The sequence below is a fragment of the Lycium barbarum genome, chromosome 3 (assembly GCF_019175385.1).
Source record: "Lycium barbarum isolate Lr01 chromosome 3, ASM1917538v2, whole genome shotgun sequence".
In the NCBI taxonomy this organism is placed as follows: Eukaryota; Viridiplantae; Streptophyta; class Magnoliopsida; order Solanales; family Solanaceae; genus Lycium; species Lycium barbarum.
Window position 1 is genome coordinate 124,529,239 of NC_083339.1, and position 72,089 is coordinate 124,601,327.

Here is a 72,089-nt window from a genome sequence, read left to right on the forward strand (position 1 = left end):
ACGATATTGTCGGAGAAAGCATGTAAACCTTCGAGTATGAAGTTGGGTTGGATATTGTCCTAGGTTGGGCCCTGTTGTGTGATTGGGGTTAGCCATCCCGTTGTGTTGTGACTTATCTTGTTCTATTGTTGTTGGCTTGATGCCACACGGAGATAGTAGATATTGGAGACTATTAATATATCTTGACCATGATATTGTAGTATCTTACTTGTTGACATTTGATACGAGGATAGTGTTTTATTATGGCTTATTATGTAGCCTTTTCTTGATACTGTTGGTGTGCCCATGCGTGGTACTTGTGATATTGATTTGATTATTGACATTGAACTCATACGTTGCATGCATTCTCATCCTTCATGATATACTGTTGATACATTGATGATGCTTGAGGAAACACTGTTATTAGCTGGGCTCAGTTGGATGAGAGTGACGTGAGGACCGATGGTTACCTCAAAATCGAGGATGTGCGTAGTGATTGTCGAGGTTGTTGCCAGAATCGTGAGATAGCGGTTGCCGGAACCGTGAGGTACATGGACTTCGCGGGTCCCCATGGGTTGTGCTACCGAGATGTGATGTTCCATAATCGGAGTACATGTGTACACTGCATATGCATTGCATTCACATTTCATACATTATTGCATTGCATTGAACTATGGCTTCTATTGTGATATTTTTGTGATATACGGATTCAGACTGAGTATTTGAGACTTGGCGCATTTGGGTTTAGATGTTAATTATAGGTGATGTCGTGTACTTGGATTCTCGTTCGTGTTTGACTTATACCTTGTTGATTTATCTGTTTATCTTACTTTATTGCCTTTATATGTGTTAGCTAAACTTAGTCGGCCTATGAAGTACTTGTTGTTTATACTGACCTCCACTTGTTGCATTCTTTTATGAATGCAGAGTTCCATATATGATCGACCTCTGCTTCACGTGGCTGATAGTGGTTCGAGAGTTACTGCTTAGAGTATTATAGAGTGAGCACGAGGACGTCCACCGCCTTAGAGATTCTTCATTTATTTATGTCTTACTTGATATTCTGAGACATATTCAGAGTATTGATGTATCTTATTAATTTCAGACTTGTAGTATCTAGTTATAGGCTCTTGTATGGCTAGACCAGATTTTGGGTGGATTTGATGTATTTCTTTACTTCCGCATATTTCTATATCAGTATAGTCAGACTTACGTGATTTTGATCTCTTTCGCTTGTTTGTTTGTTTATTTTTGATTTTACGATTGTTGGGATAAATTTTTTGCCTACCAACGTGAAAAAGGTAGGTGCTCACGCGACTTAGCTAAATTGGGTAATGACAGAAATCTCCATTCACTTCATCATCATTCTCCATATATATTAGTCCTTCCCACCCTCAACTAATAGTTGCACTGACTTTTATTTATATATTCAAAGAAGGGGAAGGGCAGAAAGTGTAAGAGCAATGACAAAAAATGGATAAAGTTGATTCAGGAACATAGTGGCATGAAATCTCTATCATATCAATTTTATGCATAATCATCTAAAAGTTTATTTATGGCAGCGCTATTTTCTATAAGAGTTGCTTTCTTTATTTATATATTTTAGAAAAAATCACTACAACATGATAACATAAAGTATAAATATCATTATACCAATAATAAAATCACAATTAATAGTAAAAATAATTTTAAAATAATAAAATCAAATTTAACGCTCGGGGTGTAGGCCTTTACGCCCCGGGCTTACGCTTTTGCGCCCGGGGACTTACGCCCCAAATTCTCGGGCGAACGCCCTATGTATCTACGCTTTTCATTTGCGGCCCGATACATTTTTTGTACGCTCCGCCCCGAGGCTCGCCCCAAAAACGCTTTTAAAAACACTGGTTGCTCACTTGCTAATAATTAGTGTCTTTGTGTTGAAAAATAAACGGAAGATGTAACGTCCAATTTTCAATAACTCAGGGGTATTAAAAAATCTAGGGAAAATTATGCTTTATTTACGTCACATAGCTCATATTTCAAGTTTGTTACCTCATTTAGCTTATATTTGTGTATAAATATCTTTTATACACTATAATACACTTTATGCAAGGTTGATATGCTGTGTATAATGCTTTTCGCAAGGTATAATATTGCCGCAATATTATATACTGGGGTATGTGGCATAATAATTTTCAAAGTAGGGATCTAATAGCTTAGTTGATTAGCTACTGAACTTTTACCTTATTGGTGAGGGTTTGAATCCCCACGTTGTAATTCACTTGCCCATTTCCCCTATCCCTACCCCTTTCACCCTATGTAATAATAAATAAGTTTAGAAAAAGAAAAAAAAAAGAAAAAACCGTATATTTTTTGAAAATTTCCCAAAAATTGACTCCACTTGTGTAATGTTAAAAAGTAAAATAAAAAGCATAATCGCTCTAATTCTAATAATTGAGGGGCATTTTGGCCCTTTTCTCAAATTAAAATACAGCAAAGTCCTTTCATTTTTCGTGTTCGTGTTAGTAAAGTACATTATCCATTCGCGCCATAGTACGATGTTGGTCGGAGGAGCAGTAGCAGATTGCCTCTCTAAATGTGGGACTTCGTTTGTTACGAGGTCTTCTTTTTCATCATCATTTTGTGGAATTGGCTTGAGGCTAAATCTGAATTCGAATCTACCAAGGACACTTAGACCACGTCGAGTTGTTAGATTATGTGTTGCTACTTTGATTTCTAATTCCGATTCCTTCGAAGTTGGGAGACTTATCGGTAGCTACGGCTTCATGAATGTCACCAGGTAAGTGGATGTGTGGACTATATAAAAGTTAAAAGAAAAATTTACAGTTATCCACTGCTTTAAAATCCTGATCCGCGCGTCATACTGTACATTTTTGGTTCATGAGTAATTGTGCTATCAGTCGTTAAGGTATTATTTAGCTGTTGTTATTGTTCCCTTGTAGTGTTTTCCTTATTATTTGTCATGACTTCTTTACTTTCTATTTTCTGCTTCCAAAACTGCTTTGAAATGCTTTTCTTTTCTTTATTTGAGCCAAGGGTCTATGAAGCAGCCTCTCTACCTCCACAAGGTAGGCTTAAGGTCTGCGTAAACATTACTCTCCCCAGACCCCACTGGGTTTGTTGTTGTTGTTGTTGAGTTTCATTTATAACTTGTTTGGAAGGCTGTTACTTATTGTATTGTTACTTTAAGCATAAAATTCGTTTTGATTGTTAGTCAAATTTTACTGTATCATATTGTCAAATCCGTTGATATGTGTAATGAGGAAAATTGTCATTTTATGTAAGTGCTGATTTGGTTTGTTACTTTTTTTTTTTTTTTTTTCTCATCTTGCCCGACTTATTATTTAATAATCATGTCTTACCCTTTACCCTATTTTTTATAAATAATAACTCTACCCATTCCTATTTTTTTTTGATAATATTGTCAACTTATTCTTCATATTGTTGGTGTGTGGCATAATGAAAAGACGAGAAACGATACAATCTATTATTCATCAAAACAATACAATGTAATATGATACATTATGAAATGATATTTGATAACCATCCAAAGAAGCTGTTAAATTTCTCAGTTTGGTGTTAAGTTTTTTTTTTTTCCAATTAGCTACTCGGGGCTTCAATCAGGAATGGGGATGGATTATGCGGTATCAGAAGATATAGGGAGCTTTAAAGTACAAGATATTGGAGAAGGAAATGTCACAATCAGGTGCAAATTCCTTTTTGGGATGATATGTTTCCTAAATTGTTGAATTTGGATAGAGTAGTTAATAGTGGTTTGTTGTTACCATTATTCTTGCTGCTGATACTATCATCCGCAGTTATTTTGCAGACTTTATGAAGGAAGAGTAGCCCAAGGTCCACTTAGAGGAACTCGGGTTATTTTTAAGGTGATTGTCTTTGCCATTCTTTTCCATGTTACTTTGATCGTCTGACTTGTTTCACAAATTGGAACTCTTTCTTGAGCTTAATAATGACCCATTGCTTAGCTGAGATTTTACTTGCTTCCAGGTGATGTATCAGTGACATGAATGTTCAGGTTATTTTGTCATGACTACGTTGCTTCTAATTCCTGTAATAGAACTCATGCTCTACCTCTGCTTAGGATAACGGATTTATACAAGTGGATATAACAAACTTGGGAATCTTTCCCGCTGTCGAATGTTTATCGAAAATCTTGTTCTTTGCTTAACTTTGTTTTACTTCTTTACTAGTGAGATTCATTTTCTCTCACGGTTATACTCTTCTACATATCTTACTCCTTACTGCCTTTTCCCAAAGAAAAGAATGGGAATCTAAGTTCTTGCTTTTAATTTTTAAAGTATGCTTATTGCTCATTAGTCATTTCGATGCTTTTGGTGTCAAAGAATTTATCATGTAGGATATTGAGGCAAATATATTATACAGATAGACAAAAAACTTTAATTCAAAGCCTATATCTTTGATGTTAGCTTCCTCTCTAAGCTTCTCCAGCAGCCTCTTTATTGTAAGTCTTCCTTTCCCTTCCTCCCATATAACTTTCATATGATCAAAAGTGTTATATGATGCAGGTATATCCTGGACAACAAGTTGGTGGAGCTGAGGCTGACATGATGGCTGCGAATGAGTTGAATGCTCATGCTTCCCTTCAAGTAATATAATAATTCTTCGGTTGCATCTCTAGCATTTATGGGGTTATCTTTGTTGGATCATTCACGGTTGAATACCTCAAATAAGAATCTTTTCTTTTTAAATATTTCACAGAGCAGCCCCAAAAATGTCTGCCCACATATTCAAGCACTTCTAGGAGGATTTGAGACAAAAACTGGGGAGCAGGTATGTTTCTGCTTTTTGTCAGTTGCAGACAGATAAGATGTGAATTCTTTGCTTTTGACGTATGTTCTGATGACATCCCGGTATCTTTCGGGCTTTCTCAGTGGCTTGCTTTCAGGGATAATGGAAAATATAGTGCTGCAGATTATGCTAAAATTACTAGTGAAAAAATGGCAAAACTGATTGGTGGAGAAGAAAGATTGTGGAACCCATTTGAGTTGGATCAGACCATAAAACGCAGAAGGTATTTCGTTATTAGGCTACTTCATGGGGTTATGAGGGGTCTGTCCTATATGCATGACAACGACAGATTACACCAAAGTCTTGGTCCTGCTTCTGTTGTCCTAAAGTAGGTTTTCTACACCACTTCCATTTTTTTTCTTTCATTTGGTTCTTCTGTTTTTTGGGGCTACGGTGGAGGGTTGTTACTTAAGCCATTAATACCTCTATCTGAATTGTGATTTTGTTGCAAAATACCAGTACAGTCGTTGAGAAAGATGCTCCATATCTAGTTCCTCAACTCCGGGATCTCGCCTTCTCTGTTGATATAAGGTATCCCCGTTGCATAGCTCGCTCACTACAATAGTAATGTCATGAGGCAACAATCAACATATATCTTGAAAGCTGCATGTGATCCCTCTTTCCTCTTTGTTGATTTTGGATGACCTAACTATTCTTGTGATTGACTATCTATGAAGAATATATTATTTGATACTGCAGATTACTTTTTAAATGCTGGAAAAGTTGAATATTCATTTTGTTTCTTTTTTGTTGACTTAATGCTATTAGCTTGTCAATGATTGGTTGATATGTGAAGTATATGCAAAGTAGTTGGTAGCTACTTCTCTTCTGTTTTCTCCTTTTATGTTCTGTTATTCGTACATTTTGAGGTGTTTCTGGCTACTTCCTTAAGGAGGATTTTCCAAGGTCACCAGAGATAAGCAATTCACATAAAACCAACTATAGTTTAATTGATTTCATTACTTGTTTCCCTTATGACCACCATATCGTGACATCTTCTAAGATAATTGAGAGGTGAAGGCATTGAGAGGGGAAAAAATGATAGCTGTATGACCATCAAGATTGACATTTTATAACCATTTTTCTTTACAGGTATTCTCAACTTGAAGATCGTCCTAATATCTTGTCAGAAGGATTTTGGAGACGGGCATCTGTTGCTGGAGCGTCTGGTCCTTTCGAGAAAAGAGCTTTTGGAATAGCAGATGACATGTACATTCCATGAGTACAATAGTTTTTGTTGGATAAAAATTTAGGTTGCTCATATCATTTCTTTTGTTATTTGCAGATATGAAGCTGGACTTCTTTTTGCTTATTTAGCCTTTGTTCCATTTTGTCAAGCAGGAGTCATGGACAGCATATCATTGCGGGTTTGTGTTCCGTTCGTTTATGTAAATGTTTTATCTTCTTCTCTTATATGGATTGGAGCTGATTGTTATCCTCTGTTATTCTTCTGTCATGCCCTTGCAGAGGCTCCTGGAAAATACTTTTCAACTTGATCTTCAAGCTGCAAGGGAGTAAGAGAACTCACTTGGATTCTATGGTTTGAAATAGAACTAAAATGACCAAATTCAGACAGGCTTAAGGCCATAAAACTACTGTGAAGAGAAAGGGGGCATTTATAAGATGCTACATATTGATATTGCATATACATGCAGCTTTTACGTGGTTTACTATGTTTTATTGGTCGACAAAGTTAAGGCCATAGTTAGGAGCTGTAGAGATGTAGGGGATGGAAGGCACCCCTCCACCCCCAAACCCGAGAGAGAGAGAGAGAGAGAGAGGGAGGGAGGGGGGGAGGGGGTGGGGAGGGAGGGAGGGAGTGGGAGAGAGAGATAGAGAGATGAAAAAGAAGTGCAGAAAAACATAACTGCTGTCTAGTGAAATTTTGCTGGTAACCTCTCGAATGATAACCTATCTTTAGCAAGGGTTGTGATGTCAGTTAAGAGATTTTTGATTGACACTGTTTTGACGTCGTGCATTTCTTACCTTCTCAAGTCGATTCTAAACACGCATAAAGCATCAGTTCTTATCAGGACCATTCACATTAGGTATCTTACATTTGACAGGTACTGTTGTGCTGATGATCGCCTGCTAGAAGCAGTCAAGTTTCTTGATCTAGGTGATGGCGCTGGCTGGGAGTTACTACAGGTTGAATTTCTCAAATATTGCAACCAATTTTTTCTTTTTCCTTATTATTTTTTAAGTCTGCAAGAGACATGAACCACCGCGACCATGAGGAAGAATGCCTTAAAGTTTTAGTTTCAAGGCCACTCATTTGTTCCTTTCAAGTTCCTTCATATCAGCACTTAACAAATTGGCCAAAGAAAATTTTGTAGTGGAGGATTCCCGTAGTATTAGTCTCAGGCCACTCACTCACTTGCATTTGCCTAGTCTGTAGGTCCGCTAAGTGTGGGTTTTGGGTTATTTTACTATGTATGCAGGCAATGCTTAATCGTGACTACCGTGGGAGGCCAATTGCAGAAGCTGTAGTAAACCATCGATTCCTGAGTGGTACTTTCCTGTGAGATCACATAGAATTTGAATTGTACATATTGTATGCTGATCTGTATGGAGGCGAGAACCCACAGCACTAAACTATACCAACCATGTATGTTGTAATGTTGTCTCTGATTTTGTAGTTCAAATCGTTTTTTTGATTTATTATCCCAGCTACATGCAATGAAGTCCCAATCCTACTAAATAAAGGTTGTTGTGGGTTTATGGACCGCCCTTAACTTTTATATTGAATTATCAAACTGTTGCATGAACTCTGTAAAATGCTACTACAAGATTTTGCATTATAAATTCGTAGGAATTTCAGTTTCACTGTAACTAGACTCTCTTCCATTCCCTTCTATCTTAGCTGGGAAGACATCTTTTATTTTGTGTAGATTTGTAATAACATAAAAGAGTGATTCTTATTTGTCACTTTCTTTAAGAGGTATCTAGTTGTTTCAAAGCCTTAAACATTCATGTAATTTGTACGTTGCTGCTATTGATATTGACTTCTAATCTGTGTTTTCTTCAATGTCTTGAACTACTACCGAGTATCTGTGAGTTCTTTTGGGGTGACCATTCTCTTGGCATAAAAAATGAACATTTATTACACATTCATTAGTTTAAGGTATTTCACAATTAACATTGTGCATTTCTACTAAAAAACAAACAACAACAACAACAACAACACTTTGAAATCACCCTGACTGAAGAAATATCTATATCTTGACCCTCAAAGTTAATAGGACGTGTGAAGTGAGAGAATATATAATGACAAATGTACATCACATTTGAGAGTGAATTCCCTAAAAGATCGCTCATGTATTTAGAATTACGTACTAATATTACTTTTATTTCTTTTAGGACTAGAACTAGAGTATCACTACTAGAACTAGAGTATCACTCAACTATCACTATTTTTCTCAAAATATACTAAACACAAAACCCTCTTCCTCTTCTAGTTGGTATGGCATGTCACATAAAATTCTATTTTTTTAATAATAAAATTATTTAACTTGTCAAATCCATTTAACCCAACTCAAACCCATTTAACTAACTCTTCATGTCTTATACTCATTTAACTCAGTTAGAAAACATCAAAGAAGCGTCTGAGAACCCATTTCTTTTTTAATGAATAGAGTATTCGTTTTAAATAGATTAAATGTTGGAAAGTAGCTGTGTAGTTGATGAACTGAAGTGGACTTCTAAAGATATTTTAACAAAGCAAAAGACATGTACATTTGTAGACGGTTACATAGGTACACTAGGTAACTAGTTGCACAATACAACTTAATCACAACTCAGTACCTGCACTGTAGTTTTGAGCTACAAACTTTAGTAGATTTCTAGCTACTTGAAGATCTTTGGCAGAAGAGATTTTCAGAATTCTGTTGTTTATTTTTTTTGATAAAGTAATAATGAATTTATTGATATAGCACTAAGTGAATGAGTCCGGCGCTAAAATGACACGTTTTTGGACCTTGAAGATAAAAATGGTATGTCTTCTTTTTTTATACCAAATGTTAACCCCATTTAACATTTTCCGTCAAATGTAAAAAAAAATTGCATTTCGTTACATACCTGGCGAAATACAAATTTTTTTTTATTTTTTTTTTGTATTTCGCTAGGTTACTAGCGAAATGTAATTCATTTTTTTCTTTTTTTTTTTTTAAAAAATCCACTTTTTCGTGTTTTTTTTTTAAGTTTCCTAAAATAAAATTATGAAAATATAAATTTTTTAGGATACAAAAAAATCAATTTTCCTGATTTATTGTTTCAGATCAAACCTATGCGGGTGCATGATTTAGTAAATATTAAGTATATTTTTTTGTGTATAATAAATCTTATTTTTAAAAGACCGCAACATATTCGAAATAAAGTTACGCATTAAAAAATAACACACTTAAGGAGCACTTAGTGTTTTTTTTTCCCATAAAAAGATCGCAACATCTTATTTTAATAATTTTTTTTTTTGGCAACACTTAGTGTTTTTTTTTTTCCATACTTTGACCAACGATTAGTCGTGTGTCAAGATTCCGAAATGTCAATATTTTATATAGAACCTGATATTTTTTTCTGCGTACAATAATGTAAGCTCAATACATCAAGGATACATAGATGTTCAGATCGTCGTTTTAGGGGTTGAAAAGGTGCCCGAAGTAAGTTTTGTTTGGAAACTTTAGGTTTAAGTGTTTTATTTTTTAAGGTTTTGATTCAAGTGTGTTATTTTTTAATCAAGACATAACTTTATTTTGAATATAAATCTAATTCAATTAGATAAAAATATAGTTAAAAAATATAGGAGAAAGAGTAGTTGTAAATTGGTGAAACTTTAAACAGTCATAACTTTGCGCTCGGATATCCGATTTATGCATTTTTTTTTTGATTTTGCATATTTTTCCGAGATCTAGCAGCGTAAACTGCCGTAGCCGGGCCGATTTTCTAGAAAACCTCTTTTTTGCTTTCTAATTTTAATTTTCCCCCAAATTGGCGGGAATTTTTTAGTTTTCTTTACTTATAATATGATGATGCGCAATAGACTTCAACATAAAAATTTCGGAGTAATGTAGCTGTGAATGTCAATTTCACTTATGTGGTTTCAATTTTTGAAAATAAAGCTGACTAATTTTCTCGACATATAAAGTTCTAAAATAACCTTACAAAAATATAACACTTAAACCTAAGGTTTCCAAAATTACTGTAGTAAAATACTGCTTTATACAAAAAATAATCTTTAACGTAGTATTTTACTGTGTTATACGTTCTCTTACATGGAGCATTATGTTTGCATAAGTGGTGTGCTTTTAGTCAACTCCCAAATATTTTGTTAAAAATTTAACAGAAAATGGCAAAAATGCTCCTGAACTATTAGAAAAGGTCTAAAAATACCCTTCATTCATCTATTTTGCTACGAATACCCCTCAATTCAACTTTTTGGCTCATTTATGCCCTTTGACTAACGATCAATACTAAAAAAATATGTAAATTATGGCATTTTATTACTGGCAATTTTTTTTTTTTTTTTAAATCTGGAAAATATTTTTTTTAGAATCAGGAAAAATGAATCTCATTTTTTAAACCTGCTTTTTGAAAAGAAATGAAAAATTGGATTTTTTAATTAATTAAAATATCTGAAAAATAAATCACGAAAATTGATTTTTTTGTGTCCTAAAAAATTTATATTTTAGGAAACTTAAAAAAAAAACACACGAAAAAGTGGATTTAAAAAAAAAAAAGGAAAAAAAATGAATTACATTTCGCTAGTAACCTAGTGAAATACAAAAAAAAATTGTATTTCGCCAGGTATGTAACGAAATGTAATTTTTTTTTATTTTTTTTTTACATTTGACGGAAAATGTTAAATGGGGTTAACATTTCGTTGGATAACCAACGAAAAGCCCCTTTTGGTATAAAAAAAAAAAGACATACCATTTTTGTCTTTAAGGTCCAAAACCGTGTCATTTTGGCGCCGGACTCCCGAGTGAATGCTAAAGAACTTGTAGTTCAATCAATCTTAGCCAAAATGTTCCCTACTTCAAACCATAAACTCACAAGTTTGTGATCTCTTTCATCTTTTCGTCTTGCATCTGTAAAAAATAATAACAAAGGAATGAACGGCCGGCAGGGGTTGCAAATACTGTAGGCTGAATGAACATGTCTGGTCATAAACCTATTAGGCTTTTTTGCCATTACAAAACTTAGTGAAGTTTATCTTTGAATTGATGTGACATGGGTTGGTTGGTTAAATGAGTTTGGGTTGGATTGAGTTAAATGGATTTGATGAGTTAAATAAATTTACTATTAAAAAAATAAAATTTTATATGACATGGCATGCCAACTAGGAGAGAAGGCGGTTTTGTGTGTTTAGTATATTTTGAAAAAAATAGTGATAGTTGGGTGATGTTCTAGAATAAACAAAAGAGATATTAGTAGGCAATTCTTGATACATGAGTGACCTTTAAAAAAATGCTATATCACCTTCAGCACCTTTCTGTATGTTAACTCTATTTCGTGTTTGAAATCTATCTTATAACGGCTCAAACTCAGAAAGTTCCGTTACTCGTCAAATTAGTCCGTAATTTAATATTTGCTTTTTTACTGGGACGACATATCCGTATATATATCTAGAAAGAAATTATAAAAACAATTAGACAAAGCAGGAGGGCGAAGGGGGGCGGGGGGGGGGGGGGGGGGTGTGTGTTTGGGAGGAGAGGGATTGAGGAAATATAAATAAACTCAATAGAAGCAGCTAGGTATTTTTTTTTTTGGGAGGGGAGGGGGGGATGGGGGGTTAAAATAGACTGAGTTAATAAATTGACGGGTCAGTTAATAAATGAGCTGAAATGGTTTGAGCCAAAATGGACTAAACAATGGATCATAGTCTAATCCGTCAAAGACTTACTAAGTTTTAATTTTCTTTGTTTATTTTCTTATAATTTGTTTAACTATCTAATTTTTTCTGATTATAATTTATACATTACATATCAAATAATAATATTATCTTTTCAAAATTATTTTGACATGATTTTTCATGGGCCAAGTTGGCCTACATATTAGCACATATAAAGGGATTGAATTGATCAGATCAAAATTAAATGGGTTGAGTTAATGAATGAAGCAATTTTATAAAAGATATACAAGAGTTAATTATATAAACTACAACTAATTAGATATTACAAATTGTGCAACTAAAAGTCAAATAAGGAGATTATGGTTATGAATAAAAAGCTAAAAAGAAAGGGGGATTCCCTATATTAGTGATAACGAATGCATATCAAACTACAATAATTGCTTACCTAAACAAGATTCAACACAATTTGCTAGCAAGCTAATTGATCGTTAACTAATGAAAAATACCAAATCAAACGAGAATGGTTGATAGTTACTAATCATTCTTACTTCAATTAATCACGAGGAGGGTTCGACCAGAGTTACGGCTAGTAAAACCTTTATTTTAGACCTCCAAAATTTTGATCCCAAAAAATTTTAATAGTGGAATTTATAATTTTATTTACGCTTAGATAATATTGAAGATGGTAAAAAAGGTACAAGATTTATATTAAAAAGAAAGAAAGAAAACTACCTACTTTTTAACAAAAATGTTTTAGAATTTTGAATTAAGCTATTCAAATCTTCGTATTAATAAATATTTTTTTTTACAAAAACATCCAAAGTAATGTATTGCAAACACATGACTAATATCTTACTAACTTGAAATAATCTTCACTACTATAAATAACATTATTATAAAGTTAAAAGACATAAAACCTTTTAACTTTACATAGTAGTATATTTCAGAATTCATTAGACTTTAATTTCTAATATAAGGCGTCTAACTCTTGAACTATACTAAGGCAAGTAGATGTCGGAGTGGTCCGAAGAACATGCAACTAGCAAAGCGCAAAAAAATCATTAAATGTTAATATCGTTCATGGAATTACAAATTCCAGCAAATTTTTAAACCCCATAAATTGTTCTTTATTCGATTATGTATTCAGTGATTTTGACTTATATTTCACTGACGCTTGTATCTTACAACTTGAAATGAGCAGGCTGGGAAAGTCACTGACGCGCTAGTAATGCCAGTGACGACAATTACATTTTTTATGCAACCCATATATATGAACCGCGAGAAGTCTTGCGTAATTATAATGATGAGTCTCGAAAAGTCTTTTTTCCCCCTGGTAATAAGTGTCAAAAATGGTGAAAGTATTGCTCGTTTTATAACCATAGTTGTTCACCTAATTTATACTGGCATCTTGTTGTACAAGAATGTTCCAATGAAGACTACCCTATCGACCTATTCGCTATTACCACATCCTCACATACAAAAGTTGACATATGATTATGGTATAGATAGAGCAGATCAGAGAAGAAAGAAGTGCTTATGTGGCTCCTTGAACCATAGAGGTTATTTTTAATAGTTTTCAAGGGCTGATTAAGAAAAGGGAGTCTCCTAGTCACAAGTCCGCTAAATTGGGTTAGGTTTTCTCTGTTCAAAAGTCAACATTTTCATTGTAACTGCTCATTTACCTTTTCATTGTTATTTTGTCTAACTGAATAGTAGATGTTTTTGACATACAAACATATAACAATAGATTTGAATATACACTGTAAAAAATTGAGATTCTTGTTATTTTGTCTAACTAAATAGTATATAATTTTTACATAAGTACATACAACAGTGAAGTCATAAACCTGTAATTGTAAAAATTTAAGTTGCTCGCTATTTTGTCTAACTGAATGGTAAATGGTTTGGACATACATACATACAACAATCGATATAAAGACCATCCCCTGAATAGCAATATTTAATTGCTAAGTTTTTTTGGGAATGGTGAAAAAAAACTTGAACATGCAGATCTGCTGCAAAGAAAAATCTAGCAACTTGATGGATAGAAATAGTATAGAAGAGCGAGTAGGTGTCTATTTCCCACTTACAAGGTGAAAACATAATTTTAGATGCTTTATGATTAAGTATTGTGGCCTCATGTATTTCTGAGCAGTGATGAGTGATGACATGTTGATTATTTGTTCCAAGCACAAGTTTCATAACATGATAGTATTATTCATATCAACCTCTTTTCACCTACTAGTTTGTGGCAGTTAGATTCCAGTGTAGGATAAAAGTAATAAATGCTAATTTACTTTTGCACGTTCCTTTAACTAATAAGTAAAATTGCATTAGTTTCATGCAAAAGAATATTGAAAGAAGCGGACAGAAAATGCATGGACTATCTATGGGGTAGCTCAGAAAAGAAGATGAAGATTGTATTAGCTTCATGAGAAATAATATGCATGCCCAACAAATTTGGAGGAGTAAATGTTAAAAACTGCAGTAAATGCAATGTTGGTTTAGTTGTTAAGCTTATTTGGCAGTTAGCAAAGGACTTATTGTGAAACAAATGGGTGCATGGAGTATATATGAAGACTACATGGGATGTTTTAAAACATCAACCTCCACCTGATTGTAGTGGTATTCAAAAAGATTTAATACTTTGATATTACAGATGAAGGATTGATATAGAAACGAGACATACAACTTGAATACTAATTGGGCATATTCTGTTTTTCAGAGCTACAATACAATACTAGGTAACCAGCAAAGGATGGGAGTAATAGATCTTTGGCTGGCTAACCGAAAAAAAAACTACTCACGAAGACCAGGATTAGAAGATTGGAGATTCCAATGGAGAGTGATGAATATGCTTCATCTGATGTAAGCCAACTAGAGACTCAGTTATACCTATTTTCAAACGCAGAAGTTAAAACAGCACTCACTAGGCAGTCTGGAATTCAAATGCAGTAGTTGAGTGTCAAGCAAACATTGCAGTGACTTAGGGGTTATAACAGGAAATTAGAGAAAGGTAACCCAACATAGAGCTTATAGTTGTAGTTTTTTCATACAGTAAATTTATAATTAGCTTTGGATTTACTTTCTTGATGTTGCCTAGTTGTTTGTTTTGTTGGAGGCCTAGCTGATGCTGATCTAACACCCTTCCTGGAAGGTGGTTAGACTCACTAGGTGCTATTTAGGTGTAATATTTTTGTTCGTTGATGGTAATACTTTATAGTTTATTAAAAAAACTAAATTGTAATTATAACTTTTTTCTTATTGAATTACGTCCGAAGTCCTATTATTTCGAGCTTTAAAATCGATTATGATTTATTTTTTGTGCATCCCTTCTTTATTGGAACTACATAACATAACTATAACAACTTCAATGCTAATTTTCTTAATATTTAGGACTTTAAAATTAACTAAAATTTCGGGTTATCTCTTCTGTGTGATTTGCAGGCTATTGCATAGGAAGGGGTTTATCCTGTGCGCACCCAAAGAGTACCGGCTACGGGTTCTCTAATCATCAAAAAAGAAAAAAAATCATATTTCAAAAAACAAACAAGGTACAAATATATATATATTCACATTTTTTTTAAGTTTAATACAATTGCGTTTTTAATATTGTCAAAAAAAAAAAAAAGACAATTGATGTTGAAACTAAATAATCAAGGGAAAAGAGTAAAAAAAATACCTCTCTGCTTTGGGAAAAGGGCTAAAAATACCCTCCATTACAAATTTGAATAAAAAATACCCCTTCCATCATTAAAGTTTTTAAATATACCCCTGTCTTAACGGAAATTCCCAAAATAACCCGATTTCATTTTTAAATCCGCTTCATTTAAACCCGACCCAACTAAATAAAAAACCCATGTGGGTTATCCGCTCTTGTGACTAGTAGCTCCAGATGTCGGACTCGGGAATAAATTGGTAGCATATGGGTTTTTTATGTAGTTGAATCAGATTTAAATTGAGCGGGTATAAAATGAAATCGGATTATTTTGAGAATTTTCGTTAAATATATTTAAAAACTTTAATGCCCGGAGGAATATTTTTTACCCAAACTTAAAACGGATTATATTGTTAGCCATTTTCCGAAAGCAGAGGGACATTTTTGACCATTTACCCAATAATCAATATCTATTACGTAGGTATGCACTAGTAGTTCCCAAGTCAAGATTCCTACCATGTCTAAACAAAATTACTTGCGTAATTAGAGTGTTACATATTTTGTCTTATCCAGATATTATGAGAGGGAATTGGGGCAAATGAGACATTTCGTTGCACCGGCAAGTTAGAGTCGTCGTGACGGCAAGGAAATTAAAAGAGGGCTTAATAGCGTCAGCGGAAGCTAGATAAAGAATTTGATTACAGTCTAAGGATTTTTTCTCTACGACGAAAGAGAAAGGAATATCCTTTAATACTTTCTTTGATTTTTCCAATTTCTTATCAAAATTCAGTTGCCACATCTCAGGTATTTAATTATTCTGCTGATCTAACAATTTTCACATGGTCTTATAGATATCAATTTTTTTTATTTTTTTTTTGCTCTAAAGATCATAGATTTCGATTCTTTTTTTTTGCTATAAAGATCAAATTTTTTTTGCTACACAACTCAAATTTACTAGGTAATTGTGTAGGCCTTTTCTTGATTTACCTCATTGTGTTTCCTTTTCCTTTTGTCGCGCTTGATATAGAGACTTATTAGAAGCTAGAATTTGGTGCAACACAAACTGTGTATTCTGAAATTTGTTATCAAATGTTGAGTGAAAGTTACCAGTTCTTACTGACATCGTAGGATCTTTCATCATTTGAGTCTCCAAGTATTTAGTGTTGCAGAAGTTTTAGCTCCTAATTTGAAGTACTTACAATTATTTTTTGTTAGTAGGCGTTTGGACATGAATTGGGTGATATTTGAAAAAAAAGAAGAAGAAGTATTTGAAGTTAAGTTGGGAAAGGTTATGCTGAAGTTGAAGTTGTGTTTAGACATGCATTTTACTTGAAAAAATGTTGAAGTTTGTGGGAGAAAAATATTTTAATTGAAAAACTGGTTTCTTGAAAACCTTTTTTCAAGTTTGGTGTGAAATATTGACTCAATATATAACCAAACAGGATTTTGAAAAAAGAAAAAAAAAATTATACCAAACAGGATTTTGAAAAAAGAAAAAAAAAAATTATGTCCAAACTGGCCCATGTACAAGAGGGTCTTATATTTACTAGCCTAAAAACCAAGTTTTGAAACTTTTAGATGCTAGAGATTTGGATAAAAGCTCCTCTTATTCAAGGAAAAAAACTGATGTGTATCTTTGTGAACTTATTCGCCCCCGTCCTTTTTATTTTCTGTAGTACTTTTTTGGCGTGCTGAACCTTGGAGCTGATTCTATTACCAGAGGGCTTGTTACTAGAAACCTTTAGGTGACTTTCTTGTGAGGCTTAGGTTGTATACTATCCTCGCGTGTACAAAGGAATTGATGAAGAGAAAGAGATCAAGTCCTGCTTACATAGACTAAATGGCCATTGTGGTTGGTGATGTATAGATGGAGAGAACACTTCTCAAACGAGCTTTACAGACACACCAATTTTTTGCTGGGGATTGATACTAGTTTGCGCGATGCTGAACCTCAAACTCTCTCACAATCCGCTCATACAATATCGCCCTATACGAACCTCTGATTTAGAAGTACTTGAGAAAATCCATGGGGATTTGTTCCCAATCAGGTCTGATTATTTATTTCATCTTTGGGTCATTCAATTACCTTTGGTCTTTAAAGTATGCATATCATAGTGTTAACAACTTTTGCTTTTCATTTTGGGTATTTAGGTATGAGTCTGAGTTCTTCCAAAATGTTGTCAATGGCCGGGACATTGTGTCATGGGTGGCTGTTGATCGTAATCGACCCAATGGGCAAAGTGACGAACTTATTGGATTTGTGACTGCCCGTACTGTTCTAGCAAAAGACAGTGACGTGAGTCTTTGTGCTTTTCCACTCGTAGAATTTAGCCTTGTAACATTTTATTAATTTTGAATGGTATATACCTACAGATAGAAGAATTTCTGAGATATGACTCATCGAGATCAGAGCAAACACTGATTTACATCTTGACTTTGGGGGTTGCAGACTCTTATAGAAATCTTGGAATAGGTGAGGCTTTCTTTTCTCATACACGCTCTTAGTTGTACTTCTATATTTCATTTTATGACTTACCAAATGTTCTGCACTTTTGGATTTTCAGCCAGTTCTCTAATTCACGAGGTCATAAAATATGCCTCGAACATCCCGACTTGTCGAGCAGTTTACCTACATGTGATCTCATATAATAACCCTGCCATATACTTGTACAAGAAAATGTCCTTTCAATGTGTGAGGAGGCTGTCTGCCTTTTATTTTATCAATGGTCAGCATTACGATGCGTACTTGTTCATCTACTATGTGAATGGTGGTCGCTCTCCTTGCTCACCTTTGTAAGTGCAACCTTCCCTTTTCTCTTTCTTTATTGACCAATATGATTGATTAATTTGTCATATGTGAAAATTATCCTGGTAGAGCCATCATTTATCAATTTCATGTCCCTCACGGTTAAAAGAGTGTTGTTGGTAAAAGTACGCTGTCATTCTTTCTGGAGTAAAATACATAAAGCACCCTTGAGAAGATGATCTGTTATTTACAGTTTTCAGTTAGAGAGGCCATTGAGCAAATCTGCTGTTGCAAACTCTTGGACCATTATATTTCCCAGGTTGTCCAATTCTATTTTGAGAGTTCAATATGCTTTATGGTTGCTTTCTGAATTTAAAATTGGAAAAATGGGGAAACTCGGTAGAACTTAATTATCTGTACCTTTCCTCTACTGTAGCACTGTTTGTCTTGTTTGATTCAGTTTCAGATAGGAAGAACAGAAATGCACTTATTTGTGAAGGGCAGTTGGCTTAAGAATAGTTCGGGTGGGGAGTTATTTTAAGAATAAATAGAGGAATAGAATCTAATTCATGTTCATTTTAACCGAAGAGCAGATCCAATATCACATAATCTGTTTGAAATGTTCTTTAGGAATCTCCTTTTCAAATAGTTTATATCCTTGGGAGGAAACAATTTTAATCAGGGGCGGATCTAAAGCTTTAGGTGTGGGTTCCCGAGAACCCAGTAGCTTTTGCTCATACCCTGTCTATGTACTAAAAATTCCATCAAAAATTTATAAATATTTGATTGTGAACCCAATTATCATTAAAGATTAATTTGAGATTGTTATAGGAACTCATACACTTCAAATCCGGGATCCACCTCTATATTTAATTGCCAAGTTTTTTGGGAAGGGAGAAAAAAGATGAAAACTGGAAAATGCTTTAGTGCTGCAAAATAAAAAAAAACCAGCAACTTGATAGAGAGAAATAGTACAGAGGAACTAGGTGTCTATTTAGACAAATACTAGGTGATTTCTTCCCATCTGTCTAAGCCTTGGTGGACAGAGTTATCTGGTACCTGCTGAATTAGTCGAGGTTCTCTCAAACTGGCCCCGACACCACGGTTATCAAGAAAAAGGAAAAAAAAAAAAAGCCTAGGTGTCTCTTTCCCACTTAGAAGGTGAAAGCATCATTAGAAATGCTCTATGATTAAGCATTTGTAGCCTCATGCATTTCTGAGCTAGTGATGACCTATTGATTATTTGTTCCAAGTTCCATAACATGATAGTAGTAGTCTTATCTGCGTTGTTTCACCTAATAGTCTGTGGCTGTTAGATTCCTGTGTGGGATAGAAGCAGTTGATAAGCGCTAATTTACTTTTGCATGTTTTCCTTTAATGAACAACTAAGCTAGAATCTGTCTTTCAATTGAAACAAATGATAATTTGAAGGTCCAGTCTAGGATTTTCTTTCCAAACACAACAAGAACGACAACTGCACATCTCAATCCCAAGCTACTCTTCTAACAGATGTTACTTTATTATTTGACAATTGTCCCTTTGAAATTACAGAGAGCTCATTAAGCTTTTAGTTACTTGTGCAAAGAGTGGATTCAAGACGGTGGCTGCCAAGCTTTGGAGGAAAGAAGACAGAAAGCCTTCCAAGTGGTTCAAATTCAAAGAGCCTGGCTCCCTTCTTCCAACAAAACATAACAAGAGGATGTCGACCGAGGTTGCTATGCCTCAATTCGTTTAATTGTCCACTAGCTTCTGCAGTCGATACTGGAAATGGACCCAAAAGTGAGAAGGAAATGTTGTAGTCTTTCTATCTGGTCAGAAGGAAATGTTGTAGTCTTTCTATCTGTTGTCTTTTAAAACATTGTGTCTTACCTGTACCTAGAAGAACAAACCGTTTGTGATGTTCTTCATCTTCTGTGCTTGTGATTTACTTGTTGATATGTAAATTCTTGTGAAAAGTCACCCAAGAAATTTAATAATGTCTGTCGAGAATTGAGATGAATTGACAGTGCATGGAGGATTACATGGATGAAATTCATTTTTCTCGACCATCATTTTAAGGGATAAGATTCAAGTTTGTTCTTGTACGGTTGTACCGTCAGAAATTGCTCAATTTTGTTCTCCGTTGCACTTTTGGTCTGTTCATTCCCTTACGCTTAGCAAATCATCTTGTATTTGTCCTTGCCATTAATAGAGTTACAATGTGAAATGGGTAGATTTCACGTGCCCAAAAAATATTTTTCCTTGCCATTTTACTATTATATATAAGGGACAACCAAGGGGTATTTGTAATCCTCACAAAAGTTTTCAATTAAATGTCAAAATTTTCAATTAATTACTTCTAGGTCCCAAATTTAATTTTTAAAGTCAAACTTAATGTTTAATTTTATTGTTTACTTGTCATTACTTTACTACTATATATAAGGGAGAATATCCATTTTTTGTAGTCTTCACGTGAATTTTTTTTTTGACTCTTTTTACCTCTAATTAAAATTTTAATGGCTTTGTGAATCTTCACACATTTTGGTAAATTTTTAGAACTTTAAGGACATTTTTCATGCCCCCTAAAAATGATGATGTTATGAAAAAAGTTATAGGGGTCCCATAAAGCATACTCATACATATTTGAATCTTTTATGTAGAAAGATTGCCAGTGAGAGCAATAAACCGGGGTAGATCTAGCTCTTAAGGTAAAGATTAATTGGAGCCTAGTAATTTTTGTTCATACTCTAGATTTATATTATGAAATTAACAAAACATTTATAAATAGTCGATTATGAATCCAATTATTATTTTTACGTTAACTTGAAACTATTATATAAACCCAGAAATTTCAAAACTTGAATTCGCCTCTAGTAATAATAGTGGTTACCCAGAGCCGGCTCAAGGGCCAAGCGGATAAAGCGACCGCTTTAGGCCCTCGAGTATTTTAGGCCCCATATTAATTAAGTAGTATATTAGAAGTTGGTCTTATGTGAATATTTTGAAAAACTCTAGTAAAGGGTATAAGATCTATAGAACTATTTGTTATGTAATTTAAAATTTATTTATATATATTTGAGGTAATTTACATATATAATCCAAATTATTGTTTTTTTTTCTATTCTCATATATAAAAAAAATGTATTTTAATACTCTCTTTTCTTCCTTCTAGTAAACTATTTATTCTCACAAAAACAAGGGTAAAACTAAATCAAATTGCACTCTTTTTTATTTTTTTATCGGGTTGTCATGCATAGTAGTAAGCAGATAGAAGTCGTTAAATTTTGGTATAATATCGAGTTATCAAATTCCGGAATTAGGTTCTATTGTTCTAATAACTTGTTATTTTTTAATTTCTTTTCGTTTTAATTTGAAAATTTTTAATACTTGCATTTCAATTATGTGACGCACTTTGTTTATTAGTCCGTCCGAAAATAACAACTAACAACTAACAACTTTGCATTTAAAAAGATAGAAAAGTATTCATCAAATGATGTATGCATGTTCTTTTAAAAAAAAAAAATTAGAGCCTCATATTGAAATTTGGCTTTAGGCCACCAATTAAGTTGAGCCGCCCCTGTGGTTACTTGGCGGTGGCAATGCTATATGTATTGAAAGTGTACAGAGTAGAAGTGAAAGGTCATCTCTATAGGAACTTTGAACAAACGATAAAAATTCATGAATTATGTAAACAAAGTTTACAGTAAATAAAATTATCTTTTAAACCATCTGAGAATTGAATTTGGATGTAATTACAAGACGTTAAACTATAAATTATTATAAGAAAAAGATAGTTGCGCTTAGTGAGTGATGTTGGAGCGAATTGTATTAAAATTCCAATAAGTGAAAATATACAAAATTTAAGTAAGTCTAATATCTGTTGACCTAAAAATAAATTAAATAACTTACTTTATATACTACTAAATTATATTGACGTGAGATTGAAGGTTTGTGCAAGATTTGGTTTCTCTTTTAGCAATTGAGATCTAATAATTTGGTAGTACGAAAAAGTCTTATGTGGCCTATATAATTCAGGACATATTGAAGATGACAAAAACTATTTTATGCCTTTATCAGTGCCAAATCATATGAAGTTACAAGTGTATACGAAAAAGTCTTATGTGGCCTATATAATTCAGGACATATTGAAGATGACAAAAACTATTTTATGCCTTTATCAGTGCCAAATCATATGAAGTTACAAGTGTATCTTATGATTTCCCAAAAGAAAAAAGGAAAAACACAGTAAATCTTGTTAAGTATATATCTTATGATTTCCCAAAAAAAAAAAAAAAAGGAAAGAGTGTACTCCCTCTGACTCAATCTCCCTCTAACTCAATTTATGTGATACTCTCAATTTTCGAGAGTCAAATAAGAAAATTAATCTTTGACCGCGATTTATTCGTATGTCATTTAAATAATTTAAGTTGTTAATTATTGTGACTCATAGTACTTTTTTTTCTAAATATGTAAATTATTTTTCAAAAAACTTAAAGATTGTATGTCTGGATTCACGATCAAAATAAATAAGTTTAACTCTCAAAATTCAAACTTTTATCACATAAATTGGGACAACGGATATCTTATGAAAGTAGTGTCTCTTTGTCTTCCAATTCTCAAATGACCCCATCCAATTTTTTTCAAAAGGTCATCTTGCAACGGAAAAAAATAATGTACATATATTTTGATATACGAAATAAAATCAATTATGCCTTTCACCGTAATTAGTGTTAAACAATATCATCAATCATCAGCTAAACTATGTGATGCCCCGGTCATTTTAGTTGGCTATAGCATCTGCCATCAACCTGTAATCGTTTTTTTGTGGGGTGAGGTGGGGTTGCGGATCTAATGCAATGGTTATGGGTTCACGTATCCAGTAATTTTTTCCTAATTCATGTATTTGTATTAAAAAATTATTACATGTATAAAATATTTAGCTCAAAATCATTTCATATATATGGTCCTAGTGAGTTGCCGAATTGGACTATTCAGCTTTATCAATCCAGCATACTTTGGTCTATAGTGGCCCTAATAAAAGAATAAATTGCACGGTTTTCCCTTCAAATGGGTAGGTCTTTAATTTTTGCCTTCAAATCGAACTTATGCTTGGTGGGCATATATAAGTTCTTTAAGGGCGCATGACATAACTTATGAATGTTATAATACGAAAATATAAACTTATGTTAGCAAAAAAATTGTTTGTCTTGAGGGACAAAAATCAAAGACTATCACAAAATAGGGCCCAAAGTGCAAATGGCCCCTAAGAAACATCAAAATGATTGGGCCAAGAACGGCTAATTTAGACAAGTTTTTGTGCGGATTGTCCTTTTTTCCCCTATTTCTTAATGAAAATTTATGGGCCAAAATACCCTTAATCGCTAGTCTACAAAATCAGAGATTCTGGGTTAGACCTCCAGCAGAGTATAAAAAGAAAAAAAGAAGAAAAAAAAAACAGTTTCGCAAGGCTTAATGTCAAATTTTTCAATTAATTACTTCTAAGTCCCAATTTAATTTTTAAAGTCAAACTTAATGTTTAATTTTATTGTCTACTTGTCATTACTTTACTACTATATATAAGGAGAATACCCATTTTTTGTAGTCTTCACGTGAATTTGTTTTTACTCTTTTTACCCCTAATTAAAATTTTAATGGCTTTGTGAATCTTCACACATTTTGGTAAATTTTTAGAACGTTAAGGACATTTTTCATGCCCGCCCCTAAAAATGATTATGTTATGAAAAAGGTTGTAGGAGCCTTATAAAGCATACTCATACATATTTGAATCTCTTATGTAGAAATAATATTAAACTTGTTTCAATTTATGTTTTTCCTTGAGAATTTATTATAGACGGTTAGACACATAAAGAGTTATCATGTCTTCAATTTTATCTTAATAGAGGATTAATTATTGAACTAAAATATTATTCTTATAATACTATTTATTATTTATTAATGTTATTACCATTTATCATTTGCTATTTTAATTTTTTATTCATTCATTTAGTAATTTCTTTTTAATTTTCTCCTACAATCTTATGCCGTACACGCTGGCGAACATAAGTAATTTATAAGGATTTCACTTAAGTTTGGATTAAGTTTTAAATTAAGAAAATAAATAGAAATAACTTATATCATTGTTAAATACTTCAAAAATCTAAATTACAGTCCCTCCGTCTCAATCGTAAAAATGAATTCCTGAATACGGTAGTTAACTAATAAATTTTAAGGCGCACGCTATTAAAATAAAATTTATTTACTATATTAAAATAGTAACTATAAAATATTATTTTCATATCTTCTGAAACTGTTTGTAAAAATAATCTAGTTAAAGAAAATGCAATTGATTTTCAAACAGTAATAATACTAGACAATTACAAAATTATATTTTTTAATTTTTTCCTAAATATTAAAACATTTTAAAAAATATCGGATAATCAATATTTGATATAGTATAGGATAAAATAGTTATGTTTAACATGAAAAAGTTATTACAATGTAGATTTCATAAAATAGTTTATTAAATTAAGAAAAGGTAAAAAAAAATATTTTTTAACATGCATCTTTTGGAAGGTAAAAGAAAGCTTAAATTCAGAACAATTAATTCTATTGAATTTTCAGTATTTTTTTGTGATTTAATTTGAAAGAATCTACAAAAAACTCTTGTAATATCAAGGCTTTTAATTATTTATATTTATTTGTCAGTTAACTTTATTGATGTCATCATGCTACTGTAATATCTTTGGTAAAAAAATAAGTTAGCCAATATGGATTCAATTCAAAGAAACAAATAAATTAGTTTAACATATCAAAACTCAATTTGGATCATCGGAGACTTAAGTAAATGGAAATTAGAAGAGCTTTCAAATGTTTGGTTTTTTAAAAAAAAAATCTAATATATAAACTAAGAAAAATACTTCCCTTAATTTTTAGGCACATTTTTGTACCTTAATATTTTAGAAGTCTTTCGAATTATCAGATTGATGTTAAAAATATAAAGCAGCAAAAGTAGAAAAATTTAAAAGATATCTACAAATTAAAATTTTAACGTCAGTTAAGCCCGGACCAAATGACAGTTATTCTTAGATTGGAGCTCTGTTAGGATCTAATAAGTATTTTTTCCAACGACCGTAGTAATATTAGACCATAGTTCTAAAAGAAGCAAAGTTACTCAATTTTGGGTAATGCAGAAACTAACTTTGCAAGTCATTGGAAAAAGTTCATTTTCTGGTTATTTTTCTGGTTATGTCACACCTTTTACTAGAACAAGCCCTGTTCAGCTAAGCAGCTAAAAACTGCTTATTTTGAGAAGCAATTTTATTAAAATAACTTTTTAGAAAAATACTTTGTGTTTGGCTATTCATTTGAAAAATACTTTTGATAAGCAAATTGTGTTTGACTAATCTTTTTTTAAAAGGTGCTTTTGAGTGTCAAGTTACGAAGAAGGACAAGTATCAGTGTGCATTTACTATTAAGATTATTTTATAGAGAGATTGTATTTTAAATATCTATAATAAAAGACTTTAATTAAAATTTGTACTTTTATTTGATTAAAATAAAAAATACATATTGAAATTTTCAATCAATATAATAAATTGACAAACCAAAGAAAATAGTAAATATTTTTTTTGGTCAAAACTGAATTTTTTTTATTTCAACTAAGTAGAATTTGTACACAGCCTGCTCAGTGGACTATAGAGATAGGACCTCAAGAAGAACCTATTAGACTAAACATTTCTATGTTACCAACTTACTGTCCACTAGCTAAATTTCACCTTCCAAAAATTACATTTAGCTAGCTTCTTTCAGTAAATCAGTAGCCGTCTAACATGGAAAACTATTTAACTTAAGTAAGCATTCATGCCATTTACAATGTCGTTGGCCTGCAATATGGAGTTGCAGTGTTATTTCTCTCGTTCTATCCATACTACTTCTGCTTGTTTGTTGGAATCGTCTAGCATTTCTTTCCCTCCAAACATGATAGACAGCAGCTGTAAAAACAAATCCCAATATTGTCCACTTAGAGTTCTTGTTGTTCACTCGTTTTGCCATCCACTGAACCTTAGTGTTCCAGTCCCCTATTTGCCTTTTGATCTCCATCCAGTGTAGTAGGGTCTGCCAAATAAACTTGGAATACGTACATTCAAAGAATAGGTGCTGATGGGTTTCAGTGGCACCGATCGTACATAGCTTACAGATTGGATCAACTTGTATCCCCCAATGAGCCAGTCTATCAGTTGTAGCCAGCCTATTCTGGATTGCCATCCAGAGAATAAATTGTTGTCTGGGTATAGCACCTTTAAGAAGAACCAGTGTTTTCCATTGGACTTTTGGGTATTGAGGAATAGAAGCCTGGTAAGCCTGTTTAATGCTGAATTTGCCTCCCACTGAAAATTTGTTGAGGTCGTCCAGATTCAGCCTCCATTTTCTGGAATCGAATATTTTCCTTACTAACCATGTGGCCTGCTTTGGTGTATCCATGTCCTGCAGATTTCTGTTTTTTATGTAGTGCATATGTATCTAGCGCACCCATAGCTTATCCTTCTTCTTTGAAATGGCCCATAGCAGCTTACTGATGGCTGCTTGATTCCAAAGCTCAAAGTTGATGATGTTGAGTCCACCAGTGGCCTTAGGTTGGCATAAAGTTTCCCAAGCAATTGGGGCTTTTTTTGCATATTCATGTGATCCACTCCAAAGATAATTTCTGCAGATAGCTATGACCATCTTGTGGATTTTTTTGGTAGAAGAAAGACTTGGCTCCAATACGTTTGAATTTCAAATAATACACTTTTTATGAGTTGTAATTTGCCTGAATATGAGAACAGCTTGGAAGTCCAGCACTTTACTCTTGCTATCATCTTTTCAACTAGCGGCATGCACTGGTTGATAGACAACTTCCTGGATGCCAGTGGGACTCCCAAATACTTAAAAGGCAGAGTTCCCAGTGTGAAATGCAACTCATCAAGTAATTGTTGTCTGACCTGAGGAGTGGAGCCAGCAATATACAAGTTACTCTTTTCCATATTTGCCTTGAGATCTGAAACTGCCGAAAAGTGTTCAAATGATTGAATCATCAGTTGAACTGATTCCTTATCAGCCCTACAACACATAAGGAGGTCATTAGCGAAACAAACGTGAACAATTTTTTGTTTTGCACATTTAGGGTGGTACTTGAAGGCTGGCCATCGTTGGAGTTGTTTCAGATATCTATTGAGGTATTCCATTACTAGTACAAAAAGATAAGGGGACATAGGATCCCCTTGTCTCAATCCCTTTTTTGCTGCAAACTTGGGAGTAAGCACCTCATTGATCAATAATGAATAGCTGACAGTTGTTACGCACTCCAGGATCCAGTTTACCATTTTGAGAGGGAAGCCAAATTCAGTAAGTAGATGCCTAAGAAAGCTCCACTCCACTGAATCATATGCCTTTCTAATAGCTACCTTGATGACACATTTGGGTGAAACTGAGTTTTGAGTATAGCTTTTGAAAAGTTCATGAGCCAGAATCACATTGTCCAAGATGTTCCTTCCTTCAATAAAAGTTGACTGAGAAGGGCCCACCAGGTAATCTACCATTATTTTCAGTCTAGTAGTCATGACCTTGGCTATAATCTTGTACGTAGTTGAGAAACATGTTATGGGCCTGAATTCCTTCACATAAGTAAGGTTCGCTACCTTGGGAATCAATGTGACTGTTGTACAATTTACCTCTTTTAGTAGTTTCCCTGATTCAAAGAATTGGCCTGCTGCAGTTATGATATCCTCTCCTACTATCTCCCAGTTTTGCTTGAAAAAATCAGCTGGATACCCATCTATCCCAGGTGCTTTGTTCTTTGGTAAATCATTCACAGCTTAAATTATTTCCTGTCTAGTAACTGGTACTATCAGTTGTTGTTGTTGTTGACTCAGGGACAGGCATGGTCCATCTCTAGCAGTATTGATGTCTATACCAGGTAATAGCTGAGCAGATTCACCAAGTAATTTTTGGAAGAAATCTCTAAACTCCTGTTGGATAAGCATAGGATCAGTGATTCTTTGGTTTTGTTCATTGCAAATGGTTGTGACTTTGTTCCTAGCTTGTCTGGCTTTGAGTTGAGCGTAGAAGTATTTAGAGTTTCTATCACCGAGATTAATCCATGTAGCTCGACATTTCTGTCTAAGTATTTTTTTCCTGTATAGTATCCCACTTTTCAACCTGTACATTTATATTTCTTTCCTCCTCTATGAGTATCTGGTTGAAATGGTCTTCATTGAGTTTCTCCTGTACTTCTCTCAATCTCCCTTTAAGTTCTAGCAGCTTTGTTTCGATAGATGAGAATTCTCTGTGCATGCCTCTTGTGTACAGCTCCAACAATTTAAGCTTCCTCTATACAGCACACATAGTGTATCATCTGATTTGCCTGGCCCATATAAGCTGAACAGCTTGCTTAAATTGCTCTTGTTGCAGCCGTGCTAGTAGAAGCCGATAAGGCACTTTGCCAGCAAATCTACTTAAGGTGGTATTGATTAAGATTGGGGTGTGGTCTGAACAGTGGGGCAGCATATAGTAAGCCCCAATGCCACCAAAGTTCTGGAACCACGCTGCATTACCCAAAGCCCAATCTATCAAACTGTATATCCTCTCACCTGCATCTCTTTTATTACTCCAAGAGTATGTACTGCCACTTCTGTTCAGAATTCCCAAACCTAAGTCATCCACACAATCTTGGAAATAGACAAGTTCTGCTTGGTGCACAGGTGCTCCGTTGATCCTATCATCTACTGTAAGTATGCTGTTGAAGTCACCCACTACTAACCACGGGTCACTGACAGTAGTATTTATTTCTCTCAACTGAGTCCATAGTGGTAGTCTATCTGCTAAGGTGTGAAGACCATAAATAAACGTGACGAAGCTGGAGAAGTTGGAATTTCTGTCCTTTACTTGACAATGCATAGTTTGACTGGATTCCTTTAGGACTAGTACATCCACACCTGCATTCCACATTAGCCAAATTCGCCCATTTACAGCCGAACCATAGTTAGAAGTATAGGTCCATCCTGAGCCAAGAAATTGTTGGACCTTACTTGCTTTATTTTGTTTGACTTTGGTTTCATAACAGCCCAATAAGTCTACCTTATTATTCTTTAGAAACTCTTTTAACTCTCTTTGTTTAAAGGACATGTTAAGTCCTCTAATGTTCCATGAACAAATTAGCATGTAAGAGGATGGGTTTTCGGATCATTTCTCTTATCCCCTTGTACTGGAGGATCAACATTCCTTATAACAGTTTGAGAAGTTTGGCTAGGTTCCTGTATCTGAAGCTTTCCTCCCTGTTGAAGTCTTTTTGCCAATTCCTCAGAATCGACTCTGTTTTGGTCTTTCTCTTTGTGGTAAACAACAGTTTGTTTGCCATTTTTGGCCTCCACAGGTTTGCTATGACCCTCTGGAAGCTTGCTAGGACCTGCTACAGTGACAATTTCAGCATTATTCAAGCCAGTTTCCTGCAAATGCTTTGATTGCCATTCTTTCTTCTCATTCCGCTTCTTTGTTCTATTACGTTTCTTGTGAGTTGTTGGTTTCTCAGGAGGTTTGACAAGTTCTCTACATGCTCTAGTAATGTGCCCAAAGTGATTACAATCTTGGCAAAACTTTGGTTTCCAATCGTAGTCGATATCTTGATACCGAATGCTCCCATTCGGCATCTCAGTAAGCATTTCATCCGGCATTTCCTGAGTAATGTCCATTTCAATTAACATACGAGCATATGAGATACGTTCATATTGTGTCGTTAGTCTATCAGTGCACAGAGGTTTGCCTAGGTAACTAGCAATGCGACCTAAGTTCTCCTCCGCCCAACAATGAACTGGCAGCCCTGGGAACATAACCCATAGTGGTATCACTCGCATAGGTTCCTTATCAATTTGAAATGTAGGACTCCACTTCTTCAAAATCATAGGACGATTATTAAATGTGTATGGGCCACTTTGCAGTACTTCATCCTTATCTTCTTCACATGAGAATCGGAAGATAAAATACCCGTCATCGTGAAGAAGTACCTTAGGTGTATCGATGAAGGTCCAGACTCCATAGACAAACTTTAGTACCTCTTTGAATGTTGGGTTGCCTCCAATCACATATCCATTCAGCTATGTTTCCCATTTCTGGCATTGTTGTTCGAGTTCCTTCGGATTAAGCTTAACCATTTTGAGACCGTCTCTGACCTCAGGTGGATAGAACTTGAGCTGCATACCTTGATTTTGCTTTCGATTTCCCCTAACCACCTCCGCTAAGGATTTACCCTTTTCCTCACCTTCAGCGGAATAGGTTAATTTTCGTGCCGCTACTGTTGGGTTTTTCACCGGAGGGTCAGGAATTATAGATCCAGCACTGGCTTGAGGTTCTAGCACCGTGGGAGCACTGCTCATCCCCGGCATATAGTGAAACAATTGCATAGGGGGTAGGGGTTGAGCAATTCCCGATTCCGGTGTAACCATTCTAGTTGTTCTAGTCGGCTGCTTAATAGACTCTGGTGGTGGAGTGGGATCCAGTGGTGGAGTGTGTTCAGGTGGAGGTGTAGGTTGTTTTGGTGGAGTGGGATCCAGTGGTGGAGTGTGTTCAGGTGGAGGTGTAGGTTGTTTTGGTGGCGCAGGATCCGGTGGTGCCCTTCTCCGACGGGCCATGGCTCACGTTAGCGGTTCCTTGCTAAACGTGCGCCTGTAGAGCACCCTCCGGGATCAGATTATATTAAATATTAGTATAATATTAACATGATGATTTAAACATACAAAAAATCAAGCAAAATAAATTATATTAAATGTACGATTAAAAAATAAAAAGGAAATGAGTTGCTGTAGGTAACCAAATGGGTTGTTTTATAATTAAAAATTAATCAATTAATGAGGGATATACTTGGTAAATATGTATTTATGGAAGGGATTTTTTTTATTGAAAAAATAATTTTTACTTTTGCTTTTTTCAAGAAACAAAAATTTTTAGCTTCTTTCCAACCGCAGAAAAACTGTTTTTGCTACTCCTCAAAAACAGTTTTTTTTGTTGGCCAAACACCTCAAATGTTAGAAAAATAGTGCTTCTAACCTAAAAGAAACTTCGCCAAACAGGCTCTAAAACCTCTTTCGTTTCTTTTTTGTGGAGAAATTTTTGTTATACATGCATTGTCCTCAAAAAAATTACGCCACAATTTGAATGTAAGTTGTTCGAACACCATGGCTATTAAAAAAACAAAATTATGCCACAACTTAAAACACTTGAAAATCTTCTTTAGTTTCCCCCTTTTTTTTGGGGGGGAAAAGGACACTGTGTATCCACTCAGCCAAACTAATTTCACATTTAACCACTGTTTGGGCTTAATTCCACTAGGTGTCCATTCGGCCCAAAATAATGCCAAAAAATGGTCGGCCCAACAGCCCAGACGCTTAAAAAAAAAAGACTTTTTGTGGCGACTAAGTCGCCACTAAAGGGCTGCTACAGCATATATACATATGTTGGAATTATATATACACTTTATATACAAGAATTATTCAGTTTATATACATATGCTGGAATTAATCATACATTTATTTTACATAAATTATACGTTAATTATACATTTATTATACACATATTATACAATAATGATATGGTATTTTTTTTACATATACAATAGTGATACATATTATATACCACAATGATACGGTTTCTATTATACATTTTTTATACGTATGGTACACTTTCTATACAAGACTGGTACAGTTTATATACACATGCTGGAATTATGTATACACTTTATATACAAAAAATGATACATATTATATACAAAAATGATACAATTTTCTATTCTATACAGGGCAGTTGCACTGTGCTGATACACATTATATACACAAATGATACATATTATATCAAAAAATGATACATAACTTAGTTATTCATATTTTATACAGTTTCTATACATTACAAATAGGTACTGATACATATTTTATACACAAATGACACATATTATATATAAAAATCGCCTCAAACATTTTTGTGTTTGGGTTTTTATTTGAAAATTATCTTATTTAAGTTTTGGCTAATGGATGGGATTAGTTTAGTGGGTATAATTTGGGTTTGGGAAAAATTGGGTTAGAGGGTGGGATTAGTTTCACCCCACCGGCCATTTCTGTCCCTTACCTTTTTTTTTTTCAAACTATACATGGCACAATTCTATTCTCGACGGAGATATATCACTTATAATTATAGTAGATCCTCCGTATTTAACTGAGCCAATCAATAGCATTGAATTTTCTTTTTTCTTTTGGGAATTTCAATTAATAAATTTGGCTACCGAAAGTTATGCAAAGTAAAATGAAGCAAGGAGTTTTATCCTTCTCTCTTTTTATAGAAAGAAGAAGATTACCACAAAGGTTCTTTCCTTTTCTGTTCTTAACTTGTGGACAAATCAGACAAGCCTAATTCACTACCATATAAATCACAAATCCATTCATCTAAAAAAAGAAAGGCACTGCGTTCCTCAAAAAAAAGAGAGAAGAGAAGAAAAAAAACACAAACAAATGGCGTCTTCTCTTCCCATTGGCAAAAAAAATCTCTATTTTACTTTCTCTCCTCGTATGTTTTATTCCTTTAGGCTTTGCAGTAATCGAATACCACAATGGTCCTCTTCTTAAAGGACAAATTAACCTCTCTGTAATATGGTACGGCAAAATCCCTCCACAACAGAAATATCTCTTCCTCATTTTCATCAAATCACTCGAAGATAACCCGAAAACCATCATAAGCTTCGAACCCCAAGTCTCCAAATGGTGGAAACAAGTCGAAAGCTATCAAACATTAGCCAAAAAGGAATCAAATTCCAAAGACACCCCTGGAATTAAAGTCACTGTTATTAACGAGGTTGATGATCAAAATTGCTCTCAGGGAGAGAATTTATCGAAGGATTCGATTCCCCTCCTTATAAACAAAGCTGCACCGTATACGGTGGCGATTATTTTTATAGCTAAGGAAGTGGGATTAGAAGGGTCGTGTTTGGCATCAGGGAAATGTTCCATGCATGGTTCGTTAGGGAAACAGGTGTATATTGTGGTGAAGGACCAAACAAAAGATTGTCCTGAAAAGTGTGGATGGCCATTTTTCAGCAGTGAATTGAAGAAGAAAGCGGAATTCATCATTAATCCACCAAATCAGGACAAAGGTAAAATGGGACAAAATCAACTCGACGTATACATTTTAAACGATTTAAGTCATAATTGGTTTATTAAAACTCAAAATGATTTACTATCAAGTTATTAAGCTAAAATGGCGTAACAAGAGTCGAAATGCAACTCAAATCTAAATACTCGTCTCAATTTATGTGATATAGTTTAACTAGGCAGGGAGTTTTAAGAAAGAAATGAAGACTTTTGAAATTTGTGATCTAAAACAAGTCATAGATATTTGTGTGGTTATAAATCATTTTATTAAGGATAAAAGGGAAAGTTTTGATTTAAATTATTTCTAAATTTAAAATTGAATAATTTTTTTTGAGACATAATAAAAAGAAAAGTATATCAAATAAATTGGGCAGATGGATTATATAAAAGCAAATTTAAACATCGTAAAAACTTGAAGAACTTAAATCAATAATGTGAGAAAAATACTTTAGCTTCACATTTCTATTGGAAAGGCCAAATAAAAAAATGAGGGAGGATGAATCATGTCATGTGAATTGAGTTACGACTCATTGTTTGATTCGTCCTGACCCGCGAAAATTTTGGGTGGATTGTATCATGATTTGTTATTAATTTGACAAGTTTTGGCCCGCTCAAGTTTATAAACCATACACACCACACCTATTTAATTTGTCATCTCAAGACACATTTATTGTTTAATTTTGTTACCATTTCATTTAAAATTTTAAATTATTATAAATAGCACATTTTCAATTACTTAATTATATCATGTCTAGACATTCCTTCATGACTTGTGCCTTTTTTTTTTCATGCACTAAACACGTGAAATTATTGTTAGTTTTTTCTGAGTGATGCACTGTGAACTTTGAATTGAAACCTTTAAACTTTCTAATTATATATTAAATTATGTGATTAGGTTATTTAAAAGATTTAGCGCAGTAAAAGAGGTAAATTTTCAATTAGTTAATTATACTCCATTACGTTTTAACAGGTATCGACCTAGCTATCATGCACGCAGCCTCAGCATTAGCTTCAACCGTGACAAATCCTTATGGGAATGGATTCTACGTGGGAAACGCCAAGGAACCAATGGAGATTGGTAGAATTTGCAATAACGTTTTCGGGACAGGGGCATTTCCGGGATTTACAGGCAAGATTCATATAGACTCTCGTACTGCTGGGGGTTTCAATGCCCATGGCTTGAACAATACTAAGCTTTTGCTGCCTGGCCTTTGGAACCCACAAGGTTCATCTTGCTGGACCATCATGTAGTTAACTAATATTGTCATTGCCAACTTTCTTCTTGACCATTTTCTCCCCTTCTCTTATGTACTAGTAGTTCTAGGGGAGATTGTAAATGGGTTGTTGAGTTATAAGTACTAAATAATCTTAAGTAATTGTATCTTATGTATATATGTAAGTATATAGCAGTCATACGTACTAATCTCATTATCGAGGTATAAATAGTCGTATAGATTCCAAATATCAAATTGTTGGTTCTGATCACACATTTGCCACAGTTATGGCTACAAGAAAATTAGTTACTCCCTGATCTGTTCCTTTTGACTAGTTCATTTTACTAAAAATAGATCCCTTTGTCATTTTTGACAAATCAAGAAAGATTTATTATCTTCTTTCAATATTATTCGTTGAAAACTATTGATAAATCAAGAATCATAAGAGATTGAAAAATATTCTATATATTTTCTGATCTACAATTCATGAACTATAGACTATTTATACACAAATATCTACATAATTACAAGCATGATTCTAGGCGTATATCATGCACAATATCGAGCCATATCTTCCACAATATTAAGGATGTGATTCTGCATAATCAGAGAATATATAAAATCATATATGACAATAAAACCATATCTGATATGGTATCTGATATGATGAACATCCCCACTCAAATTTATGCTACTTATCAAGAAGCATTAATTTGGATAATAGGAATTGGTGTCGGCTCCTTGTCATTGCTTTTATAAACAAATCTGCCAATTGATCATGAGAAGTGATATGTTGAAGACTGATGACTTGATCAACAACAAGTTCACGAATATAATGACAGTCCACTTCGATGTGCTTTATATTTTCGTGGTGGACCGGATTTGTTGCTATCTGTATTGAACTAGTATTGTCAGCATGTAACGTTGTGGCGCGATCGACAGGAAATGATACCATCCTGTAAATATTCAACCTCTAAGCCCAAAAAATATGTTAACCTACCCAGGTCTTTCATTTTGAAGGTTGCATTAAGAAGATTCTTGAGCAATAACAAAGATAGCCCTTTGAACATCATTATAACCCAGAAAAACACACCTCACGGCTTTGGAAGATAATTTATGACGTTCATGTCTAGGTAAATGGAAAAAAACACACACAACCAAAAACTATTAGATGGGAATAATGAGGGAGTTTACCAAAAATAATAGAATATGGAGTATCATCTTTGTTGTTGGTGTGGGTGTGTTTGTTTATTAAATAGACAGAAGTTTGAATGGCTTCAACCCAAATATTTTAGGAACATTTGATATATCGAGTAGAGCTAATGTGGTTTCCAGAACAAGCCTATTTTTTCTTTCTACAACCCCATTTTTCTCAGGTGTGTATGGACAAGAGTGTTGCGAAATAATGCCTCTTTCTTTGTAAAAATCTATGAGTTCAGATTTCATGTATTCCCCACCCAAGTCAGATCGAAAGTTTTTTGATTCGCTTGTTGAACTGAGTCTCGGCATAGGTGACAAATTGTTTTATGAGTTTGGCAACATCACTTTTGTTTCTAAAAAAGAACACCCAAGTATATCGTGGGACGTGGTTAATAAACAAAATAAAATATCGATACCCCAATCTAGATGAAATAGGTGCAGGACCCCATACATCACTATGAACCAAATCAAAAGTAGAATTGTATGAAGTAGTACTACAAGAAAAAGGCAGTTTATGACTTTTAGATTTAGCACAATTTTCACAAGGTAATTTTGATGACAAATCCCATGATTTCTTATTCAAATGAAGACAATGGTGTAACATAGAGGAAAGTTTTTGAGCAAGTGGATTCCCAAGACGATGATGCCACAAGTACCACAATTTATTTGAGTTGGTGATGTCCTTTTTAGAGGCAGACAAAAAATATGCATGGTGAGGTGTTTTAGACGTGTACAACTGGAAAAGTCTCCCAACTTTACGACCCTTGGCGATCACCTTCCGTATCTCTAGATTCTGAACAACACAACCAAAACGTGAGAAAAGAATAAGACAATTTTGTTCCACCAATTGTCCAATTGAAATAAGATTAACAGTAAGTTTAGGGACATAAAGGACATTAGTGAAGTAAGATGCATTTCCAATGCCGGAGGTAGGTAATGTATCACCATTGTCTGTGACAACAAGATGATTTTCTGATGGAGTTGATAAAGAGTTTAAACTATGGATATCTCCTGTCATATGGAAGCAGCTGAATCTACATGCCAAACTTTTGAATTCTTATTTAATTTCTTACCAGGATAAGCAACAGTGAGAGCATTGGAAATAGCCCATGGGAGAGCAGCATCAACTGAATCTTGTATCATCTTTTGAAGTGCTTTTGGATCCAAGGCAGATGGTGTTGTGATCTCTGCTTGACTCATATAAGCTTCGGCTGCTTGATAAGCTTTGTTTTTTGTTTGACACATGTTTGGGCATCGATTGCACTCCAGAATTATATAGCCAGGCTTCTTGCAATAACTGCATATATTTCTCTTCGTGCAATGTGACACAATATGACCATACTCTTTGCACTCAAAGCATTGACCATACTCCATACTTTTGAGACGAATTCTGAGTGTAGAATTTACCTTTTTGATGCATACATAGCCGTGTCAACTGTGTAGGAAGAATCCATTACTACTTGAGTATTGATGCGCGTCTCCTCACGAATGAGTTCTCCGTAAACCACATCAATGTCCGATAGAGTTTCTCTACTAAGAATGTTTGCTCTAATGGGTTCAAAGTCAGGCCTCAACTTCATGAGAAATTGAACGACTCGAGTACGACTCGAGTCTTCTTCTTCTCCAGCATAAATTCTTTGAGACCTGTGGAAAAACGGTTTCCTCTAAAACTTTGGACTTGTTCTGACCAGATCGCCATCAGTCCCGAATAATAACTTTGAATGTCTTTGTCTCCCTGCTTGTATTCTGAAAGAGTATGTTCTAATTCAAAATCACGAGCATGGTTACATTAAGAGTATATGATGCAAGAAAATAAAGACAATATAGAAAAGAAGACACAATTGATAAACAATTGGACAATAACTAGAAGAACTAGTCCTAGTTACCTTCCAAAAGGATCAAAGGCACCTATCTTATGCAACAATCCTCAAGAGAATAACAATCTCTTGGAAATTGAATGATCAAAACAAGGTTGTACAATTTGGAGTCCACCAAATCACAAGTCTCAACTAGAGAGAAAAGTTCAATATTCATATATTTCAAGATAGGTTCCAAAAATCAGAAATAGTTCTAAGTGTAGCTTGTATAGGTAAAGTCTACACCTGGTCTTTAAAATAATAGCCACAAGTCGGCTTTTAAAATATGGCCTCACATGGCTCCAAATCATTAGCCACACGCATGGGACTCCAAAGTGGGTCCATGGGCTAGCACAAATAAGTCCATAGGCTGCTTCCCCAGGCTAGGTAGTGTCCACGGCTCCTGAAACGCAAACTCCTTCTCTAAAGCTAGGTGAACACCATGAAGGACCATAACCTGACTCCTAGTGAATGGCCGGGATGGCTGGAACATGTCTTGATCAGTTTGGACTGCATCATCCTCCCCTTCTTGGAAAGATTTCGTCCTCGAAATCGCCGTGTCTTCACCCTCGACTGCATCACCTGAAACACAAGGAACTAGGTCAGAAACATTGAAAGTGCTTGAAACATTATACTCACTCGGAAGATCAATGACGTAGGCATTATCGTTAATCTTTTCCAACACTTTAAATGGTCCATCTCCTCGCGTGGACAGCTTTCCTTGTCTTTGGTTCGGGAATCGATCTTTCCTGAAATGCACCCAAACCCAGTCGCCCTTTTGTAACTCCAACTTCTTTCTTCCCTTGTTCGCCTTGGACGCCACCTTGGCATATGCCTTTTCCAGATTTTGTCTTACCTTAGCATGAAGTTTAAGAAATGAAACTGCCCTGCTTGTACCTTCAACATTCAAAATAGCATCTCGAGACAAAGGGATTAAATCCAATGGAATCAAAGGGTTAAAACCATACACACACTCAAAAGGAGATTTACCTATCATTCTATGCACCGTACGGTTATAAGCAAACTCAATGATGGGTAATTGATCAACCCAATTTCCTGATTTTCCTTTGGTCATCGCCCTAAGTAGAGCTCCCAATGTACGATTCACAACTTCAGTTTGTCCATCCGTTTGAGGATGACAAGAAGTCGAAAACAACAACTTGGTGCCAAGTGCACCCCATAAACATCTCCAGAAATGACTCAAGAATTTCGTGTCCCTGTCACTAACAATGGTACGCGGCACGCCATGCAATTTCAACACATTAGCAATAAACAAAGAAGCAACATGCAGCGCATCATCACACTTTTTACACGGGATGAAATGAGCCATCTTAGAAAATCTATCCACAACAACATAGATACTATCATGACCAGCCCTAGAACGAGGTAAACCCATAACAAAATCCATAGATATATCAATCCACGGGCTAGTAGAAATTGGTAAAGGGGTATACAAACCATGGGGACTGGACCTAGACTTAGCTCGCTTACATTCCAAACAAGCACCACAAAATTGCATCACATCTCGCCTCATCTTAGGCCAAAAAACTGCTCCTCAAGAATACCTAAGGTCTTATCCACCCCAAAATGACCCATCAAACCTCGACAATGTGCCTCACGAATCAGTAACTCCCTCCACGAGGACATGGGTATGCACACCCTCCCCTTCTTAAAAAGATAGCCATCATGCCACTGATATTTCTCTACCCGCTTCCCACTCACTAGATCCTCACGAATGCTCTTAAATTTAGGATCGTGCTCATACATATACTTTATGCTCTCAAATCCTAAAAGTCTAGAAGTCAAAGTGGTAGCTAGGGAAAACTTTCTAGATAAGGCATCAGCCACTACATTCTCTTTGCCTCTCTTGTAATAAATCACATAGGGAAAACTCTCCATGAACTCAACCCACTTAGCATGTCTCTGATTCTGCTTCTGTTGGCCTCTAAGATGTTTCAAAGACTCATGGTCACTTCTAATCACAAACTCTTTCGGCCACAAGTAATGCTACCAATGGGCTAAAGCTCTCACTAAGGCGAACAACTCTTTATCATATGTCGAATAGTTCAAAGCTTCCCCCTTAAGTTTCTCACTGAAATAAGCTATAGGCTTCCCCTCTTGCATTAGTACTCCACTTATCCCAACCCCTGAAGCATCACACTCAATCTCAAAGATCTTACTAAAGTCGGGTAGTTGTAACAATGGGGCAAAACTAAGCCTATGTTTCAACTCCTTAAATGCTCTCTCTTAGGATTCTTCCCAAACAAACGGTTGTTCTTTCTTTATCAACTCAGTCAAAGGCGCTGCTATGGTGCTAAAGTCTTTCACAAACCTCCTATAAAAACTAGCCAACCCATGAAAACTTCTCACTTGAGTAGCACTAGACGGGGTAGGCCAATCCCTAATAGCTTCTACTTTTGACTCATCGACTTCAACGCCACTAGCACTCACAACAAAACCAAGAAAAACAACACGTTCAACACAAAAGGCACACTTTTTCAGATTAGCATACAATTTATCTTTTCTCAAAACATCAAAGACTTGCCTTAAGTGATCAACATGTTCATCCACAGTTTTACTATACACAAGAATGTCATCAAAATAAACCACAACAAACCTATTTATGAATGGTTTAAGCATATGATTCATCAATCTCATGAAAGTACTCGGTGCGTTAGAGAGGCCAAATGGCATCACTAATCATTCATAGAGACCAAACTTGGTCTTGAATGCGGTCTTCCATTCATCATCCGGTTTCATCCGGATTTGATGGTAGCCGGACCAAAGATCAATTTTAGAAAACCAACAAGAACCACTTAACTCATCTAACATGTCGTCTAACCTAGGAATAGGATGACGATACTTTACCGTGATCTTGTTGACGGCTCTACAATCGACACACATTCTCCACGTTCCGTCTTTTTTTTGGCACAAGTATGACCGGAACGGTGCACGAACTCAAACTTTCCCGCACCAACCCCTTGCTTAAGAGCTCATCAACCTGCCTTTGGAGTTCCTTGGTGTCTTCCGAATTACACCTATAGGCTGGTTTGTTCGGAATTTGGGATCCGGGCACAAAATCTATTTGATGCTCAATTCCTCTCAAGGGAGGCAGTCCACTTGGCATCTCCTCGGGAAATACATCCACAAAATCCTGCAAAAGATTCTCAACAAAACTTGAAAATTGATTAGCATTAGACAAATCATCACTATCACTCAAGAGAATACCTTTATGCACTAGGAAAATCATCATTTTGTTTTCATCGTTGTCTTTAAAGTATTCTCCCGGTTGCATGATTGCACATACCTTTTCGTTACCCAGCGGTGGTGATGTGGACTTAGGATCGGTCACAATACTAGCCTTACCTTTAGCCGCTTCCTTCAACTCCTTCATCCGACAATAATCTTCTATCACTTGCTTTGGTGAAAGAGGCTTGAGTATGAGACTCTTACCTTCACTTTGAACTGCATATGTGTTGGCTCGGCCATCATGAATCGCAGCTCTGTCATATTGCCACGGCCTTCCCAAAAGTAAATGGCATGCCTGCATTGGTACCATATCACATTTTACCTCATCTTGGTAAGCTCCTATCTTGAACTTAACCAAAACCTGCTTTGTAACTCGCAATTCACCACACTCATTGAGCCATTGTAACCGGTAGGGTCGGGAATGTTTCAATGTAGGCAGTTTCAATTGCTCAACCAAAGTTTGGCTAGTAACATTATCACAACTTCGTCCATCCACAATCAATGAACAAACCTTCCCCTTTACCCTACACATAGCATGAAAAAAATTCTCCATTTGCACGTCTTCTTCATTTTCCAAGCTTATAGTGCTCAAGTTTCTCCGCACCACAAGAAACATTTCGGGCAGATCATTCTCCTCTTCTCCTTCCGGCTTCTCAAGATCATGATCAAGTTCTTTTTCATTGCCATCTTCTGGTTCACTTTCTTGTTCTTGAACAGTGCCATCATCAAGAATAAGCATGGTCCTCCGAGTAGGACACTCTTTGGCCATATGCCCATATCCCCTACATTTATGACATTGAATAGATTAAGCACTAGGAGAATTGAGTTGAGCTTTACCTCCGGAGTCCTTTGTTTCAGATTTGGTTGGACTCTTTTCAAGTGTCCTTTTAACATCACGGCTAGCACTCGAACTTGGACTCTTCAAAGCCTTACCTCTACTCCACGAAGTAGTATTAGCACTTCCTCTCGATCTGAATGTCTTGTCCTCCTTGACCCCTTTTTCTGCCTCTATAGCCGCTTGGAACACCTCATCAAGAGTATAGTAAGTGAGTAACCTCAATTGAGATGAGATTTCTCGGTTCAACCCAGCTTTGAATCGGACGATAAGCTGCTCCTCGTCTTCTTCAAGATCAAGAGCCATTCTTGCTTTCTCAAACTCATCATAGAACTCTTCTACGGTCTTAGAACCCTGCTTCAATTCATAGAGCCTTCGGAGTTGCTCTTGAAGATGCTTGGCAGTGACATACTTAGCATCCATGACATGTTTCAATTGTCCCTAAGTAAGATGTTCCGGTAAACCATGGCTTCTCCGAACTCGCTTTTCTGATTCCCACCATGTAGAAGCATAGCCTTCAAAAGAGGCAATGGCATAAACCGCTTTCCGCTCCTCCGAAAGTTCATTTGTGTCAAATATTCTCTCAATCCGAATCTTCCAATCTATGTACTTGTCCGGATCACTAGTTCCTTTAAATGGTGGAATAGTGATCTTGACATTGTTAAGATTAGTATCCCTTCTACCTTGATTCCCTCGGACCAAATCCGGATAATCATCATGGTTGCCATAGTCATGCTCAATATTTCTCCCAAAATATGCTCCTCGACCTCCTCTTCCTCTATATCTCCTTTGGCCCCTTTGTTCTTGGGCTCTCCGAACATACTGTTGATCAAACTCATCTTCGGCTTGTTCTAAGTCATGGACCTCAACATTTTCATCACCTTGGACCAAATTTCTCCTTTCCCTCATAGGAGGTACTTGCACTTGAATATGAGGATCCGGAAGTATGGGATTTTGAACTCTAGGAACTTGAGGAATTCCCATCACATGAGCATTACAGGCAGCTTCTTCCCTCATTTTTTGTTGACGGTCCACCTCATTAAATTGCTTCGGTGGTATTGTACTAGAACCGGTGTCCTCTGGAACCAATGGTGCTCCCCCTTGTTCAAGGGCTTGCATCCTTGTTTCCACTCCGTCTATCTTGGCCGTCAACTGAGTTGTCATGTTGTTCATTGCTGCCACAAGGTCGGCTATAGTCACTCCTCCTTGTGCCTCCGCAACAATTTCATCTCCTGCCATTGTACCTGCACAACAAAGCTTAAAGAAATGGGTTAAGGTTAGAAATCACCTTACTCACTCCCTTACTTTATTTGGGTGGCGCTCGGTTCCCTCAATAATTTAAAGGTTTGGTTCACTCAGATTTGTTGTAATTGGCTTTCTCGGAATTGACCAACTCCTTTTCGATCACTTCAGTAGACAAAAAAGGCTGCTACCTCTTCGGGATTAGAGTGAGTTGATGGGACTCTATAGTCGGATGACTCCTTTAAATGTGGCTCACTTGAGTCAAACAATTCACTATGAATCAAAACGAGAAAAGTTTAAAAAGAATTAGCACGAAAGAAGTTATAGCTCAAGAACTAGTAAACTTTGAGTAGGTAATTACTCAATGGATACTAGCTAGAAGTTATGTCACAAAGAAATGATTAAGAAGCTTCCCAACCCCCCTTAAAACATGCAAGGCAGACCCCTAAGTCTTACTAATTAATATCCTTTGACCAACTTGTCTTGGAATTTAATTACTACAAGTTTCAATGTAGCTTCTCGTCTTCCCAAAAGATGACTAGGGACTTACACACTTGACTTCTCGTTTTCCCAAGAGGTAATTAGGAACTTGGACACTCTTTTCTCAAGGTGATTGTTAGTCTTCCCAAGAATTGACTTGGGAACTTGTGTCAATTAATGGTTTGACTATTTGTTTGCCTGTACACCCTTTCACACACCCCAAACTGATTTTTTTTACTTCTTCTAATGAGTGAAGCCCCCTTCTCCACGTTTTGGAGGGGTTCAATGCACCAACTCCTTGGGAATTAACTCTTGACTAGTCCCTTTGAATTCTCAAACAGCTTTCACACTCCCTAACACCTTGAAAGCTTAACTTATCACCAAAATTAGATCAAACAAAGTTAGTAAATCTGAAATTATCAAGAACACACATGAACATTCACAAAATATTTATGAACACTCAAGAACACAAGTATTCAAAACATTTCAAATGATATACCAAAATGACCATCTTGATGTCTAGTTTCCAAATATCACCATGGATCACCCAAGATACCTAAACTAATGGCACGATTGGAGACTTTAAAATAATAGTTCATGAACTTTTTATTGAACATATGAACATCCAAGTACACAAGTCTTCAAACACAAAAATCAGATTCACCAACAAATCAAGAACACCCAAATACTCCAAGTAAGACGAATTTCATCCAAAACAACAACTATCAAGAAGTTTAACCCTAAGAACACTAAGAAATTCGTCCAAAACAGTTTTTTTTTTTTTTAAATAAAGTTTGATACAAAACAAGGACTAGATTTGTAGGGACAAATCTATGATTGGCTTCTGATACCAAATGATGCAAGAAAATAAAGACAAGATAGAAAAGAAGACACAATTGATAAACAATTGGACAATAACTAGAAGAACTAGTCCTAGTTACCTTCCAAAAGGATCAAAGGCACCTATCTTATGCAACAATCCTCAAGAGAATAACAATCTCTTGCAAATTGAATGATCAAAACAAGGTTGTACAATTTGGAGTCCACCAAATCACAAGTCTCAACTAGAGAGAAAAGTTCAATATTCATATATTTCAAGATAGGTTCCAAAAATCAGAAATAGTTCTAAGTGTAGCTTATATAGGTAAAGTCTACACCTGGTCTTTAAAATAATAGCCACAAGTCGGCTTTTAAAATATGGCCTCACAGGGCTCCAAATCATTAGCCACACGCATGGGACTCTAAAGTGGGTCCATGGGCTAGCACAAATAAGTCCATAGGCTGCTTCCCCGGGCTAGGTAGTGTCCACGGCTCCTGAAACGCAAACTCCTTCTCTAAAGCTAGGTGAACACCATGAAGGACCATAACCTGACTCCTAGTGAATGGCCGGGATGGCTGGAACATGTCTTGATCAGTTTGGACTGCATCATACCTTTTTGAGATTTGGACTGCATCAAACATGCTATGGTCCTTTTTGAGATGCTTCCACATCTTCGATGCCAGATTGAACGGATGCAGACTAAGTGCAACATCTACGTGTATGGAATTGAGGATTCATGAAATGACACGAGCATTATTAGCATGCCAAACTAGTTTTTCCTTATCTTCGTTTGGCTCTGTTGTTGATCCATCCAACATTCCAAACAAGCTTTTCCCTTGAACAACGATATGAAAATGAAATTCCCACATAGGATAGTTTTTTCCATCAAATTTGGTATACAAAATATCATGAGAATGTGACTCCATTGGGAAGACAGAAAAGATAACTTGATGACAAAAATCAAATAGCAACAAAATATAGGAAGTAGAACAATTTTAGGAAAAAAATTAGGCTCTTGATACCATGAAAACTATTGATAAATCAAGAATCATAAGAGATTGAAAAATATTCTATATATTTTTTGATCTATAATTCATGAGTTATAAACTATTTATACACAAATATCTACATAATGACAAGCATGATTCTAGGCGTATATCATGCACAATATCGAGCCATATCTTCCACAATATTAAGGATGTGATTCTGCATAATCAGAGAATATATAAAAGAGAACAGACATGTTTTAGCCCCTGAACTTGGCACGAAAACTCAGTTTGGAAACTAAACTTAACTTTTATTTATTTACCCCCCTTAACAACTTACGTTTTAATTATTTTCCCCCTCTAGTGGCCCAGACCTAGGCGCGTGTTTGACAGGTCCTCACCCGCGCATTAATTAATTTTTGTGAACGTTTTTTTTTTTAATAAAATCGACGGGGGTAACGGTTATAATACCGTTCCCCCTTTGAAATCCCACCCGACCCACCACCCTTTAGAACCCTAGTTCTTCATCTTCATCTTCATCACACCAGCCCCTTTTTTTTTCCTCCATTCATGAAATTCATCTTGCTCACACCATTGCTCCTTCGTATATGTATTCTTCCTCCACGAAATTTCTCCACCAAATTTCTCCTCCAAATTTCTGTCCATAATCACTCTCTGTGGTAATTCGAAAATATTGTGGGTTCATAAATGTCTCAAGGTAGCTGTTCATCTCACGTAAAATGTAATTGTGGCACCATTGCAAAACACCTCACTTCATCGACTCCTAGTAATCCCGGACGGAAATTCTACAAATGTCCGAGGCCTAAGGGCAGTTCTTGTGGATTTTGGGAATGGGAAGATGAATTGTTCCCTGAGATTCAGTGGAATAATGTTCAAAATTTGACGTCGTCGTTAGATGCGGTCAAGATCGAAAGGGACAAATTGCAAGAAGAATTAATTGCCATTGAGGCTAGACATCTCATTGAAGTGAACAAAATGAAGGAGGAATTAATTGGCTTGAAGAGTAAACAGCAATTTGACTTGAAAATTTTTCTAAATTTGGAGGAGAAACGTGAAAATACAAGGATGTTTCTTTTGATTTCGTGGGGAATATTTATTGGCTTTTTGGCGGCTTCCTTAATCAACTGAATTTATGTTGTTGTATGTTGTAATCGCGTAGTAGGTAATGTAAGAACTTCATGCTCTTGTTGTAATGTAAATGTCATGGAAGAACTTTATGCTCTTGTTGAAGAATTTTGTTGTTATGGAAAATATTACCTTGAAAATGATAGCAAAAGTCGAGAAATTTTATAAATTACTTTAAATAGAGAATCTGGAGACCTAATCTATCATTACGATCTCCGGATCCTCCTTTACATGAACAAAAAACACTATGCGGTTCTCATCTAAACATGCCTTAAAACACAACATATCTCCTATCCCTAATCCGGCAGCATCAATGAAGGCTTTCCAGCCTTGAGCGAGGCGCGTGTATACGCCAACCTTGTATTTCATATTATACTCATGATCGTCGTAATGAACAACAACGTCCTTGTCGGTGTCTAGAAGAAATTCCAGTATGTCAGTTGGAAGGATCTGCAAAAAACATGTTATTACCAAAAGAGGTAAAAGAACAATTGAAAATATATAATACGACAACACTTACGAAATCGTCTTTTTCGACGTACGATTTCGTCAATTATTTGTCAAAACATGCGGTCAAACGAATGTCATCCATCTTAGATGAAGGCTGTCTCTTTAATATCACTATATTTGTTAAGAGTTATTTGAGTTGAGTGAAAGTGAGATGGAAAGAATGCCTATTTATAATTGAGTTGAGTTATAGTGTTAGTGTGATCAAGTAGTTAATGATGGTTATAGTGTCTCGGATTCATTGGTTTTGACCATCACTCCCAAGTACCAACTACCATCATTTACTAACTCAGATTCAATATGTTTGACTGCTCAAATCTGTATAATGCATTTACTTGCATCCATTCAATGTGTTTGACTGCTCAAATTTGTACACTGCCCAATGTACACTGCTCAAATGTGTACACACTGCTCAGAAAAGTTTACTGCATTTATACACAACATTGCAGTCACAGCTGGGCAGCTTCTCTATGCATTTAATGTCATACACAACATTGCAAGACTGAACTGTCAAAAAACCAGGAAATATACAGCAAAATTGCAGTCACAGCTGCTTAATATGTTTCACAAAAACATAATTGACAAATCTACATCATTTACCATAATTGTTTCACAAAAACAACATTAAAACCTGCAGTCACTGCTGCATAACAGTCAGTACCAAAGACATACACATACAGGACTAAACTAATTCAACTTCATTTTTCCATTTCATTTCTGGGTAGTTGATGAACTTATTTGACTTAAAGACTTCAACTCAGCAGCTTTGACCCTTGTTTTCATTCTCTTTTGTCCACTCATTTGTTGAAGACCTTGTTGTGTTATAGCTGGACTCCTTTTCCATTTTAGTCCTCCTGGTCTTGGTTTGTGATGTCCAAGACTACCAGTGACTACTGCTGAATTCATAGGCATGGTTGCAGACTGATTTGCCATTCCAGGCTGCATTAATAAAATAGATCTCCATTAGGCTAGATTGTTTGCATTAAATGGTTAATGAGGTTGCAAACTTACATTTACAATTTTGAAACCACGTTGGTTCTGAAGCACTCCCATTCCCACAACTCTTGGCCTCTTAAAGGATGCCCCTCTTCCAGTAACTGATGCACTTGCATCAGAAGCCTAAGTCACATTTAAGGTGTCAAACACTTAGAATTGTAAAATTGATTAAGTGGTAATTTAACAAGCTAAGTAATACATGTGATGTAGACGACTGTCCTGTACCCCTTCCAGATTGAAATGCAGCAGCCATGGCCTAATTCATATTTAAGTAGTTAGACTAAATGTAAGACTGTAATATTTAATGAAGTAGTAAATAACAAGGAAAGTTTTTACCTGTTTGGCAGAACCTTTTGGTCTTCCCCTTCCTCTACTTGGTTGGGAATTACTTGGTACTGTAGAAGAACCAACACTTGACCTTGTTGAACTAGTACTTGTCCTTCTCCCCCTTGCCCTTCCTCTGCCTCTGACAGATTGTGGATTCATAGGACAACCCTTCCTATTGTGACCCTTTGCATGGCACAAGCTGCAGGTCATCTCAACACCTCTTTTTGACAGCTTCCCTGTCTTGTTTTCTGTCTGCTCCTTTCTTCTACACTTCCTTGGCCTACCTTGCAGCTTTTTAATCTCAGGTGGGAGGACAGGAGGATTGGTTGACTTTGGCCACATTGCCATATTAGTAACAGGTTGAATGAATGAGTTGTATTTTTTAAGGTAAGTGTCCTTAGTGTACCAATGTGCAACATAGTGAATAGGTTCCAATTTTCTAAAATGAAGTGCAGCTATGGCATGACAGCAGGGAATACCTTTCAGCATCCAAGATCTACAAGTGCAGGTATTGTTGTTCAGATTTACTATGAATTTATTACCCCAGTTGTCCTTGACCTCAAAGCCATATTCACCATTCCATTCAAGAGTACACTTCATTGACTTTGATGTGTTCTCTTGCAATACCTTCAAAGCCATTGGGCTGATGTTTATTATCCAAGTCTCAGAAAACTCTCTTAGTTGTCCTACCCTTCTCATCATTTTGACTCTAATTTCCTCAAGCATTGTGATAATGGTCTTGTGCCTTGGCCCCAAAATCCAAGAATTAAAACTCTCGGCCATGTTGTTGTCAACACTATCACAACAGCTGAGGTATTTAAAGTAGACCTTGGACCACCTATCTATGTTGTAATACAACAAATCTCCATTTATTCCATCACCTAACTTCTCCATATAATCCAAATTTTTTTGCAACTCCTGCTCATATGTGGACTTAGCATATCTCCAGAAGCAGTTTCTAATCTCTATGCCTTTCTATTTTTTGGAAAAATTGGCAAGCACATGTCTTGCACACATTCTTTGTTCTGCATTTGGCAGCAGATCCTTAATGGCTATATCCAGACCCTACAATAACATGTAAAAAAAAAATAGGTGACAGTAGAGCAGCATAAGTTAAAGAGAATGAAAAAAATTCAGAAATCAATAACCAAGAATACATTACCTTTTGCATATCTGAAAGAGTTGTCAAACCAGTCCCATCTCCAAGCTCAAGATCATGCCTTAGTATGTTGACAAACCATCTCCAAGTAAAAGCATTCTCAACTTCAACCACTGCCCAAGCCAGTGGTAGCATCTGGTTGTTCCCATCTTTACAAACAGGCACAAGCATTTGCCCTTTACTAACATCTTTTAAAAAACACCCATCCAACCCAATTGCCCTCCTACAACCAGCCTTGAATGCCTTCTTCATGGCATCAAAACATATATAAAAGGACTGAAACCTTTTGACTCCACCTTCAAAAGTTTCTTCACTCAGCCTAACCACACATGTGCTACCTGGATTAGTCCTTAAAAGCTCATCCCTATAATCCAAAATTCTTTTGAACTCCTCTACATTGTCACCCATGATTTGTTGCAAAACAATGCTTCTGGCTTTCCTTGCCACAGTCCTACAAATATACACCTCTAATTCCTTTCTTACCAAATTTTGAAGCTCAAAAATTCTAATGCTAGGTTCAGAAATAATTTTGTCCCTGTACCTTTCTGAAATATACAAAGAATTTACCAACTTGTTCTTTGTTGTGCCATTGCACTTGTGAACAGGATTATAATTCTTCACAACAAAATCTTTTGTTCTAGAATCAAAACTGGCAAACAATAACCATGGACAGCCAGCAGTACACTTTACCCTCACCCTAGTTGGTTCATTGACATATTTATCCAACTCTACATGTTCTTGAACTGCATACCTAGTAAGTGCTTTCCTAAACTGTTTAGCACTTTCAAATGCAAGACCAGTCTCCCAAACTATTTCTTTACACTTAGGATAAAAAAATAACCCTATTTCTAATTCTTTTTGGTCTCCTTGACTTTTTGGTAGGCTTTTCAACCACATCTTCGTCATCAGCTTCATCATCAGTCTCTATTTCAAAGCTACCTGGATCATCTGAGTCATAAAATGGCTCATCCCCACCCAATTTTCCTTCAAATGTACTCTTACTCCTAGATAAATATTCATCATGTCCCATATCTACACCCTTTGGCCCTAAATCTATCCCTTCAGATCTCTTAGCCTTTTCTTTCTTCTTTTTTGATTTTAGAGCCACCCTATCTTTCCTTAGATTCCTATCCTCCTCATGGACATCACTATCAAATTCTTCTTCTTCACCTTCCTCTACCACTACATTGTCAGACTCCTCAGATTCACTCTCACTTTCTAAGTCAGAATCATTATCATCATCAGCTGCAGTAGCAGCTGAAGTCCCACCCAAGAGTTCATCAAGACCAGCAGCCTCTTCAAACCCTAAGCCTTCACAACCCCCAAATGTTTGACTACCCTCACCTGCCCCTACCTTTTCATTTATATCTTCACATGTGAGGTTATCAAAAGCAGTAAAAGATTCCCCACCCACAGGGGTAATAGGTGGAAGAGCAGGGGGGACCACAATAGGTTCCTCAACAAGATGAGTCACAAAAATTACAACAATATCTCCGTTTTTTAATTGAGGTGCAATACCAAGAATGTCCCTATCACTTTTAACTTCTACTAAAAATCGACATTTAGGTGGTCTAATATATACACAACAAGATGAAACATTATAACCGATTTCTTTAACATAGTAAACAAGCTCAAAATAAGAGAATTTATCAAGATCAACATCAAAATAATTTGTCACACTACCTCCAACATACTTAATACGAGGGGTTTTGTCTAAATTACCTCCGTGGTTAAACCTCAAAGTCACAAACACATCGTCCATTTTCTTCACAAAACCTAAAATTAAAAACAAATGAAAAATTACAACATTCAGTTACCATTTACACCCAAAAAAAAAAAGAAAAAAAAAAGAAAACAAAGTTAAAGATAAATTTTTTACAACTGAAAAATAGTAACATCGAAATCTATCGAAATCTAGACAAACCCTAACGAGAACAACAACAATCGTGTACCTTTGTGGCTAACTAATCTTCAATATCACTCAGAAACGACAAGATTTACGTATTTTTTGGATTTTTAACTTTGCAATGATCGGTTTGTGTAGAGTGAAGGTTTGGTTGAGGAGTGAAAAGGGGAAAAGTGTCGATTGGGAACCGAGTTGGGTGTTTTGTTTGGGATGGGTCGGGTTAATTGGGGCTGGGTTGGGTTTTTTAAATGGGGACGGGTAAAAATAAGTTGGGGAATTAAATAAATACGTGGACCAATTAGCTCGCGCGTGTCTAACACTACCCAGCCCTCAACTGGTCTGGGGTACTAGAGGAGGAAAATAATTAAAACGTAAGTTGTTAAGGGGGGTAAATAAATAGAAGTTAAGTTTAATTTCCAAACTGAGTTTTCGTGCCAAGTTCAGGGGCTAGAACATGTCTTTTCTCTATATAAAATCATATATGACAATAAAACCATATCTGATATGGTCAACATTCGTATCAATTAATATGAAATATATGTTATGTTGTTCTTCTTTGGAATCAATTAAGGACTCCAATTGGAATACTCCAGAAAACTTGTAAAGATTTATCATTGCACGTCGAAAAACTCACCAAAGTTAGTAAGCTTAAAACAAATATATGTACTAATATAGTACTACTGCAGTTACGTAAAAAGTATTGGTAGGTACAGGGAGATCAACTGCGCAATTTGGTCACTCTAAGAGCAGTTGCGCGTTCTTTCCTTTATGCATTCTCCCTTAAAGTTAATGATTATATGTCTACTATTGTCATGAAATTTGATCTTCTTAGATCTAAGTAAGATCACGTATGACAATTGACACATATAAAATGTGGAAGTTCTACAGTTGCTAAGTGTATATCATTTGACAGCTTTGCCTTGATTTCTTTCTTTTCTACTTCAAGAAAATTAACTAAAAACCCAATTCCACCATATCAGGGAAAAAAATAATGCAAAATTTGGAAGCTCTAGTCTCATAATTTCTCAAGGGGGTCAAACATTTAAATGACCATTTCCCGTATGCTAGTATAATTAATTAATTCGTTAAATTTAGATAGAGCATAAATATATAATTATCACGTTTTAGAAGCATCCAAATTGACTTTAACTACAAGAATGATTTTTATAATAAGTCGTTAGAAGTTAGAAAAGAATTGGTTCGGTAGTTCGTCCCAAAAGACAATAGGGGTTTCGTGAGCTCATGAACTTTTGATATACCACGCACACAAACAGAAAATAACTCAAAAGAATAATGGTACAATTAATTGTTTATGATTTTTAATTATAAGAGTGCATTCTAAGACACGTGTCGTGTATTTATTAGTTTGGTATAGACATCAGGTGCGAGTAAATCTACATTGTACGTAGCCTTGTTATTTCCCATGTCAATTAAAAAGAAATTGTCGAACATGACCATGTGTTTAATGGTTTGATATTTTTATCTACAAGCTTAAATTGTTAAAATTTTAAATTAAGATTTTTAAGTATCTGATTTTTTGAGTTAAATATAATTAAATAAAAGTATTCACATGCATTGTAACATTTTAACCTTCTAAGCGAGATGATTTTAAAATTTGATAAAACAAATGTTGAAATTCTACTAATTCCAAAGAAAAGAGTTTTAACTTAAATAAGTTTAAGATGAGTTATTCTTGACACCTGTTACTTGTCTCCTAATTTGCGACTGAGAGAATGAGACATATTATTTGGCGTAAAGCCTACACAAATAACCAACTTGCGTCTTGCGTAGATATATACGAGTGCTATAAAACTTGTCCCGCTAGCCTTGTGGGTAAAGAAAATATAAAGTCATATTAATGAAGTCAATGTATACCAACTTTGAACTATTACACAGAAATTAACCACTGCTACTTTCTTAAATTTCTAGTTTTGACAAGAGTTACAAAAATAGAAGAGACAACATCAATGTTTTAGAGCATCTAGTCTCATCTCATCCCTATCCTATTTAATATTTCACTTATTGAATTCAATTTCAACTTAGTTAAACTTTAAAAAAAATAGTGGTTTTCCCCTTAATACACGGTGTTTTTATCTTTTATTCGTAAATTATGTGAAATATAAATATTAATCATGAAAATAGGAAACTATATTAAGAAAACGTACGCGGTGCGTCCATCTTATAACCTATGTTAAATATATGAAATAATTTGAGCATCTAACTTATTTTGAGATTACGAAGTATGTAAACCGCGTTGATATATGATCAACGAGGTTGATCAATATCGTGTCTCAAGGTTTTACTTAATTCCTATCCTACATTGAATTTTACTCTGTATTATACCGATATTGATTGATCATTTATTTCAGAATTTTATGAGATAAATTGTGAGATTATTTTACCTTATATTTGGTTTCAGGGGTGGCTCGATTATAAGACCAATAAAGCAATGTCTTGGGGCCTCATTTTTTCCTTAAAGATGTATTTTATATATAAATTATTGCCTCAACCGAAAGAAGTTTTTCAAAATTAAAATTGATAAAATCTTATATAAGATCAGTAATGTCTCAAGAGAGACTGAATGGATTAGATATATTATCAATTGAAAAGGAATTGTTAGAACAAATCGATTATAAAACAGTAATTAATGACTTTGCATATGAAAAAGCCAGAAAAGTAGATATTAAATAAAAATATATATTACGATCTTTCCTTTAAAAAAATTAGGGTCTCTATTTGAAGTTCGGCTTTAGGCCTCCAAAGTTGTTGAGACGATCCTGTTTGGTCCTCCTATAATTTTTTATTTCAGAATTAGCAATTTTTGAATTATCTATATCATAATTATAATACTCCCTCCGTCCCATTTTAACTTTTACTTTAGCTAAAAAAGTTTGTCCGAAAATAATTGTCACTTTAGGATTTTAAGAGTAAAGTTGACAATTGTTTCCAACTATACCCTTAACATTAAAGTAGTCTTTTTTAATAAATACTTCTCAATTCTCAAAAAAATATCTAGCAATAAATAGGGGTAACTTAATAAACTATACCTTGTGTTTATTTATTTTTCTTTATTGGCGTGAAAAGAAGTAAAATGACATTATTTTTATAGTATACTCTAAGCGGAATAACTACGATAATTAATGAGGACAAAACAACAAACCTAAGAGAGGAGTAAAGTGTCCTAGTCATCAACCAACCCCTCACCCAAAGACTCCAAACATAGAAAGGCCAAAGGAGCACGAAAACATCAACATCTTAGAGAAAATAGTTTCTCCAGCTTACGCTTATTTAACTGCTCCTATTTCGAAACATGAAAACTGGAGGGCCACACTAGCTAGCTAATGCTCACCATAGTATACTGCATTAAACTTTAAGAAAAATATGGGAAGAAGATCAGATGAAAGTGATGATATGAGTGGGCTAAAGAAAGGTCCTTGGACTCCTGAAGAAGATCAAAAGCTAGTGGATTACATCCACAACAATGGCCATGGAAATTGGAGAGCTCTTCCTAGCCTTGCTGGACTCAATCGCTGTGGAAAAAGCTGCCGCCTGCGGTGGACTAATTATCTCAGGCCTGATATCAAGAGAGGCAAATTCTCTGACGATGAAGAAAAACTTATCGTCAAACTCCACTCACTCCTTGGGAACAAGTATGTAATACTCCACTTACTATTTCCTTATTAGTCAGTTTACAAAAGTTATGACATGATGATGTTTTTTTTTTTAAACTTGAAATAACTTGAGAGTTTATGATTTTATCGTTAATGATAAGTTTTTTCTATGGCTATACAAGTGTTATGACACGTATAAAATCATAAGTTTTAAAAGTCTTATAGCCACACAAATATTATACGTATCTGGCCAACTTTATCATGTAAATTGAAACAAAAAGAATAGTGTACACTAAAACATTTCTTTTTGATTAACTGATCGAACTGTACGTTTGACACCCCCTAATTATTCTGTTGTATGCAGATGGTCAGCAATTGCAACACGTCTACCAGGACGAACTGATAATGAGATAAAGAATTACTGGAATACTCATCTGAGGAAGAAACTTCTGCAAATGGGAATCGATCCCATAACTCATAGGCCTAGAACTGATCATGTTAACCTTTTTAATGGCCTTATTGGGAATTTGCCTCCTCACCTCCTTGCTGCTGTTTCCTCCAATATTATCAATAATAATAGTTCCACGAACCGTCAATTCGATATGAATACTCTCACCAATTTCTTGTTTCCAGATACAGATCAACTAATTCACCAAATCCAATTGTTACAAACTTCTAGCTCATTAGTTCATTCCCTAATTACCAACGCCGCCACAGATAATTTGAACCAAATCTTTGGATCACAAAATATTTGTGATCAGAATCATCAGCTTCAGGAGTACCACAACTCTGCCTTAATGAATTACCAGCAATTTCTATCCAATAACAGCAGCGACGACTCATCAATTGGTAATTTTGGTCTCAATTCCTCAGATAATGTCCAAGCAGAAATCAAAGATGCAAATAATTTCTCTGATAACACTGGTCTTGATATTAATGCCACTAATGGAGGTGATCAACTGATGGTGAGTGGTACAAGTAGCACATCAACGTCATGTGGGAATGCTGGAAATGTAATTACTGCGAGTGATCAAATTTTGAGAAACATCAGTGCAGACGACGTTCCTATGCTAGGAATTATGCATCATGATTCCCCTGAGTTTCCAATCAGTAGCATTGAATTGCCAAAGGAAAACACGAGGGGCGACATTTACCCAAAACGAGAACTGATGATGCAGTCTTTATCTGCATCAGGGTCCACCTTTGGAGCATGGGGACAAATAATGGGTGATGAAGAAGCAAGCGACTCTTACTGGAGAGACATCATAGAGTATGTTGTCTTTTTAGTACTAGTATATTCATCTTTGAGTTTAACTTCTACACACACGGCCTAAAAATCCTTTGCATAGTACATCAGTGTATATAAGTTGAATATCTTTTATCGTTCATCTATTTAAAGATATCCATAGTTTATTTCAGTTGATGTTACTAATTCTCTATGTTGTTACTTTTTTGCAGCCAAGCTTCAAGTCTCCATGACCCCGCCTACTCACCCTAATTAATTGCTTTGGTTGCGATGGAATATTGAGACACTTCCTTTGTTAATAACTGCTATCATTTTTCGATATGTAAATTAAAAATACTTTAAATTCTTTCCATCAACTGGCTTGCAGTTTCTGGATTCCATTGTATCAGAGGCCTTTAACTTCTTCTTTTTAGTTATTTATTTATTTACAGTATCCTTGTAAATTATGAAGGGGAGCCTTCGCGTAACTGATAAAGTTGCTGTCATGTGACCAGGAGGTCACGGGTTCGAGCCGTGGAAACAGCCTCTTGCAGAAATGCAAGGTAAGGCTACGTACAATAGACCCTTGTGGTCCGGTCCTTCCCCGGACCCCGCGCATAGCAAGAGCTTAGTGCACCGGGCTGCTTTTTTTTTTTTTATCCTTGTAAATTATCCTGTTGTGACATGTTATTTGCCTTATTTTCATAGTCATATATGCATAATGTTGTTGTGTCAAATGTCAATGTGTCATACTGTAAAATTCTTCTATATTGCCAGTGTGCTTATACTCGATAGTTTAAAAATTTGGCTCCTATAGTGATGGAAAAGAGAATTAGTCCGTTGGTGAATAGTGCATGTGTGTGTGTGTCTGTTTTCCTTTCTTAGTACTTCTGATGAAAGAGTGAAAATTGAAATAAGGAAAAGAATCAGAATCCCCGTTGAATTAACTGATAATGTCCTGGATTTTAAGACCTTTTTTTAATTATAGCTAGTTAACAAGAAATATTTAGAAACCAAAGGTAAAATTAGAAGCTAACGACGTCCACTTAGCCTCGAGAACAAGCAAGCTCATGATATAATAAATTGGTAGATAATACTGTTGAACAGATTAAAAAAAGGCAACTAATCCCTCCACCAACCGTTACCAAATACTATGGCTAGATTTCATTGAAAATGAAGTATGTTTGAATCTTCTTTTTCTTTTGAACTTTAGGACAAGACAAGATTGGGTTCACGCAGTGGTGATCCAAAATCTAAATTTTATAGGTTCTACTTTTAAGATTTTCAATATTGATTTTTTTTTGTAATGTTAAAATTATGGGTTCAAATATAATATTTTTTGATATTTTAATAGATTCTTACATATATATATATATATATATATATATATATATATATATATATATATCTATACTCCTTGCTGAAAGTTATTGGTTCAGATGAACCGTAGTCAAAAGGCTACTTCCGCCCCTGGGTTCAAGATAAACTTTATATATATATTAAGTGATTATTTTAACACAAATATAAAGTTTGAGCCAAAACTATTGGGTTCTGTCGATCCCGTAACTTGTGATATAGATCCTCCTGTGAAATAATATATAATTTTTAATTATTTTTTATTTTCTTAAAATGGGGGAGTGGAAGGGGAAATGAGGAGGAAACTACATCCTCACTAACTAAATAGACTGATAATAAATCAAATAGACTACTAAAATTTTCCGTGAAATACACATCTTTGACTTAGGAGTTGGTGGTTTTTATTCAAAGATGTCTTCATTTATTCTATCAGTGCTAGGTACAGTCATCTACTCGATCACCACGGAGCAAGAAAGCGTTTTTCACAAGCCCAATATACAAGCCCCAAAATCAACCTAACACATGTTACATACATGCAAATCCAATGAATCAAAACAGTAAAAGACCAATGATCTTAAACGGTAATGATCATAATCAGCAGGATTTATAAATTGTCTCCATTATAATCTGCCTCCTTGGTCTTGGTCTCCAGCTGGTCCAAATTAGCAGCCTCACTGCTTCTCTTCTTGTGTGCAATATCAATGAAAAAATCAGTTAGCATAGTCTCGAATTCGGGCACCTTAGCATAACCAGGGAAGTAATTGATATCAATAACAAGATATCGAGTTCCAGTTCTACTGTCCCTTAGCATATCAAAGTTAAACAGATGCAGCTCCATGTAGAAATAAATGAAGAACAATGTAAATAAAATTTTCTTGCTTTTGATTCCCCATTGTAATCTGTACATGGTCCTATATTTATACAAGTATGAAGGCATTTCCTCTACAACAGAAATGACACTTGGCTATTTTCTATTTGCTAAGATCCTAACAAACTAGGAATCATTACAAGGAATAAAATGATGACATTGTATATGTACAGCTGTGGTATATTCTAACTTTGGGCCTTTATTCTTCCATTTCCATCTGATCTGCTTTGGTCAATTCGTGTAGCCCAAGTCAGGCCCAAACGTTATGCGCAGAAGTCCATATGAAAATAATACTCTTTTACCATTTTGTCTTCATTTCTCTTTGCAAACATAACCATGGCAAAACCCTAACCACAAACAAACACCATCTTCTTCATTCTTGTAGCCATAGTCAAATCGAGTCAAAATTCCTCAATTTATCCGCCAAATACTGCAACACCCCCCCCCCCTCAAGTTGGAGGGGAGGAACAAACACCCAACTTGCCCAACAGATTGTGATGAACGGGACCGGTGAGTGATTTAGTGAATAGATCAGCGAGTTGTGATGAAGATCTAACATAGGATAGTGAAATTAAACCCGCAAGATATTGTTGACGAACGAAATGGCAGTCTATCTCGACATGCTTCGTTCGTTCATGGAAAACGGGGTTTTTCGCGATGTGGATGGCTGCGATACTGTCGGAGTGTAATGGAACCGGCAAGGAAATGGGGACTGCGAGATCATCGAACAATCGCACTAACCAGGTAAGCTCAGCGACGACCCGTCTCATAGATCTATATTCTGCTTCGGCGGAACTAAGTGATATAGACGTCTGCTTTTTAGATTTCCATGAAATAGGAGAAGATCCAAGAGAAATGTAGTAACCACTGACAGATTTTTGACTATTTGGACAGGTTCCCCAATCGGAGTCGCAAAAGGCCATTAATTTGAAACAAGAAGTGGCTGACATAAAAATTCCAAGTCCTGGGTCTTTCAACAAATACCGCAACACTCTCAAAGCAGCAGTCAAATGAGGCTCTCGAGGGTCCTGCATGTATTGACTGAGATGCTGGACAGTGAAGGAGAGATCAGGCCTCGTATGTGTAAGGTAATTGAGCTTACCTAATAAATGTCGATAAAAGGTTGGATCTTTGATCGGAACACCTTCCTGAGCAACTAATTTTATTGTGGGATCCAGTGGAGCAGATACTGGAGAAAGATGAAGTGAATCGAACTCTTGGAGTAAATCCAGAGTGAATTTTCTTTAAGAGAGGATCAACCCTTGAGGTTCTCGAACAACTTCCATACCAAAGAAAAAATGTAGGTAACCAAGATCCTTAATCTTAAATTCTTTATCCAGAAAAACTTTGAGAGCATGTAATTCAGATTCATTGTTGCCTGTCAATAGTATGTCGTCCACATAGACTGCCACAATGGAGATAGAATTATCTGCCTTTTTGACAAATAAGGAATAATCATTGAGCGAATGTTTAAAACCTTTAAAATTGAGAGCTGATGTGAGCTTAGAATACCATTGTCTAGATGCTTGTTTAAGTCCATAAAGGGACTTTTTCAGCAAACAGACATGGTTTGGTGATGGAGGAGAGGTTCCAGGTGGAAACTTCATGTAAACCTCCTCATCAAGCTCACCATGTAAAAAAGCATTATTTACATCTAATTGGAAGAGTCCCCAGCCTTTCTTAAGAGCAGTAGCCAAAATACACCTGATAGTTGTCATCTTCACCACCGGTGAAAATGTCTCATTGTAATCCACACCCTCTTTTTGTATATCTCCCCGCACAACCAGCCTAGCTTTAAGCCTCTCAATGCTCCCATCAGAATGCTGCTTTACTTTATAAACCCACTTAGATGGTAGAGCCTTTTTACCAGTAGGCAAGACAACAACTTCCCATGTCTTGTTCAATTCTAGTGCTGCAATTTCCTTATCCATAGCTTCCTGCCATCCAGGATGATGTGCTGCCTGAACATAATTAACAGGTTCTTGTATACTAGAAACAGAATTGAGCATTATCTGATTTTTAGAAGACAAATTGTTGAAGGAAAAAGATTCAGGGGTGACAGGACTAAGGAAACAAGTATTACTAACATCTGTAAGGTGTAAGGCATTACAAATGTAATCATCTAAGTAAGTTAGCCTCTTATGAGCTCGAGATGTCTGTCTGAGAATGGTTTGGATGATAGGTACTGAAGGAGGATCAGGAATAATGGGAGATAGTGTAGTGGAAGGTTGAGTAGTGGAAAGTGACAGAACTTCAGTAGGATGGGGAAAAGAGGAAGAAGGACTAGAATTTTCATTTCTGCTAAAGGAAAAATCTTGAGAAGGTAAAATAGAGGAAGGATCATCATTTTCAGAACCACTAGAATTATAGTTTATATCTGTGCTAGAGGGAAATTTACAATTAAGAGAATCAGTAAAAGGATCATCAGTAAAAGGATCAGCAGATTCAGAGGGTAGATTTGGATAAACATTATTTGGTGTAGGAGAAAAAATACTGTTAGGTTGGGAACTAGATGAAGAAAAAGGAAAGTACTTCTCATGAAAAACAACATCTCTTGAAACTTGAATTCTTTTGGTTTTAAGATTCAAAACTTTATATCCTTTCTTCCCATAGGGATAACCCACAAAAACACAAGGTAAAGCTCTGGGATCAAACTTAGTTCTATGAGTAGGTGAGGTAGAAACAAAACATAAGCAACCAAAACACTTGAGGTTAGAGTAAGAAGGTTTAGTGTGAAATAAAAGTTCAAAAGGTGTTTTGTAGTTGAGTATTCTAGAAGGATATCTGTTTATAAGATAGGTTGTTGTCAACAGGCATTCCCCCCAGTAGGCAATAGGCAAATGGGACTGATATAGTAAGGCTTTTGATGTTTCTAACAAATGCTTGTGCTTCCTTTCCACAACTCCATTTTGTTGTGGAGTAGAAGCACAGGTAGTTTGATGAATTATTCCTTTTGAAAGAAGAAAATCTGATTGTAATTTCCCACTGCCTAACTCAAATGCATTATCAGATCTTATGATCTTAACTTTAGAGTTGAATTGTGTTTCTACCATTGAAAGAAAAGATTGGAGAACAGAAAATGCATTGGACTTTGTACTAATTAAGTGTGTCCAGGTGGCTCTGCTAAAATCATCAACAATTGTCACAAAGTACTTAAAACCATCATGGGTGATTGTTTTATATGGTCCCCATGTATCTACATGTATTAATTCAAAATTAGCTTTAGTGGAAATTATACTTGTAGGAAAAGGTAGTTTAGCCTGTCTAGCCATAGGGCAAAAAACACAAGGAGAGGGGAATTTGCAAGGAGAAGAAACACAATCTGAAACAATTTTCTTCATATTACTCAAAGGCATGTGACCAAGTCTATAATGCCACAAGTTTTCTTTTACATTGGAGTCAAAGAAACTAAAACAGGAAGTGAATACATGAGCTGAATTAAAAGGTAGATTATCAGGGTTGTTTGTGGTAGACTCTTTGTAGAAACTGCTGGCTGACTCTGCTTCAGAATATATAGACCTCCTTGTTGCCTACCGAGAACCAGAGGGCTCTTCATTGAAGGGCCCTGCAACATAAAACAAGTGTTAGGAGTGAAAACCAAATATGAGTGAAGCTGTCTGCACAACTTGTGCACAGAGAGAAGATTGAACCTAAAAGAAGGTATAAAGAGAACATTGTGCAAGATTAGATTGGATAAGAGAGAAACAGATCCTGAATGAGTAACTTTTACTTGTTGTGAATTAGGCAGATTTACCATAATGGGTTTAGGAAGAGGCTTAATAGATAAAAAGAAACTTTTATCAAAAGTCATATGCTCAGTTGCTCCACTATCTAGTATCCAAGAGTCACTGTTAATATATAAAAGGCAAGCAAAAGTATTGAAGAACTTAACCATACCAGCACAACTTAAATTTGCAGAAACATTTGATGGCCCTGCACTATTCTGGTTCATTTTCTGCAGAAGTTGTAGAAGTTGTGAAACATTTTCTTGACTTAGAGACTTCATCTCTGAACTTATGTCATCTTCATGTTGGCTACCCTCTACTGAAGCAAGAGCATTATTAGACTGTGCTACTCCTTGATACTTCTTTGGTTTGTTGAACTTAAAATCCTCTGGAAAACCATTCAGCCTGTAGCACTTGTCAATAGTATGTCCTGTTTTCTTGCAATAGTTACAAAATAGAGAGTTTTTCTTAGCATCATAATTGTTTCTTTGTCCCTTGTAGTTATTAAACCTTCTCATTGTTGAAGTGCTACTCATTAAAGCTGCTGAATCTTTTGGATATATGGGATTAGCATGAATTTCTCTTTGTTTTTCATCTTGAACAATAAGGGAATATGCTTGACCAATGCTGGGTAAGGGAGAAGACATCAATATATTACTTCTAACCCCTATGAATGTGTCATTTAGTCCCATTAGGAACTGAAGTAGCCTTTCATCTTCATGAGCTTTTACCCTTTTCTTTTTCGCACCACAAATACAGTCACACGTGCAATTGGAGAAAGTGTTTAAAGCATCTAGTTCATCCCATAGACTCTTCATTTTAGTGAAATAAGTTGAAATGCTAGTGTTTCCTTGAATAACAGCACTAAGTTCTTTTTGTAATTGAAACAGTTTAGCACCAGATGCCTGACCAAATCTATCTTCCAGGTCCTTCCAAAGGCTTTTGGCACTGACTGAGTACAAGACACTTTCTGCTATCTCCTTGGAGAGTGAATTAAGAAGCCATGACAAAGCCATGTCATTGCATCTGATCCAAGCTTTCAGAAGAGCTGGATCAGAAGTGGGAACAGCCAGAGATCCATCAGTAAATCCCAGCTTGTTCTTGGCTGAAAGAGCTATGATGACTGCTCTTCTCCAGCCACCATATCCTCTTCCATCAAAGACTGTGGAAACAAGACTCATCCCTGGATAATCCGAGGGATGTATATAGAAAGGATGACTATAATCAACTACATTTTTTGTAGCAATTCCAGCAGAAGTAGCAGCATCACCAACTAAGGTGGTTTCTGTTGTTACTTCATTGCTTTCATTTATATTTTCTGGTAAAGTAGACATAGCAGAAATATGTAAAGCTAGCAAACAGGAGATGTAAAGCAAGAAAACAAGAAAAAGAAAGCTGAAAGAGCAGCTGTTTACACCTGCTCTGATACCATGTAGAAATAAATGAAGAACAATGTAAATAAAATTTTCTTGCTTTTGATTCCCCATTGTAATCTGTACATGGTCCTATATTTATACAAGTATGAAGGCATTTCCTCTACAACAGAAATGACACTTGGCTATTTTCTATTTGCTAAGATCCTAACAAACTAGGAATCATTACAAGGAATAAAATGATGACATTGTATATGTACAGCTGTGGTATATTCTAACTTTGGGCCTTTATTCTTCCATTTCCATCTGATCTGCTTTGGTCAATTCGTGTAGCCCAAGTCAGGCCCAAACGTTATGTGCAGAAGTCCATATGAAAATAATACTCTTTTACCATTTTGTCTTCATTTCTCTTTGCAAACATAACCATGGCAAAACCCTAACCACAAACAAACACCATCTTCTTCATTCTTGTAGCCATAGTCAAATCGAGTCAAAATTCCTCAATTTATCCGCCAAATACTGCAACACTCCAAAGCATCCCTCATACGGTTAGCTACTTCGTTTACAAAGCTCAAAGGAGGCATCTCTGCTGCCTCCATCAGCTCTGTGAAACTCTCGCGGTCAATCTGATTTTGATCAGCAAAATTAGATACCTGTGAAAATGATATCAAGTTCTCTGAGCTGGTTTCCAATTTATCCACTGATATATCAGTCAGTGACTTCCTTTTGACACATTTCACGTGATCCGCTGCTACGTAAACCTTGAAAATAACTCCCCCGTGGTTAATGAATTCCTGTAAGACGATTGGCGGGTTTAATTTTGTTAACCCGTTTTGGTTTAGGACTAAAGACATTTGGTGTGAGTTCGCGGTGCCGTCAGCTATCAAGGGTTTGGCAATCAGGGGAAATTTCATGCCCTCACGAGTCATGGCGTCCAGCGGGGATTCTGATGAATCCTCGGAAACGAAAACCTGCAAAGCAATCATCTAAGCTTACAGCTGACAACATCGATAGAAATCTCCCATCTAGTAATAAATTATAAATCCAATTCACACTATCCCTTTTTTTCACTTCTCAGGGGTGGAGCTATTTATAGTAAATTGGTTTCAATTGAATTCATTGCGAAAATAGAGAAAAGAGAATTGATTTAACACTTGTATAAATGGTTAAATCGCCTTATTAATATTTAACTTTTTTCTGCCTGGTCCTCCAGTTTACTCCCTCCATTTCACTTTTTTTAGTAAAATTCAAAGCACGGGGGGTCAAAATTCGTAATTTCTTATGTAAATTCGGACATAAATACTTCAATTTTTTTAAAATAAATTATATATTTGGCAAGTAATAAAAAGTACTAGTCCCATAAATCATACTAGGGAGTAGGGACCAATTATACTAGTAATAGTTAATAATTCAAAATATTTAGAACACATTTAAAATATGGTAAAAAAAATATACAGTAGTAGTAATTAAGCTACATAAGGTATATTGGAAGTTTGGAACATATGGAATAATTGAAACTCAAACAAAAGAAAACCTGCAAAGGAGTTTCGAGACTCTCGATTTCCAATTCGTTGACGAATTCAAGCATGGAGACTCGATTCTGGAGCTTCTCGACGGCATTTACGGGGTCGATTATGAGGGTGGTAGGGTTCTGCAGAGAGAATTCTTCCAGCTGTTTCCTCCACTCTGTGTCATATAGCTTGTGAATGATGCAGTCGAAGGGACCTTGTTCTATCACTGGCTTGTTGATATCGATAGGAATTAGATCAATGCCTCGTTCTCGGGCATGAATGACCAGAGAATCTTTCATAAATGTGCTCATCTTTTCAGGTGAAAGAGCATAACCAACAAGAAACCTCTTTCCTACTAGTGATTTGGACATGACTAGGTGCACCACAAATTAATGAAATAGTTGTTGGAAATGAGAGATGAAAAGCCAAGAAATGGTGCAATAAGAAGAAGCTAAGACAGAGGGGTTATGAGTCAGTGCACAACATGCTACTGGTAATTGATTATATATATGGAGTTGCAAGTTTGCAACAAAGAAACATGTCAATAGAAAATTGAGAGCTTTGTTTAAAGGTGCAATTGGGAATAAGCAGAAGAAGAGAAGATGGCAATATGAAATTGATAGCTTTTGTTTACAAGTGCGATTGGGAATAAGCAAAAACAGAGAACATGGCAATATAAAATTACTATATTAGTTTTGGTTTTCAAAGTGTAAATGGGAATAATCAAAAGCAGACAAGACGATAGCTTTGTTTAAAACTAAAAATGTACAAAAGGGAGTAAGCAAAAGGATGAGAACACACTTGGGGAATTCTTACATCCTTTTCGCGGGGTTTTAAATTGCATTTCGTGGCCAGCTAATATGTTTGCATAGTACAAATCTTTGCAAAGAATATATTCTCGAAGTCCCTTTATAAGAAATCCATACAATTGTATCTAATTCAATTTTGATCAATGTAAAGTTGTGGGGTACTTGTTTCTTACCTAATGTCTGGTACTCATTTTCAGGCTTGATGAACTCACATCTGAAAGTCTCACTTTAAGGATAAAAGTGCTTACTACCGAGACAATTTCATATGCATGCTCGAATTCAAAACCTTTAATTATGAATAAAATAGTACTTATCACTCAGTATAATCTTTGATAAAGATTGTTTTCTTCCTCTGGGCGATTATAACTTCTTGGATTGCAATTTACTAGTGTTTCCGTAAAGAATGTATTTTGAGTCTAACTCAACCCCAAAAGCTAGCTCAAAAAGACGAGAATTGGCCAGGCCATATAAGGAGACCAAGGACCACTTATCCCACCGATGTGGGAGACTCAACACCCCACCCCCCTCCCTTCCCCCGCATGCCCAGATAGGGGGTCCGACATCGGAACAATGAATTGGGACTGACCTGACTCTAATACCATGTAAAGAATGGATCTTGGCCTAACTCAACCCAAAACTAACTCAAAGGGAGGAGGATTGCCCAAACCGTATAAGGAGACCAAGGACCACTTATCCTACCGATGCTGGAGAACTTAACAATTTCACATACTAATCTATACTCAAATGTTGGGGGGGGGGGGGGGGGGATCCTCTTTCCTCTTAATTATCTGATGAAAATCAAGAGAAAACTCGATCATTTTCATGAGCCTCCCAATAGCTATGAGCATACTCCATGCAAAATTTACATTTTTACAGACATAAAATAACTCACATGGAATTTTCTTTTACTCACTTGACATTGGAAATTAATTTAAAGAGGAAGGTGGGTATTAGACACGACCAAGTTCCCAAATAGCTACATAACCATATTAATGCAAATTTACACTCCACTTATATAACAAACTAGTAAATTTGATCGCTCTTTGCTCGAATATAGAACATATTAGTGAATTTACAAAATGATCAAGATAATAATTCATTTAGATACTATTTATCTTTTCTATTAGGAAGGAACACTCAAAAACATCATACATTTTGTGATTAATAATTCATACACTTGGGCTTATTTAAAGCACAAGTTTCTATCTAATGTATAGTTAATTACATATTACCAATAAAGCTTGTTTAACATGAGTATTAAAAACAAAAAAGTATAATTAATTAAAACGAAAACATACATCAAGCTATTCTTATTTCAAAAAGAAAAGAAAAGACGACACATACACACATATTAAGGAGCTACATACTACAAATATCACCAGTAATCACATACAAATCGTTGACTTTCCTATTTGTTATTGTTCCAACAAACTATTTTGATTTGAAATTCCATTTTTTTTCAACGGCGACTTCATTCTTATATATAAAATTAAATATCACAAGGTGAGGAGGCACATTTGAGAAGTAAACTGAGGAGCAATGATAGATAGATAGATTAACAATCCCGAAAAAGTTCTTTTCCCTGTCATGGCATTTTGTTTTCTATTAATAATATAATAATGTATGTAGATTTGTTGTTGATGTAATTATATACGTATATATGTGGGTAAATGAGTTGATTTTTGCTCTGTGTAAATTTAGAAGTACATGGCAATCAGTGTTTACACAAATTCAATGTATACACATTTTTCACATACATTTATTACTAAATCATAGTTAATTAATTTATTTTTCACCTAAATTTTTAATTTAACCAATTTATTATGCTTTGGTGTATATATAGAATTCGAACAAGTTTTTACCATCAAGATGCTTATAATCTCATTCCAAACATTATTTGTCTTTCCAACCAGGGGCGGATTTAGAGCATGCCGGGGGTGTTCACCCTCAGCAAAAATTTACAGTGTATATATAGGGTAGATTTTCTGTGTTTATGTACATATATTACTTTTGCACACCCTAAATAAATGTAAATGATTAGCTCAAGCGGTTCAGGGTGTTCAAAATTGTCATTGCGTCCTAGGTTTTGATCCCATTAACAACATTATTTTTTATATTTAGCTTTTGTTGTTTTTTCGAACTCCCTGAGTGAAAATTCTAGATTCGTTATTGTTTCCAACATGGAAAAATAAACATTGTATATACATAATCAACGACAATATTTGATATAGAATGAGAAGAAAGTTTATAATTTAAAGTTGGAGGTTCATTTGACTTTTCATAAAAAAAAAAAAAAAACAAACAAATACTAGTTACCTCCCAATTACAAAGCCATTTAGGGCCTGTTTGGAAAGCCACCCAGGTAATTGGAATTGGGTATAATTAGGTGTAATTATACAGTTTGACCTGTTTGTTTGGCCAAGTAATTACACAGTTAGGTGAGAATTGGGTGTAATTACACTCTCCAATTCTCAAGGGGGGAGGGGGGGGGGGGGGGGGTTGAGAATTGAGTGTAATTACACCCTGTAATTACAGGGTTACTTTTTAGTTTGTTTATTTTAATTTCTTTTTATTTCTATTATTTTAATTTCTTTTGATTTTTAATTAATTTTATTTCTATTACTTTAATTTCTTTTTTCTTTTTAATTTTTAATTATTTTTATTTTTTAAAATGTATTTTTATTTTTATATTATTTATTTTTCATTTTCTTTCTTCTCATTCCCAACATTTACTTCTTGTGGTTCTATGTAATTGCTCGTATTTTTTTATTTTATTCATTTAGCAAAATTGTGTTATTATTCTAATTTTTGAAACTACACCTCTTAATATTGGAAAGAATGAGTCATTAACAAACTTGACATATAACGAGTGACGTTATTAAAGTAGAATTTCATTGTGAATGGTTATAAACTTATATTTTCCATATCTTTTGAATTATTTACTTAAGTTACGTTGGAACTTACTTATATAATGTTAGAATTTGACATAAGAGTGTTATGGTAAACTTTTTCCTTTGGATTTTGAATTTAGGTTATATTTTCAATTTTAAATTATTTGCTTTCACATTGCATGTTGTTTATCTTTCACTTACATTTGATGGATTTTTTGTGGGGAAAGTTTCATAAATGACTAACTTGGAAGGCCTTATTTATGCATTTTAGCTACATTTTACCTATTTACATGATGTAGCAAACCTATAGCAAAACTCAGCACTTGTTACTTATTGTATTCGTATCGCTGTATTCATGAATACAATTATTAAAATTTGCTGAATTTTGTATTCAATTTAAATGTATTCAAACTCAACTGTATTCATTGTAGCTACTTTTATATTGTATTCACTTTATTATATTTAATCGGTTGTATACAAAACACAGGATTTTGCACTAAAAAAGTTAACGAATACACTCAAAAACTGAATATAAAGAAATAAAATTCACTCTATTCATTTGTATACACTTCAAAATTCAATGTATTCATTTGTATACAAGAAATAAAATTAACGAATATACTCAAATACAGAATACAAGAAATCAAATACACCCAAACACTAAATTGTATGCTAAAAAATTAAAGAATACACTGAATTGTATGCTAAAAAATTAATGAATACATTGAAAAAGAAACACGATTTTTCAGATCCGGCACCGAAATCTGACCGGAAAAAGCCACCGTCGGCCAAACTCCGACAAAGCAACATTTGTCGACAGTGAAGATCTCATTATATCCGGCCAAGATCTGGCCAGATCTGACAGTCAAAGTTCGCCGGAGAAGGATGGAAGGCCAATCATTGAAGATCTGATGTATATCCATCAGATCTGGTCAGATCTTGACCGAATCTAACCATCAAAGTTTGCTGGAGAAGGACGAAAGGCCAATCGGTGAAGATCTGATGTATATCCGATCAGATCCGGCCAAGATATGGCCGGATCTGATCGTCAAAATTCGCCGGAGAAAGGTCGTGGTGGTCGGCGGCAGAGCATTGGGGCGGAGATGGGAGAGAGAGAGAGAGAGAGAGAGAGAGAGATGGAAGGGTTGGGTTGGAAGTGAATAATGTGATGACGGGGTATTCTACTTTGTGTGTGTGTGTGTATATATATATATATATATATATATATAGCTATAAGTTGTATTTAACATATTATTATTAGCTATGGGATATAATTATTTTAAACTATAGCTACTATATATAAATATGTAGAAGAGTTAGTTATGCTATGTAGAATTCCCTTTTTTGTGTCAAACATTTGAATAGTGTTATGACATTATATTTATAAATATTATTTTTTTGTCAAACATCCAATCCATGACGTTCTCACAAAAAAAAGTCTTCTTTTAAGTTTTATAATTAATTAAAATTAAATATTATTAATTTGAAAAATATATAAATCAATTATTTTTTACAATATTAGTTACAAATATATGATTATTAATTAATATATTTTCAAGAAACAATGTGTTATTAAATAACTAACTTAATATCATTTATAGAGGCAAATATTTTTTAAATATTAATTTTAAATTTTTTATAATTAAATTTTATTTTTAAATTAAACTAACTGTGTAATTACACTGTGCAACCAAACGGTAAGCTTGTAATTACACTGTAATTATGTTATGAAAAAACAAACAAGTCGTTGTAATTACACTACTGTATAATTACTACCCTAGCAATTACACCAATTCCAATTACCAGGTGGCTTTCCAACACAGGCCCTTAATAAGGTTCCATTTTTTATTCATGAATCTCCGTGGAAAACAAGGTAAATATTCCTGCCTCAACTAGGGAAGAAAGGTGCCCATAATGGAAGAAAAAAGAAAAGCGGAAAAGACAATCGTATTCTTACCAGTTTGGCCATAAACATTAGAAGGGATGACTTAAGCCAACTTATTTCGAATAGTCTTTGCAAAAAGTATAACCAAACACAACTCTATAAATCTATATATAATATAAAGCTAGGCATAGAAGAGGTGATGTGGCACCTCTCTATGGCTAGCATTGCTATTTATCTTTTTTGTCAATTTTTTGGGCTTTTACCTCATTTTTCTGATAAAAAATTACATTATCTATTCATTGAAAAAACCTAATTCAATACCAACATAAATTGCCTCACCCACGTAGCACTACAGTTGTAATTAAGCCAAAAGAAACTGTTTGTCTGTTTGGCCTAAAGTAACCGTTCTGTAGCAGCAATATAAGTCCATCTTTAAATGAAAGCAAATCCAAGTGACGGTTCTTTTCCTTAAAAAAAAAAAAAAGACCTTATAGTCTCCGTAAAAGATTAATCATCTTTCTCTTCCTCCTTCTTCCCAGCAAATCTCCTACTTCCTTATACCAGCATCTTCTTTTCATCAAGTAAAATGAAGTTTGGTGAAATCAACGGGCCCTCTTGAGCTTAATGTATCGTGGTATTGGCGCAAGAGTTGTATTTCAAATTCATGTCGATTAACAGGCGTCACAATCCAAAGAAAAGCGAGGCCTCTGAATTTTGCTATATTGATGACATTTTTCGTGGAATTCCTGAACTTCTCAAGGTTTACAGGGCAACGACACTCACTTTTGAAAGTAAAGTTTGTTTTGGTTTCAATTACAGCATATTACTTAGTACATGGTCAATTTTTTGGATGTTCTTGAGTATTTATTTTGGGTATGTTAGCAGTAATGCCACAAGGATATAGCCCTTTTATTTTTTAATTCAATTTGTTGTAGCCGCGATCATAATTGTTTCATGAAAATTTAAACATTTGCAATAGACTGTTTTCCTTTGTTTCAAATTTATTGGAGAATTTTGTTGTTCTATTTTGCAGAAAATAGACATCCATATGGTGTAGGCACAAGGCAAAGAAAGTGCGTCTGGACTGCAACTCAGCCGGACTAAAATTCATCGACTTTGTTCAATTGCAGAGGCCATTTAGATGGTGGAAAGGCCAACATATGCTTCCCAGCAATTTGAATCACGGCAAAGAGGTTGCCTATTAAGGTGCCAACAAGGCTGTGAAACTTCCAATTATCCACCTTATATCTTATATGGAGCCATGGTAATAAAACATATGTTTGCACAGTATTATTATGTGTGCCTTTTTCCCCTCTTTTTTCATGGGGATGGTTTGCTGATGAAAGTAGATAGTCATTGTGAAATCTTGTGTTCTTTCATTTTAATATCTAGAGACAGGAAAAAGAAGCAAAAGAAAATTTATTTTCTGTTTTTCCACAAATGTGTATGAAATATTGAAAAAAAGAATCTTAAAAGAAATTTTGATATGGAGTTGAAGATTATTTTGCTCCTTTGTGGTATTTATTACGTATTTATTTTCAATTATTTTGGGAAATGATAAAATGTGAAGAAAGATCTTTTCCCTAAAATTCTTATATTAATTATCTTTGTCCCCTATTATCAGTAACCTTATCAGGAAAACTATAAGCTTAATGTTATCCCGGATTCAGTTACTTGCTTTCTTAGTCCTTTTTCAAGTTTTGTCTGTT

At 35.1% G+C, this 72,089-nt stretch overlaps 5 protein-coding genes across 6 annotated transcripts; all 5 read left to right on the forward strand.

Moving 5' to 3' along the window:
• Nucleotides 1-2,440: 2,440 nt before the first annotated feature.
• LOC132632253 (uncharacterized) lies at nt 2,441-7,732 on the forward strand. Its single transcript, XM_060348111.1, has 12 exons — nt 2,441-2,758; nt 3,584-3,685; nt 3,809-3,866; nt 4,527-4,607; nt 4,720-4,791; nt 4,893-5,137; nt 5,269-5,340; nt 5,902-6,018; nt 6,095-6,176; nt 6,277-6,323; nt 6,876-6,957; nt 7,251-7,732. The coding sequence occupies exons 1-12, from the start codon at nt 2,517-2,519 to the stop codon at nt 7,332-7,334; spliced, it is 1,284 nt and encodes a 427-aa protein (XP_060204094.1). The 5' UTR covers nt 2,441-2,516; the 3' UTR covers nt 7,335-7,732.
• Nucleotides 7,733-15,828: 8,096 nt separating this feature from the next.
• Nucleotides 15,829-20,170, forward strand: LOC132632254 (histone acetyltransferase MCC1). 2 transcript variants are annotated; one of them, XM_060348112.1, is made up of 7 exons: nt 15,829-16,118; nt 16,991-17,362; nt 17,466-17,610; nt 17,688-17,787; nt 17,879-18,107; nt 18,314-18,379; nt 19,612-20,170. In XM_060348112.1, exons 2-7 carry the CDS (start codon nt 17,256-17,258, stop codon nt 19,793-19,795), a joined length of 831 nt encoding a protein of 276 aa, XP_060204095.1. In that variant the 5' UTR covers nt 15,829-16,118; nt 16,991-17,255; the 3' UTR covers nt 19,796-20,170. The 2 variants fall into 2 exon arrangements, with proteins under 2 accessions (XP_060204095.1, XP_060204096.1); XM_060348113.1 differs by lacking the exon at nt 18,314-18,379 and having other exon boundaries at nt 15,833-16,118.
• A 10,529-nt stretch (nt 20,171-30,699) lies between these two features.
• LOC132631273 (protein EXORDIUM-like) lies at nt 30,700-34,782 on the forward strand. The gene is made up of 3 exons (XM_060346867.1): nt 30,700-30,708; nt 32,512-33,205; nt 34,174-34,782. Exons 1-3 carry the CDS (start codon nt 30,700-30,702, stop codon nt 34,452-34,454), a joined length of 984 nt encoding a protein of 327 aa, XP_060202850.1. The 3' UTR covers nt 34,455-34,782.
• Nucleotides 34,783-45,793: 11,011 nt separating this feature from the next.
• LOC132631275 (uncharacterized) lies at nt 45,794-46,234 on the forward strand. Its single transcript, XM_060346868.1, has one exon. The coding sequence runs from the start codon at nt 45,794-45,796 to the stop codon at nt 46,232-46,234; it is 441 nt and encodes a 146-aa protein (XP_060202851.1).
• An 8,222-nt stretch (nt 46,235-54,456) lies between these two features.
• LOC132632256 (transcription factor MYB41-like) lies at nt 54,457-56,691 on the forward strand. Its single transcript, XM_060348114.1, has 3 exons — nt 54,457-54,776; nt 55,102-56,007; nt 56,196-56,691. The coding sequence occupies exons 1-3, from the start codon at nt 54,508-54,510 to the stop codon at nt 56,233-56,235; spliced, it is 1,215 nt and encodes a 404-aa protein (XP_060204097.1). The 5' UTR covers nt 54,457-54,507; the 3' UTR covers nt 56,236-56,691.
• Nucleotides 56,692-72,089: the final 15,398 nt, after the last annotated feature.

What these genes read in the sequence shown, in the direction of transcription:
- LOC132632254 (XM_060348112.1), top strand. Translation starts at nt 17,256, where the DNA reads ATGCTGAACCTCAAACTCTCTCACAATCCGCTCATACAATATCGCCCT. An exon ending in GGGGATTTGTTCCCAATCAG is followed by an intron (nt 17,363 to 17,465) that starts GTCTGATTATTT and finishes TTGGGTATTTAG; the next exon opens with GTATGAGTCTGAGTTCTTCC. An exon ending in CGCTCTCCTTGCTCACCTTT is followed by an intron (nt 18,108 to 18,313) that starts GTAAGTGCAACC and finishes TGTTATTTACAG; the next exon opens with TTTTCAGTTAGAGAGGCCAT.
- LOC132631275 (XM_060346868.1), top strand. Translation starts at nt 45,794, where the DNA reads ATGTCTCAAGGTAGCTGTTCATCTCACGTAAAATGTAATTGTGGCACC.
- LOC132631273 (XM_060346867.1), top strand. An exon ending in TCCACCAAATCAGGACAAAG is followed by an intron (nt 33,206 to 34,173) that starts GTAAAATGGGAC and finishes ACGTTTTAACAG; the next exon opens with GTATCGACCTAGCTATCATG.
- LOC132632253 (XM_060348111.1), top strand. Translation starts at nt 2,517, where the DNA reads ATGTTGGTCGGAGGAGCAGTAGCAGATTGCCTCTCTAAATGTGGGACT. An exon ending in TGGACAGCATATCATTGCGG is followed by an intron (nt 6,177 to 6,276) that starts GTTTGTGTTCCG and finishes ATGCCCTTGCAG; the next exon opens with AGGCTCCTGGAAAATACTTT. An exon ending in GATCTTCAAGCTGCAAGGGA is followed by an intron (nt 6,324 to 6,875) that starts GTAAGAGAACTC and finishes TACATTTGACAG; the next exon opens with GTACTGTTGTGCTGATGATC.
- LOC132632256 (XM_060348114.1), top strand. Translation starts at nt 54,508, where the DNA reads ATGGGAAGAAGATCAGATGAAAGTGATGATATGAGTGGGCTAAAGAAA. An exon ending in CACTCACTCCTTGGGAACAA is followed by an intron (nt 54,777 to 55,101) that starts GTATGTAATACT and finishes TGTTGTATGCAG; the next exon opens with ATGGTCAGCAATTGCAACAC. An exon ending in TACTGGAGAGACATCATAGA is followed by an intron (nt 56,008 to 56,195) that starts GTATGTTGTCTT and finishes ACTTTTTTGCAG; the next exon opens with CCAAGCTTCAAGTCTCCATG.